At 41.0% G+C, this 71,320-nt stretch overlaps 4 protein-coding genes and 2 pseudogenes across 5 annotated transcripts in view; 4 read left to right on the forward strand and 2 right to left on the reverse strand.

Annotated features, from left to right (window-relative positions):
• Positions 1-4,421: 4,421 nt before the first annotated feature.
• LOC102844114 lies at positions 4,422-4,929 on the reverse strand (annotated as a pseudogene).
• Positions 4,930-17,196: 12,267 nt separating this feature from the next.
• On the forward strand, positions 17,197-50,238 carry TERF2 (telomeric repeat binding factor 2). Its single transcript, XM_006878654.1, has 10 exons — positions 17,197-17,566; positions 17,672-17,767; positions 18,410-18,540; positions 34,721-34,807; positions 35,698-35,844; positions 37,624-37,730; positions 39,211-39,600; positions 43,964-44,049; positions 49,575-49,615; positions 50,037-50,238. Exons 1-10 carry the CDS (start codon positions 17,197-17,199, stop codon positions 50,193-50,195), a joined length of 1,614 nt encoding a protein of 537 aa, XP_006878716.1. The 3' UTR covers positions 50,196-50,238.
• Positions 50,239-54,393: 4,155 nt separating this feature from the next.
• Positions 54,394-61,225, forward strand: TMED6 (transmembrane emp24 protein transport domain containing 6). Its single transcript, XM_006878655.1, has 4 exons — positions 54,394-54,606; positions 56,277-56,403; positions 58,529-58,680; positions 60,992-61,225. The coding sequence occupies exons 1-4, from the start codon at positions 54,394-54,396 to the stop codon at positions 61,223-61,225; spliced, it is 726 nt and encodes a 241-aa protein (XP_006878717.1).
• Positions 61,226-63,427: 2,202 nt separating this feature from the next.
• NIP7 (NIP7, nucleolar pre-rRNA processing protein) lies at positions 63,428-65,469 on the reverse strand. Of its 2 annotated transcripts, XM_006878656.1 has the most exons (5): positions 65,386-65,469; positions 65,183-65,269; positions 64,949-65,087; positions 63,751-63,891; positions 63,428-63,547 (listed from the first exon to the last, which is right to left on the reverse strand). In XM_006878656.1, exons 1-5 carry the CDS (start codon positions 65,439-65,441, stop codon positions 63,428-63,430), a joined length of 543 nt encoding a protein of 180 aa, XP_006878718.1. In that variant the 5' UTR covers positions 65,442-65,469. The 2 variants fall into 2 exon arrangements, with proteins under 2 accessions (XP_006878718.1, XP_006878719.1); XM_006878657.1 differs by lacking the exon at positions 63,751-63,891 and having other exon boundaries at positions 65,386-65,441.
• A 253-nt stretch (positions 65,470-65,722) lies between these two features.
• COG8 (component of oligomeric golgi complex 8) overlaps positions 65,723-71,320 on the forward strand; it is a 6,882-nt gene continuing 1,284 nt past the window's right edge. Inside the window, exons 1-4 of the mRNA XM_006878881.1 lie at positions 65,723-66,117; positions 66,712-66,919; positions 67,618-68,445; positions 70,750-70,918. Of these exons, the coding sequence (XP_006878943.1) occupies positions 65,723-66,117; positions 66,712-66,919; positions 67,618-68,445; positions 70,750-70,918 (1,600 nt within the window). The remainder of the gene's footprint in view (positions 66,118-66,711; positions 66,920-67,617; positions 68,446-70,749; positions 70,919-71,320) is intronic.
• Positions 68,692-70,199, forward strand: LOC102862178 (annotated as a pseudogene).

The raw sequence follows: 71,320 nt of genomic DNA on the forward strand, positions 1-71,320 counted from the left end.
GCTATAAGTCGCAGGCGACTCAACGGCACATAACAACAACAACAACAGTCGCCCCATTTCACAGATGCAGAAACTCAGGTAGAACTGCAAATTACACTCCCTAACCCACAGAATTAACAACCTTCCTATTCAGTTTGGATGTCTTCTTTATTTTTGTATCTCTATTACTTAGCATGTCTTGTGACATTCATTTACTTGTCTCCTTTTCAATTCCCAAAAGACCACAAGTTTCTTAAGTGCAATAATTAAATCTTACTTGTCTTTGGTATCCTTGTCCCCAGCACCTGACAAAGACTAACATATTGTAAGTAGTAGATACAGTTTTGAGCTCTGGTGGCCTAGTGGTAAGAAGCTGAGCTACAATCCCAAAGACTCAAGGTTCGAGGCCACCAGCTGCTCTCTGGGAGAAGGATGGGCAATCTCTTCCGGTGCCTCTGAAAACCTGCTGGAGGGCCAACTATGGGTTGCTTCCGACTCACCAGGACACAACATGATATATAGATATTTTCTGACACAATCATCACTTTATGTATTTGGACCCAACCATCTTTGCATAGACATCATGGTTAAATAAAGGGTCAGAGGAAAAGAAGAAAACCCTCAACACCTCCACAAGATGGACTGACACAGTGACAACAAAAATGGGCTCACACATTGAAAAACAAGGAACTCATGCAATATTATTCAAAACAGGTGACCCTGGAGGACATTATGCTGAGTGAACTATCTCAGTCACAAAAGGACAAAATACTGCATGGTGCCACTGTTGTAAAACAGGACTGACATCAGCGTTGGGGGGAGACTGAGAAAGATGGGTTCAATAATGTATACTGCACTGAAACAGATGAGGGAGAAAACTGTTTAAAAGGGATATGTGATTAGGTATTTTTGTCATGACAGGAGTCTAGAGCGAAGGCTACACAGTGGAGTGGACCTGGGGGAGGGTTTGTAAAACAGTGAAAGAATTTTTCTTTCACTTTTACAAGAGGGTAGTGTACTGGGGGGAGGGTTGGGAGGGGAGAAAAGTGCAACAATAAATGAATGGAAATGCAAAGTCTCTGTAAATTTTTACTGAAATTAATAATAAAATTTTTTTAAAAAGGGGAAAAAAAAGAATGGGCTCACACACAACAGCAACTGTGAGGATGGTGCAATATCAGACAGGCATGCACCGGGTCATTATGGGTTGGAGCTGACTCACAGCACTGAACAAAAACACAGTTTCAGGATAAAGAATGAATGTAGTGAGGTCCCCTCCTTTCATATACTATCAAGGTAAGTTACAGGTTTGAATCCTGCCTCGGTAATTTATTAGCAGTATAACCTTGGACAAACAGTAAAAGAAAACAAAAGGACAATGAAGAATCCATGAACCGCCACAATGGTAGCAACCTGGAGGCCTTTGTACTGGGTGAAAAAGTCAATTACAAAATGATAAATATTGTGGTGATAATTACTGGGGTTGGGAATCAAAGAAAGTGTAAATCACTAACCATGTAAGAGACACATTTTCAATTGGGTTGATAATCTCTGTGGGATGAGAAGGGAGAACCAGGGGAGTGAAAATGCATAAATAGATAAACTGCATGAAGGGAAAGGTGATATAGCATAAGCGCTTAATTGGATGTAATAGTTAATTACATTGATAATCATAATTAGTGTTAAAAAGCAAAATGTCTGTGAATGATTGAATGAAAAACCAATATGATTTGTAAATGTATGTCCTCTCAAAAAAGTTTTAAAAATAAAGATAACTTTTTAAAATAAAAAAGGGGGTCTAATCAGCACAGTATCACTAAGGGAAAGGAAAACAAGAGTCACAGACAACAGAGGTAAATACTATTACATACCCAATCATGCATTATCAGTAATTACGTCAGCAGGAGCTGACGCACAGCTGATCCTTTTGCAGGTTTTCAGAGGTCGGGAGAGGTCAGGAGAGATTACACAACTTTCTCTTGCAGAGCAGAGCTGGTGTATTAGAACTGCCTGTCTTTGGGTTGGTTGACAGTGGAACTAGACATTAATCTATGAGTGAATACGTTTGCAGGCAGGCAAGATGAATAGGTATGTGTAGGCAAGTGAGACTATACCCAACATCATGTGGGTTTGCTGGAGGGTATTTCTAAGAAAGTATTTGAATAAACTGTAAATAGATTCATATATACAGTACAGCAAACTGAGGGGGAAAGTAAAAAAATTCTTAACCATAGCCAACAATTCCAAGGGAATAAGTCACTGGGCCAGGGAACTCACAGCCACAGTCACAGTGAACCTCAAGTCAATTGGCCTAACAGTCCGTAAAGACAATATTTCACAACCTACTTTGATGAGAAGCAACTAGGGTCTTCAGAACCAGTGGGTGGCCAACCAAGGTACAATCATTGGCCTCTCCCCTGTCTGAAGCAAAGAAGAGTGAAGAAATGAAAAAAATTAGTCCAAAAGATTACCAGATTTTATGAACAGTCTCTATGATCCTGAGATCAAAACTATATGGGACCACCGGATGCCTCTCAAAGTGTGGGGGTCCTTGACAGAGTGGGAAATAAATGTGGAACAAAACTAAAAATTATTAAAAAAACCTCAGGCTTACTGTTCTTATAGAGACAGGAAGAACTCCCAAGACTATGGCCTTTCATCATCCTTCAAGGCTGGAATGAAATCAGCTTTAACACAAAGCTCAACTTTCAATCAACAATAGAAAGGAACATGATAACACCAGGGAAGACTGAACTCTTTAGAACAACCAACCATACGAAAGCAGCCATTAAAGGGCAGCATTTTTCCATGGATAGAGCTGAGAAGGCAAGGAAGGGATAGAGAGGAAAGGGGGATGTATTGAATAAGGAAGAAGTGAGGAAAAGTATCCTCTCAATGTGGGTAATTAATAGCATGAGCTAGAATGTAGGTGAGTTGCTAAGAGGAAAACCAATTTTCTCTGTAAACTTTCACTCACATCCCAATGAAAAGTTAAAAAAAAAATCTAGAAAACCTTACGATCTCAGGAATATTATTATTTTTTTTCCCCCTGTAAAAGCAGGAGCTGAGTAGGTTCTCAAGGGAGCCTGACTTCTATGTTAGGGTTGCCAGCCAGCAGCTGCTGACCCTCCTGCGCCCTTCCTACAGAGACCAAGCAGCAAGAACAAAAACTTGTTGTGGTTAAATGTTAACTTGGGTTTATTTCTCTACAACTGCCTGTTGTTTAATTTGGCCAAGCCAGGGAAGATTCTTTCTTAAGCCTGTGTGCAATTCAGAACCCAGACCTATGACCTTTATACACATGCTAAACATTTATAGAGTGGGAGAGTTGTCCTTTTTCTCCATCACTGAATTGGATCAATGCCAACATCCTCCTCCCCAAAGTATTCTTTGATCTACATTAAAGATAAGCTAGGAATAATTCATCCTGACCAGCTAAGGGTTGTAAAGCTGATTCTTTGATAAAACCATTAATTTCAGAAGGCACTGGGACTTGTTTCTTCCTGCTGCTGCTGCTGCTGTTGCGGTAGCCTCGTGAAGCTTTAGAATTTCTAAAGCTAGAAAAAGACTTTTTTAAGAATTCTCTCGTTTGAACCCTCTGATTTACGGATGAGAAAACTCCGTAAGGCTGCAGAAAAGAACAGGCAGTTCAAACGAATCTAATAAACAAAGAGCCACGTAGGAAATGCTGTGTCACAATTCTTAATTTTATCAATTCTTCATTAATTCTTAATTTCATTTACTTCTTGATTTTAGCTTTCGGTGGTTATTATTTTTTCTTTTCTTTGGGTTCTGGAGATCCACGTTCCCTGTGTGGGCCTGGACTGGGAAGTGTGAGGACACTAATCCTCGGCTTTGCGCTGACGTCAGAAAGAGTTGAGAGTCACTGCTGCCCTCTGCTGGAGATTTGAAATCTCAGGCTCCCAAGGGTGCCCAGGATTTCTGTAACACTTGAGAAAATTACAAAAGTAGTAGTAATTCCTTAAGTTGAAAAAAAAAATAGTATGAAAGCAAAAACTCTTCTTCCTAAGACTTACTTTTTCAGTAGTAACTACTGTCGTCAAGATTTTGAGCATTCTTGCACGTTTTTTTCTATCCATTGATATGTTTTTGTTGTGTAATGAACCAAAACTACCAATAATTAGCCTTCCAGAAGGTTTTCAGAGGCAATAAATTGCACAGGAGAAGCTGCCCATCTTTCTCCCACAGAGAGGCTGGTGGATCTGAACCAGCTGGCTTCTGGTTGGCAATGCAGCTCCTTACCGCTATGCCACCAGAGGCTTCCTCTTATGCATGCATACACACACACACACACACACACACACACACACCCGGAGAATACTAAAATAGGGCATACAATACAATACATAATATTTTAAAATCTGTCCTATTTTCTCTCCTTAAAAAAATGCTATTTGAGTTTTATTTGATGTTAAGTTATGTTAAGTCATAAGTCTTAGTTTCTTCAATTTCTTCTGGGATCTCTTTCCTTCTGGGAAACCTCCTCTGGCGGTTTAGGAGCAATCTGTTCCTTTTCAAGGAGGATCACCTCCATGTGCAGGAGGTGCGCACGTGGGATTTAATCCCACCATGAGCTCTGTATGCGTGGAGGGGCCGCTTGGGAGCTTTGTTCACCTGGATGTGCCCGGTGACTAGAGAATCAACACATAAACCCTTCGGCTCAGCATTACTCTGCATTTTTAAGCAGATGCTGCAAACACTCAGCATTCTTTCTGCACCACCGACCATGTCCAGCCGCCCTATTTGACCTGGGCACACACATTGCTTTTGCAAAGTGACATTTTTGGGATACTTGGTGGCTTTTCGAAAATGCATATCCTTGATGGTCTGGGTGGTTACCTGGGCGTTCTTAAAATGGACCCAGAGATTTGAGTGTCTTAATTTGCTTGATTTTGTGGGATTTTCTGGGTCAAGTGAGTAAAGAACCATTCTGGAAGATCACCTGAGGCCTCTCCATGTGAGGAAGAGGAAGAGCAGAGGCTCCTCGGAATACTCCTATTTGACTTATTTTTAATCGTTTTTTTGTTTTTGTGGTGGTGGTAGTGGTGGTGGTAATCTTCGAGTCAGAACTGACTCATCGCTGACCCTCCAGTGGATTTTCACAGGCAGACAATCACACAGGAGGAGACTGCGCAGTGACCACAAAGTTCCTCAGGAGGTGCCAACGCTAGACAAGTAGACGACAAAGGAAAGTGGCGTCTATACTCCCGTAGCTTTTTTTCTTACTTAAAAAAAAGTTTACTCCACTTTATTATTTCTTCCATTCCTGTCTGTGTTGCATGTTCTTTCTTGGCCTTTGCTCCATTCACCTTCCAGATGTGCTCTATCTTGACCACTCCCTGCTAACCAACCAGGCCCGAGTGTAACTCCTAGTAGTCTAATTTAGAGCGGGGGAACTCCCCTTACTCCAACAGGGATGGCCGGGCGTGGCAATTAATACACTACTGGGTGTAGGGAAAGGCAATATATAACAAAGACTCGGCAGACATTATAATTAATTATATTAATTACTTATAATTAATGTTCTAAAATGAATTGTATATAAACGATTGCATGAAGAAAAAGCGATATAATTTGGGAACATCTATTCAAAGTTTTAAAAAATAAATGAACACGTACTTACTGGTCTGATTAGAAACTCGTAGACTCGGCAAGATGATGGACTCCCGCACATTCTTCAGACTTGGAACTGAGCCCACTTTCAGGGAGCGCCTTACAGTCAAACAGCTTTACAGGTAGACCTAAAAAGTGAACATTAACAGCCTTGAGGATGTACTTCCAGGATAGTCGATTATACAAGACTGAAATGGCAGCGTTCACCCAAAAGCACAATTCAGAAGGCAGCAAGAGGCAGGAAAGTTCCGCTAGGGAGAGGCTGCCTCACAGATGGAAACTGCAATCCATGTCATGAAACAACCTCTCTGTGAATTTTTGGGTGGGAAACGAAATTGCTTTATAAACTTTCACCTCAACCAAAATTCAATCTAGAAACCCCAAAACATTGCAGGGGCATCAATTCTAACCGATTGTGACTGTGACCCTACAGGAGAAAGTGACAAAGCCCTCAAGCTTTTCTCTTGGGCCCGAGTCTTTACAAATGCAAAATGCTGTATCTTTCTCCTTCAAAGTGTACAGTGGGTCCAAACTGCTGACTTCTCTGTTAGCAGCCCAAGGCTTAACTACTGGACTGCCAGGGTTTCTAAATGTCTGGAATAGTGTTGTTGTTGTTGTTTTGGTTTTTTAAAAATAGTTTTATTCATAGCAGTATATATCCAAAAACTTCATTCTTTTTGATGGGGGCATGCTATTTCATTGTTGCAAACCCAAACTCATTTCTGTGGAGTCAAGCTTCAACATAACTCATTCCCTGAGAGTGAGAATTAACTCACAGCTCACTGTCCAGTGGGGTTTTGGAGGCTGTAAAACAAATAGAAGGAGACTACCAATCATTTTCTGCAGAACTGCTGGTGAATTTTCGTTAACAGCACCACTCCGTAAGGGCTGCATCATCCAAGGTCCCTGCTTAGATTTAACACAGTTACTCATTTAGCCTTCCTTGGGTGGGTTAAAACATCAATCTCTAGAAAGTAGGGACTTCACTGCTTTTATGTGCAGTTATCGCTCTCTGCTGTCTCAGGTAATGAGAATATTATTCTGAATGTATTTCATGGATTAACAGAGTCCCTTCATTCCAAGTATTCTCCTGTTTAAAGAAGGCTATACTATATGTAGTTGTGCATGTATTGTAGGGATAGAGTCCAGGAGGAACTGTAGGCTCAAGGGCACGTGGATTGTAAAGTCTGATAGGTCCTACCAAGTTGGTCCTTTAGATAAAGCAGAGATCTCGTTGTTGAAAAATAACATCATTTCCATTCCTGGCTAGGAATCAAAATCAGAATGTCCCAGGGAGTTTCACTAAAAACAGGTCCCTTCTCCACACCCTTTTCCATTTAAAGGAGAACCAGGAACCTGTAGATTTAACAGGCAGATTGCTAACCACCGCCTAACCTGTCCCTTTCTTGCTAAACAGTGGTAGAAGGGGGTGTGCTTCTATACCCTAGTCTTAATGGGGTTACTCACTGGTTATTCATCTGATGCTTATCAAGTCCCTACTGTGTGCAAGAGCCTGTGTGTTCTCTCCCGGAGGCAAGACTGCACCAGGAGTGTGGAAAGTATGGGTGTCATCACTCTCAGGGTGGTGGTGCCATGGGTGAGTGGGTGGCTTTGCTGTACGTCTTGGCTAGTGGCTGGCTTTGAGGAGGAAGAACTGTGTGGGTGACATTTAGGAATCTTGCAACACTACAGTGGTGGGAATCAGGAGGCCCTGCCCTGCCCTTACTGACATGTGTGTGTAGCTAATAAACAGGAAGCCAGCGCAGCTCCCAGGTCTTCTCCAAGGTCTTCTATTGCTACTGTGGGTCCCCACAATCCAGAATGTGAAGCAGGACACCTTCCTTTTCTTCTCTACCCTTCCAGCCCATTAAACTATAATGCTGATGAAACTCATGTGAGAAGTATTCCACCGACGGCCAACAGGTCACAGTCATAGAGATGACAGATCCCGGCATCGTAGAGGACCCTCCCAAATGTCACAGTGCCATGGATGGACCTGAATCATCCCAGCAGACATGCTGCAAGTCTTAGTCTTTATGCCTGTCACTAGAGTCCCATTTGGGGAGGGGTTGTCCTCATTATGTGTGGGAGGCACCATTAGAGTGAGTATTGATTTGAGTCAATCTCTTATGGGACATAAAAAGAGATTAATCAATTGTAATTAATGCTGTAAAACAAAATGTCTATGAATTTTTGAGTGAAAAACCAGTGTGATTTGTAAACTTTCAAGCAAATAAAATTAATAAAAAGAGGCTAAACAAACAAGCAAGTGAAGTGTGGGGGTGGAGTGGGGTGTTGGAAACTGATGCCAAGCCATGCGGCACTCTCTCTCCAAGGAAGCTAAAGAGATGAAAATGTCCCTCCAGGGCTGGAACAAGAGGCCATGCCCTCAATTCAGACTTTGTACCTCCTAAACTCGGAGATAATCGATCATTGTTTGTTAAAACCATTCATTTGTAATATTTTGGTTATATTGTGTTGTTTGCCTTTTTTTGGTGAATGAGTCCAAGTCATTCCTGATCCTCCAGCAGGTCTTCAGAGGCTATAAATTGCATGAGAGCAGAGTGCCCATCTTTCTTCCACAGAGCATCTGGTGAATTTGAACCATGTGCCTTTGGGCTTGCAACACAGCTTCTTACCACTAGGCCACCAGTGCTCCCTGATAGAGCAGCACTAAATAACTAAGAATCATGTTGGCTGGGCACTTCCCTGGCAGTTCCTAACTGAGGTAGGTAATGTTTAGCTGTACTCCATAGCACCTGAAATTCAGAAAAAAGAAAGAATAACTACTATTGACTAAGACTTAGTATAGATGGCATCCCTAGCAATGGACTCACATGTAAAGTGTTTTTTTAGGTGCCATCTACAACTTTTAGTAACTCTATGAACAACAAATCAAAGCCTTGATTACTGTGACACAGTCAGTGTGTCAACCCATCTCATTTAGATTCTTTTCTTTGGCTGAGTCTCTGGTTTTCCCAACAGGAAGTCTTCTTTGAAGGCCTGGTCCTCCTGACAACATGCCCAAAGTAGGTGTGGTGTTAGAGAAGGTGCAGTGGTACAGCACCTTAGAAAGGCTGGACATTTGGGATATCTTTAACTTCTGCCTCATAGGAATCAGTTTTGCGCTTCCTGGTCCTTCTAATATAGATTACCCATGAAGGGTCATATATACATAACATTTTTGCTATCAACATTTTTGTTTAAGTGGAAGAAAAATTCAGATGAGAACTTTTAGACATCAACTTAAAATGTGCAGAAGAATACATATTTTCAAAGGGTGAGATGGGTTTTTGTGTGTGCATGGGTAGCTTAAAATATTGTTATTATTAAATAACATATACAGAAGAAGGACAAATTGATTTTCAAACAGCTGTATCAATGCACACTTTGTAGGCAATGGTCTACATCCTAAATTTTATTTCATTTTTATTTCATATTGGAATGCATACAAAATTTGTATACACTGTAAGAAGCTGCACTGTAATCCCAGAGGTGCATTTGAATTCACCAGATGCTCTGCTGGAGAAGGTGGGACAATCTCCTCTTGAACCAGTCTGATCAGATTTGACAGTGTACACACACAAAAAAAAAAAACAAAACCAAAAACCAAAAAAACAAAATTCATATACACTGTGTTGCACACTACCCTTCATTCCCATTGTGTTTCATACAATCATTCCCATTCATTGTGATTTGTAAAATTAATCACCAGTGAACTGTGTCCAACATTACTCCTGTACATCCTACTTTAGAGAGTCATGACTATGGTCTTAAATACTTGTGAGCAGTCATTTAAGGCAAAACTACTGCTTCCTTCCCACCTTGAGAAAAGAAGAGAGAATTAAAAAAAAAACACATGGAGATAATTACTCTGTAGGACTAGATGACCACTCAGACACCAGCATCCATGGACTGGAAACCAGAAGAGCTGGCTGACTCCTGACTGTGGCTGCTGACTGCTCTCTTTTAGAAAGAACAAATAAGACTTACTGTTCTGATAGACTGATAGAACCCCTGAGGCTCTAACCCTTAAGACACTCACTTCTCAGACTTGAACCTGAACTCACATCTGTGGCTCAACTTTTAACCAAATAACAGACAGGCCTATACTATACGGTGAACAATAACATCAGGGAGGTACACAGCCCCTGAAACAATCCAGCATTTGAGATCAAAAGGGAAGAATTTGCTCAAGGACAAATCTCATAAAGCAGGAAAGGACAGAAAAGGAGGATGAAAGGGAATTTAAAACACAGGGTGAGTAGAGTGCTGTGCAGTCAGTGCACAAAACACGTATATGAATTGTTGAGTGGAAAACCAATTTGCTCTCTGAATTTCTCACTAAAATCACTATAAAACTTTTCAATTGTCTTAACAACACACCAGTACAAACTGTGTGTATATTAAAAAAAAAAGAAACAACCCAAACTTGTACTGCCATGTTTTTGACCATTTCATATTTTAATAATAGGGTGAGTTTATAGTCTTATTCATTGCAAATATCTTCCTCCACTTCATGGTTTATCTTTTATACTCTGATGGAGTATATTATGAACCAATTAAAGCTTCTAACTTTAATATAGTTTAATTCATTATTCTTCTCCTTTACTATCTGTGACTTGTTTGAGAATTCATTTTTACTTCAGAAGTCACAAGGGCATTTTGTTTTGTCTCCTAAAAAAGCTACAATGTATTTCTCTTTACATTGATATTACTTATCCACCTGGATTGGTTTGAGGTTTTGATAGTTTAAGAGTCCAATTTCATTCTCCTTCCCCCGCCCCCCTTTGGTTCTCTACTATTTCTTTGAAAATCTTCTTTTCCCTCTGCAAGAACTGTGTGGCCACGGAGGAAGCTGTGTGTGACCCCTACTAACTTCACAAGCAGAAAAAAAACTTCATTAACAGCATCAGAAACACAAAACGCAACTCCCATGAGGTCAGACATGACCCCATGCTCTGTGCATTAAACATTTTCTGACAGTTCTGACAACCATCTCTCCCACGACATTCTTTCTCTGCTGGGTTAGATAATTCATTGCAATATCCACACAAAACCCAACAAACAATAGTCCTGATTAAAGGTTTTACTAGGAAAGTAATAGGTTACAAACAGGGACCAGAGATGATTCTAGACACAGTTCTTCAATTAGGACAGCCCCATTTCAGCCATGCTGAAGGACAGGGCTCCTGTGCTTTCTCTGGCCCTAGCCTCTGCCCTGCTTGGGCAAGTGATACAAAGCTCTTTCAGCTCAGTTGCCGTTTAAGTGCCAATGGCAGCCCACTTCACCACAAGCTTGAGCCCAAAGACACTTGGCTCCAGCTCCATGACTCAGCAAAACTAGCTCCCTGACAAATATCCAAAGGCACTGGACACAAGTCTCCTTTCCAAAGGCATTCTGTTTCCTTGTTTGGTGGACCAGGAGCCCACAGCTCTATGTAAGCAGATCTCCTGGGCTTGTTCTGCTTGTTCTGTTGCCTCTTGTTTCTGCCATCTCTTCATCTCTGCTGTGTTACAGCTCTCTGTCTCCTGGTTTGAGGAAGTCTCAGCACAAGGATCTCTACTGAAGCCAAAGCGGCCTAATCTCCATGCTAGTGGTGTACATGCATCATCTTATTTGCATGTTACTATGGAAAGGTACCATTTACTTTATTTGCATTATGTAAGCATGGTAACTGATCGCCTTGAGGAGTCACAATCACCTCATATTTGCATAGTCCTACCCAGCTACTGAGTTCTGGTGGCCTAGTAATAAGATGCTACACTGCAAACCCAAAAGCCTATGATTCTGCAACAATGAATGAATGAATAAAAATCTAATTTTTCTGTAAACTTTTATTTAAAATCACAATTAAAATTAAAAAATTCTTTTAAAAAAAATAAAAAGAACTCAAAACACACACACACACACACACACAGCCTATGATTCAAATCCATCAGTTGCTCCAAGGGAGAAAGATGTGTGATTTATTGCCTCTGAAAACCTGCTGGAGGGTCAGCTATCTGTTCCAATTCCATGGCACACAACAACAATTCAGTTATATCCAGAAAACTTTACTCCAAAGAAGAATCTGAAGATTTCTACCAATGTGTGCAGGATCAGCAGTTGGAAAATGACCTTCATGATAGAAACAATGCTTGAGGTCACATGATCGAATTTTGTATAACCAACAGCCTATTCACTGAAAAGATCTTTTGTAAAAACAAGGAACAGCAACTCTCCAGGAGGATTTTGACAAAAGGATAGAATAAAACTGACTATATATGTGGAAAGAGACAAGGGAGAAACTCAGTATCATCAACTCAATGTGAACAAGGCCAGGGGCTCACTGTTGCCGTGCAAGTTGTGGGGGCTTCTCCTGAATCACTTAACTGCAGGGACTGAAGAACTCAAATTGGTTGGTCATATAACAGTCAAACCAGCAGAATTTCAGGTCAGAGCATAATGTGTTGGACATAGGACCAAAGCAAGAGAGCAAACTTTCAGAGCATTTATAACTACTGAATAGAGACCACACCCTCAAGGAAGCTCCTCTTCCTTAAGCAGTGGAGTTCAAGGGTGAAAGGGGAAGGGGTGGTAACTAACATCCCACCTTAATTCTGTCTCATTAACATATCAGTTAACTCATTGCTTTTAAGTCAGAACTGACTCTGAACTGATCCTCCAGTGGTTTTTCAGAGGCTACACACAGCAAGAAATAGTCCATCTTTCTCCTGTGGAGCTACTGGTGAGTTTGAGTGGCCAAAGGGGCACAGCCTTTGTGTTCGCAATATAGTTTCATAAGGACTAGCCACCAGATCCCCCTCATATTAGCTCAAAGGAAAATGAGACTACTCCCACAAGAAGAATATCTATTTATGTTTTATTGACTATGCAAAGGCATTTGACAATGTGAATAATAATAAACTATTGCTATTATTGAGAAGAATGGAAATCCCAGAATATTTATTTGTGCTCATGCAAAATCTACACTTGAGTCAAGAAGTTATTGTCCATAGCAAGGAAACATTGTATGGTTTAAAAAATCAGGAATGGTGTGCATCAGGGATGTATCCTTTCTCCATTCCTACGCAAACTGTATGTTGAGCAAATAAATCACGAAGCTAGACTCTATGAAGAGGAAAGAGTCAACAGGATCGGAGGAAGACTCATCAAAGACTTGAGCTACACAGATAACACAACCTTGCTTGCTGAAGGTGAGGACGACTTGAAATGATTGCTGCAGAAGACCATGGACTAAAGCCTTCAGTATGGATTACATCACAACAACTAAAAAGCAAAGGTCTTCACCACTGGGCCAACAAGCAACATCATGATAGATTAAGAAAGGATTGAAGTTGTTAATGATTTCATCTTGCTTGGATCAATACTCAATACCCTCGGTCCAGCAGTCAGGAGAGTAGGACATGTACTGCATTGGGTAAGTTCTCTGTCAGGACCTCTCCAAAATATTGATGAGTAATGATGTCTATTTGAAAACTAAGGTGTGCATTATTCAGGCCATAGTCTTTTCAATCACTTGTCTACTAAGAGCTGGACAATGAGTAAGGATGATTGATGAAGAATTAATGCTCTTGTACTGTGGTGTTGGAAAAGAGTGCTGAATATCTCATGGACCACCAAAGGAACAGACAGCTATATCTCAGAAGAAGTATAGCCAGAGTGCTCCTTAGAGGAAAAAATGGCAAAAAAATGTCTTATCTTTGTGCATTTTGTTAGGAGAGGCTATTTCTTGGAAAAGAACATTATGCTTGGATAGGTGGAGGGTCATTGAAAAGAGAGGATGGTCCGTAATGAGATGAATTGACACAGTGATTGCAGCAACGGGATGATACAACTGTCAGATGATGAGGGTAGTGCATGACAGGGCAGGGTTCAGGTCTGTTGTTCACAGAGGTTAGTGTAGGACAGGGCAGGACTCAGATCTGTTGTTCATAGAGGTATGATGGTGTAGGAAAGGGCAGGACTCAGGTCTGTTGTTCATTGGGTTGCTATGAATCATACTCGACTCAACGACACGTGACACCAACACCACCAGTATGTTATTTATTGTTGTTATTAAGTGCCATCAAGCTGAATAGAGGTTAGGGTTTACAACTCATTTCAAAGTGGAGGACTATGGCTAGAAGGGCCACTTCACTGCAGTGTACAACCTTAATCACAATAGTGAAAACTGGAAACACCTCAAATGCCCAACAACCAAATGGATAAATAGTATAAAACTGTTTCCATACAATGTAGCACTACTCTGCAATAAAAAGAAATGAGCTGATAACCCAGTAACACAGCCAATTCTTACAAGCTCTGTTGTGCAGAGGAAGCCAAACACAGAGCACCTACTATATGACTTTTTTACATGGAGAATTAAATAAAAACTAAACTAAGTGAGGGAGCTCTGATCATCTAATGGGTAAAGTGATTCACTGCCAACGCAACGGCATGCAGTTCAAATCCACCAGCTGCTCTGTGAGAAAAAGATGGGCAATTTCATCCTGTGCAATTTACTGTCTCTGAAAAGCTGCTGGAGGGTCTGCTCTAAGTCAGTTTTGTTTTTCCATGGCAGTGAGTTGAGTTGAGAATCCAAATGATGTAAATGAAAATCAGTTTCAGAACGAGCTGACAGAGTGAAGACTGACTTGAAAGGGGCACAAGAGAACCTTGTCAGGTGATTCATAAGTTGAAGTCCATATGAAACATGTAATTGCTGGTACATCACCAAGGTTAAGTATTAACATTCTAAAATAAAAATGTTATAGTGGCGCCAAAAGGGGGCAGCATTAAATAAACTAAAACCAACAAGAAAACCCAACACCAAAATAAAAAACAGAGGTGCTATTTCCCCATCATAACTCATTTAGAAATAATAATATATATCTGTATGTATACATATACACATACATATACATTAGCTTGTCTTTTAAATAATATGTTCATACACACCTTAGGAATAATAATAATAATAATAATAATAATAATAAAAAATAGGTAAGATTTTTTATTTTACAAACTTACTTTTTTTTCAGGTGGGATTATGGCTGATTTAAATGGTAGCCTTTTACTTTTATTCTTTTATCTGTTTTACAAGAGATTGGTTTTTTTTTGTGTGTGTGTGTGTGTACTGTCAAATCAGATCTGACTGGTACAGGAGGAGATTGTCCCTCCTTCCCCGGCAGAGCATCTGGTGGATTCGAACCATGCACCTCTGGGATGAGATTGTTATATTTTAATTAAAAATTACATGTTCCATGTGTCTTGGGGTTTCGGGAATGCCTACCATACATATTCTATTTCTAATAGCAACTGAGGTCACCCTGATCTTTGCTTTAGAATGATTTGTTAAAATGTAAATCTGTTTAAAAAGGATTTCTTCAGTTATAATACATTTCAATACTTTTAAAAGCATTTTTAATAAGCTGTATGAATCATGTTTAAATAACTTATCCATAGGTTTGCACCTCTGGTATAAACCAAACCCAAGGTGAAAACTAATCCACAGCCAAATAGTGGAACCAAGACTGCAGGACGAAGTAGAATTGCTCCATGAGTTTCCCAAAGAGGAGCTGCTGGGTTCTAACTACGGACCTTTCACTTAATAGCCAGCATGTAACCACTGTGTCATCAGGGCTCCTGTCTCGAGAATAAAGACATAGTGTTCTGTACTCAATTCTATGATAACTCACTCAACTTACTGCCTTCAAGACAGAACCAACTCATAACTGACACTCTTCATGGGTTTTTAAGGCTGTAAATCATACAGGAGACTCACAATACTGCTGGAGATCACCCAGAAACAGTTGGAACAGTACATCCACTTCCAAGAGTTCAAGCTAGATTTGGAAGAGAATATGGAACCAGAGATTTCACTGCTGATATCAGATGAATCTTGTCTTGTGAGCAGAGCATACCAGAGGGATGTCTATTTATGTCTTATTGTCTATACAAAGGCATCTGACTGTGTGGATCACAAATTTTAACAATATTGAGAAGAATGGGAATCCCAGAATATTCAGTTGTGCTCATGTAAAACCTATTCCTAGACCAGGAACTTCTTGTCAGAACAGAGAAAGGAAGCACTGCATGGGTGAAATCAAGAAAGGTGTGTGTTGGGGAGCTCTGGTGGCCTACTGGCAAGAAGCTGTACTGCAATCCCAAAGGTACATGGTTCGAAGGAGGGACAATTTCCTCCTGTACCAGTCAGATCTGATTTGACGGTACATGCAAATAATAACAAAAAAGAATAATAATAAAAAAATTTTAAAAAAGAAAGGTGTGTGACAGGGACGTATCCTTTCTCCATGTCTATTTAATCTATGTGCTGAGAAAATCATTCTAGAAACTGGACTTTATGAAGAAGAGTATGGCATCAGAATTGGAGGAAAACTCACAATTTGTGTTATGCAGAGGACACAACTTTGCTTGCTGAAAGAGAGGAGGACCTGGGGCACCTATTAAGATCAAAGACTACAGTCTTCAATATAGAGTACATCAGAAAATCAAGAAAACAAAAATCTTCACCACTGGGCCAACAGGCAACACCACGATAAATGAAGTCAAAGACTGAAATACTGTTAAATACTGTTAAGTATTTAATCTTGTTTACACCCACAATCAATATTTTGACAACAGCAGTCAATAAATCAGAGCTGGGGAAATCGGTTGTCAAAGACCAAAGTGCTTAAGAACAGGGATGTAAATTTGAAGACTTAGGCGTGCCTGATTCAAGCCATGTTCTTTTTTTTTTTTTTTTTTTTTAATTTTTTTTCTTTTTTTTTATTTTGTGTGCGTGTACCGTCAAATCAGATCTGACTGGTACAGGAGGATATTGCGCCTCCTTCTCCGGCAGAGCATCTGGTGGATTCGAACTGTGTTCCTCTGGGAGTGCAGTGCAAAGCCATGTTCTTTTCAATTAATTTTATGCATTTCAAAATTGGGCAATGACTAAGGATAACGGAAGATTCAATGTCTTTGCGTTGTGGTGTTGGAGGAGTATCGACTGCCAAAAGAATAAACAAATATATCTTGTTAAAGGCAGAGCCAGGGTGCTCTTTAAAGGCAAGAATGATGAAACCTCGTCTCACATACTTTGGGCATATTCTTAGGAGGGGCCAGTCCAGTCCTTGGAAAAAGACATTATACTTGGAAAAAGTGGACGGTCAGCAGAAGAGAGAAAGATCCTCGAAGAGTTGGATTGACACAGTGGCTGTAGCAACGAACTCGAATTTCTCAGGGACTGTCAGGATGGCACAGGATAGGGCAGAGTTCAGGTCGGATGGGACGTAACAACAGCAAATTGCACGGGCAGCGACTACCCATCTTTTTTTCCCCGCGGAGTATCTGGTGCATTCGAACTGCTGGAGAAGCGAGCGCTGCTTTTGGATTAGCAGCATAACGACTCTATATCACGTAAAAGTTGCTGCCTGTCAACCTGGTTAGTTCTCCAGCTAGGCGGCTTGGACTCAGAATCCCAGAAGTCATTGCGGCCGGCGAACCGGTAACTACGGGGTCCGAGAGGAGGCCTGGGGCTTCACATTCCTTTCCCTCGCGAAAGCCCGCAGGCGGCCCCCAGCTCCGTTCTTGTCATGGCTGCTGGAGCCGGGACGGCGGGCCCTGCTTCCGGATCGGGCGTCGTGCGTGACCCGCTGGCGTCACAGCCGAGGAAGCGGCCCAGCGGCGAGGGCGCACGGCGATCGGGCACGATGGCGGGAGGAGGCGGGAGCAGCGACGGGAACGGGCGGTCGTCGGGCCGGCGAGCATCCCGCAGCGGCGGGCGGGCCCGGCGAGGGCGCCACGAGTTGGGGTTGAGGGGCGCCGCGGAGCGGGGCGCGGGGGAGGCGAGGCTGGAGGCGGCGGTCAACCGCTGGGTGCTCAAGTTTTACTTCCACGAGGCGCTGCGGGCCTTTCGGGGGAGCCGGTACGGGGACTTCAGGCAGATCCGGGACATCATGCAGGGTGAGGGCCGGCCGGCGGAAGGGGGCTGGAGCCCGGGGAAGGGAGCCCGCGGGGAACGGGGGTCGGGACTGGGGATCGCCGAGCCGACGTTGTCTTCTTTCTCAGCTTTGCTTGTCAGGCCCTTGGGGAAGGAACACACCGTGTCCCGGCTGCTGCGGGTAATGCAGTGTCTGTCGCGCATTGAAGAGGGGGAAAATTTAGGTATGGCCATTTTTTTGTTTTTCTGAGGGTTCTTACTTGCTGAGGTTTTATTGTGTTGAAACTTAAACCCGGAATTGAAGGATTGCAGGTTTAAAGTATGCTGCTAATGTTTGCATCACAGCGGTCTCTTTCATTCTACAACGGGTGTGTTCTCAGGCTCTCGTTTTCTCGTTTTTATTTTCTCCCACCTGTTTCTTACTTGTCTCAACTGTTCTTTTATCTACCAAGTTATATTTATGAGGATATTTTTTTCCCCATGGCCGACTGTTTCCCAAGTGTGTCCACACCTTATTTTTTTAAATGTAACTCGACAGCTGTTTAGCACATTGTTTTCAGTTTCTGGCCACTGGGACCAGAGGAGGTTGTGTGTACCCTGAAATTAGAGAGACAAATGCATATTGCTAAAATATAATTTGGGTTTTAAAAAAGATTGTTTGATTTAATTCATTGGATTCTTACGTTATCCCTCCCTTCTGTTACTCAGAGTTGGAAGGCCCCTTTTTCTGCACGTCAGCAAATGAAATGCAGATCCTATTATAATTACTCAATGTATATATATGTATATATAAATATGTATATATTTCAGATGAAACTTTTCCACTCCTTAACAAATTGCTTAACGTGAAAACTGCTCTGTCCTAGACTGTTCCTTTGATATGGAGGCTGAACTTACACCATTGGAGTCTGCTATCAATGTGCTGGAGATGATTAAAACGGAGTTTACTCTGACAGAGGCAGTGATCGAGTCCAGTAGAAAACTAGTGAAGGAGGCTGTAAGGATCTGTTTTTCTATTTATTTTCTTTTTGAAACTTGGAGATCTTTGAGGATACAAGTGCTTAATCTTTTCTGTGTGGGGTGGGAGTAAAGCAGGAATGAACCAGTCAAGCATGTATGCACACTTGGCTCACATCATCATTCTTGGGCATCTCCTACCGCCCAGCTTAAAGCCAGGTGCTCAGCTGTTGAGCTTTCCACAAGGTGTATTCTGCAAGGCCTCAGCAGGTGGGGCCACAGGATGCAAGCAGTGGGTGGGTTGGCACCATAAGGTTACCTTTTGGAGGTCACTGCACCACTATTAAGGGACTAGAAGGTCTAGGTTTTGGTCATCCATGTATTTTAATGAGCCACCGAGAAAACAGCTGGGACCTTAGGAAACGTGGGACTGACTTTGTGCTGTTGTTGTTCTGTGCAGTTCTTTGCAGAAACAACATTGTCTTTGAGCAGAGATCAGAATCAGTGATGTTGTGAGAGTGTTCTTGAAACCAAGGAAGGAAAATCAAACTCATCCTGGATTTTGGGACCCTCTTTGTGTGATGGGCCAGGTGGTTTCAAGTAGTAGAACTTAACTTTTACCTGAAGCAGATGTATGATGCCCTGGGAACTAGCCCGGATCATCAGGGGCCATCTCAGAGTATAGCTCTAAATTACCTGGGGTTGTTTGTTGTTGTTGTTATGTGCCTTCGGTAGTTACTAAATAATGCTCTATTGTCTCTTCATTTTATTTTATTTTTTGTTTTTCAGTTTCTCCTTTAGACTCTTAAATTGTTAACAGTCGTCTTTGGGATGGTAATATGGATGCTTAGGCTTGTCTGATTAGGCTTTTTAATGCATTCAAGCTTGTAAAATGCCACCATTTAAAGTATCTTAATTTTTTTTTAAACACGTATAGTGTAGGTTGGTTATTAAACTACTGGTTCTCAGATACATCATCTGGGAATCTCTGGAGTTTAAATTCTTTCAGGAACTGGTGAGGTCAAAACTCTGTACATATGAAGACCACAGGGTTTTTTTCACCTCCTGAACAATTTATTTATCTTCATGATGCTAAACAATGATAAGCAAAATTGCTGGCACTTTAGCACAATCAAGGTAATGGTGACTTATCATTGCCACAAATTTGTAATTGTAATACCATTTCTGCTGAAAGAACAATTGACAAACTCAGATCATTCAAACTTTGCATTTTTGTTGCTGTGCTAACCTGAAGTTGGTTAGTTCCTGTCCATCAGCAGAGAGCAGCGCTGCAGTAGAAAAATGAGTATTTTCTCATACAGCCTCCTGAAAACCTGCTGGAGGGTCAATTATTATTAGTCGGTTCTGATTTAAGGGCACTGAGAGTTGTTTCTTGAAAATGAGCAAAATGAAGCTGGCCTGTCAAGGAATGTAGTCTGAAGTCTTTGTTGTCAGTCATAAAATTCAAGCTTTTAAAAGAAAACTATTGTTTGGGCAACTTGTGTTCATGAACTTGTAGCTTTCCAATATACTTTTCTGAAGAGATTGATGTTGATATTAACAAATAGAGTTTTTTAAATACTTTAATGACTGTGTCAACATTTGGGGGATCTGTATAACTCAAATGATAGTTTCCAGATGATCGCTGCACACTGTTAGGAAGTAATTAATGGATAATTAATGTAAAAGTATGAAAAGTTCACTTGTCAAAATTTGGTATAGCATCAAAGAAGAAAATCCACAACTTTCTGAAAAGGATGTCTTCATATCTTTGTGAGTCCAGATTTTTTATATATACATATATATCTTTAGAAATACTTCAATCAAAGGAATATATTGCAGCAGAATGAATGCAGAAGCTGATATGAGGATCCATCTGTCTCCTTTTAAACCAAATATTAAAGATATTTTCAGAAAAAAAAATCCCTATAAACCAGTGCCATCTTTTTGTTTTAGAAAATATTTCTTTTTCCTAAAAGTGTTATTTGTGTTAACATGAGTTTCACTGCATTAGTATAACCTACATAAACAAAAACTCTTTGGAGTCCTTACTAACATTTTAAGGTGGTATAAAAGAATACTGAAACCAGAAAGTTTGAGAATTGCTTCTGCAGTTGAGACTGCATTGTTGTTTCTCTTCACAGCTAAAAGATTCCCAGATTTACTTGGAGACTAGGAACACCAACACATGATCTGTTATGCGAGGGTTCTTTATTGTTCGCATTTTTGCTGGAAAGCATCCTGCCCTTCCCTGGGGGCCTTGATGGTGCACTGGTTAAAGTGATCAAACAGCCAAAAGGTTGGTGATTAAAACTCACCAGCCGCTTCACAAGAAAAAGATGTGGCAATCTGTTTCTATAGAGTTGTTCTAGGTTTGGCAACTCCATAAGGTCACCGTGAATCAGAATTGGCATCATAGCAACAAGTTGGGTTTGGGTATTCCAAGACTTTGGTGGGCTTATAAATCAGTGATCTCTGTTCCTGTCTGGGAAGCAGTGCATCAGAAACTCTCATTTAGAACTTTGATTCTTGAAAGTTTTATCAAGGCCTTTGGAACATTTCAGAGCAGCCTGGTTTCTCCCTCTTTTTTTTTTTTTTTTTAAATCTACTTACACTTTTCTTCAGTTCTGTGAATTTTTTTTTAAAATTTTTATTTTATTATTTTTGTGTGAGTGTACCGTCAAGTCAGATGGATTTGAACTGTGCGCCTCTGGGATTGTAGTTGCAGCTCCTTGTCACTAGGCCACCAGAGCTCTCCTAGTTCTGTGAATTTTTATTTTCTAAATTAATATATCTTCTTTGGTATTTTCCTTGAAATATTTGACCATTATTGAAAATCTCTGGTTGGAATTTTTTGTTTGTTTAGTATAGCCAGAAACTCTTCTTGTTGTTTACACCCTTAAGAACTCTTAACAGATATTTTAGAGAAAAATTATACTTTTTTGGAGCCAGGTTGAAAAAGCAGTGGTTCATATCTTTATGCCTGGCTTGAACTAAAACTTGGAAATACTCTTCAGCTGTCAACAGAAAGTGTTCCAAGACAAGCCTTCTTTCTCTGATCTGAGGAGCAGGCAAAGGATCTTGTAAGGGTCACAGAGAATAAGGGACAGTCCTAGTTTCTTCTTTCTTTACTGACTTGGTCCCTACCCTCACCCCCTAGGCCTTATGACAGTGACAGCTGTGGAAACACTTAAAACCGAGCTGAACCTTTTTTTACTGGCGGATTTGTGATTTCCCAGAATTTGGGGCATTCCCTGTTGATTTTTTTTACTCTTGTCTTCTGCCACTAGACTGGGGATGCAGGTGCTATTGTGGAAATGTATGCCATCATGGCAACAGTAAAGCTCAGAATGCAAGGCTGGTTCAATATTTGAAAATCCATCATTCTTAAAGAAGAAAACTGTTAAATAGTTATCAGTTGATGCAGAAGAATTTTTCACAAAATGCAGTTAATGTTATTGTTGTTATGTGCCATCAAGTCGCTTGTGACTCATAGCAACCCTATAGACAAGAGCTCTAAATGTCATCCTATCCTGTGCCAACCTAGCCATCTCAAATGCACTCATTCTCACCACTCCAGTCACAGAATCGATTCATCTCATCGAAGATCTTCCTCTCCTTTGCCGCCCCTCCACTCTGCCAAACATGATGTCCCTCTCCAAGGACAAGTCCCTCCTTGCAACATGCCCAAAGTATGTCGGATGAAGCTTCAGAATCCTTGACTCCAAGGAGCATTCTTGCTTCACCTTCTCCAGGACAAACCTGTTTGTTCTCTTAGCAGCCCATGGTATATTCAACACTCTTCTCCAGCACCACAGCTCAAAGGCATCAATTCTCCTTCTATCATCCCTATTCACTGTTCAACTCTCTGATGCATAGCATGTATTTGCGAAGACTATAGCCCAGATCAGGCGCACCCTAGTTTCCAGCCTGATGTCATTGCTTTTCAGTACTCTTTAGAGGGTCCTCACAGCTGACTTTCCCAATGCAATTCGTCTTTTGATTTCCTGGCTGCTGTTACCAAGAGTGTTGACTGTGGAGCCAAGTAAACTTAAACTGTTAACTATCTCAATCTCTTCACCATCCATACTGAGGCTGCCAACTGGCCCAGTGGTGAGAATCTTAGTTTTCTTGATGTTGAGCTTCAATCCATATTGAAGACTGCAGTCCTTGACCTTCTGCAGCAAGCGCTTCAGGTCCTCCTCAGTTTCAGCAAGCAGGGTTGTGTCATCTACGTAACGCAGGTTGTTGATGACTCTTTCACCAATCCTGATGCCACATTCCTCCTGGTACAGCCCAGTGTCTCGGATGATCTGTTCTGCCTACAGACTGAAAAGGTATGGAGACAAATACATCCTTGACAGACCCCACTTCTTGATTTTAAACCATGTAGTGTCTCCTTGCTCTGTTCTGACGATTGCCTCTTGGTTCAAGTACAGGTTTCGCATTAGCACAATCAAATGTTCTGGGATTCCCATTCTTCTCAGAGTCAGCCACAGCTTGCTTTGATCCACAGTCAGAAGCCTTTGCATAGTCAATGAATCACAGACAGACATTCTTCTGGTATTCTTTGCTTTCTGCCAAGATCCATCTAACATTAGCTATAATATCCCTAGTACTGTGACCTCTTCTAAATCCAGCCTGCACATCTGGCAATTCTCTGTTGACATATTGTTCCAAACGTTTTTGGATAATTTTCAGCAGAATCTTGCTTGCATGTGATATTAATGATATTGTTCGATAATTTCCACATTCTGTTGGGTCACCTTTCTTTGGAATGGGAACAAATATTGATCTTTTCTAGTCAGTCGGCCAGCTGGCTGTCCTCCCAGTTTCTTGGCACAACTTAGTGAGCACATCCAGGGCAGTGTCTGTCTGTTGAAATGTATCAACTGGTATGCCATCAACTCCTGGAGCCTTGTTTTTTGCCAATTCCTTCAGAGCAATTTGAACTTCCTCCTTCATCACCATAGGCTCTTGCTCATATGTTATTTCATGAAATTCTTCGGTGTCAGCCAGTTCCTCCTGATACAGAGACTCTGTGTACTCCTTCAATCTTCTCTACAAAATGCAATATTAGTTTATAATTTTTAAAAAATAAAATAGGACTAGAAAGGGGCTTCCTAAACCAGATAAAAGTTATCTACAAAAGACCTGTAACATCATAGTTAATTACAAGGAAAAATCGGCTTTGTTCATTTCACTACATTATTCACCGTGACACTGGAAGGCATACAGAATGGAAAGGAAGGGATAGAAATTATCTTTCTTTGTAGATGACAACACTATATCGATTATCCCATAAAATTCACAAAACACTTCTATATATAAGTTTATCAAGACTATGGCCTATAAGATAAATGTGCAAAAATCACTTGTATTTTCATGTTCTTAGTATTAATTTGAAGTCTCATCAATAAAATAGTGGCATTTATTCTAAAAAGAGAAGAAGTAGGTATAAGTCTAGCAAAACATGCAGCATCAACAAGTAGAAAAATAAGTGCTAGTGAACAAAATCAAGAACTCATAAATAATCGAAAGACATGCTATGCTGAAGGGAGCTCAGGTGGCTTAATGGTAAGAAGCTGTGCTGCAATCTCAAAGGCATGAGGTTCAAATCCACCAGCTGTTCCATGGGCAAAGGATGGACAGTCTCCTCCTATGGGATTTATTACTGCTTATGAAAACCAGCTGGAGGGTCTGCTGTGGGTCATTTCTGACTTGACAGCATACAACATCTCTATCCATGGATTGAAAGACAATATAGTTAATATATCAGTTCTCTCCAGTTTATATCTCATTTCCATTTTAATAATTTCAAAAGGATTTTCTATAAATACAAACTACCTGATTTAAAAATTATATGAAAAAGGAAAAATAACCACTTTATAAAAGAAGACCAAGCTGCACTAGTATACTTAATAATTACTATATTAATGATGTAGTTGTAGGTCTCATGAGTTTTTTTGAGTGAACAGACATAAATTAGTGGAACAGAAAATCTAGAAATAAACCTATATAAATGAAAAGGTTTATGCAGAGAGAAAAAAGTTAGTAATACTGAAACAATTGGGCATATGTATACAAAAACTAACACAAGACATAAAAGTTAATTTATAATGGATGATAACCTGTGAAATTTAGGAAAAAAAATCAGATTGTTATTAGAGCTAGGACAACAAAAGCAGTGATGCACTTATAACCATAAAATAGGCTTAACTCATAAAGACATTGTTAACTAAAACAGAAGACTAGGGGAAGATACTGGTAGATCTTGATAAAGATATTCAGAATTTATAAATAATTCAAAAGGAAATAAGCAGTCCTATAAACTGTAAAAATGAGCAGAGGATTGAACAAAGAGAATATATGTCAAATAAGCATATGAAAAGATAGTATCATTTATCCATTGTGAACTGTCAAGTTGGAACTGACAGCTGACCCTCCAGGGGGTTTTTAGAGGCAGTAAATAGCATGGGAAGAGACTGCCCATTATTGTTCCTGTGGAGCAGCTGGTAGATTGAATCATGTGTCTTCCATTTACCCTTCAGTGAAATGTTGTTGTTGTTAGGTGCCATCAATCTTAAGAACAAAAGATCTGAACCTAGTCCTGTCCTGCAGCAGTCACTGTGCCAATCCACCTGGTTGAGGGTCTTACTCTCTGTCGCTGACCCTCCACCCTTTCCCAACATGTGCCTCTCCAAGAAGTAGCACCTCCCGGCAGTATGTCCAAACTACAGAAAGAGGATAATTATTATTGAAATAAAAATTAAAAATTATAATGAATACATACTAAAATGACTAAACTTCAAGAAATACAATACCAAATACAGGTAATAATGTAGAGCAACTGGAATCTTATTACTGATAGTGCAAAATGGTAAAACCACTTCAGAGTACCGTTACTTCTTACAAAGGTAAACACAGACTTAATGTTAGGTGCCATCAAATCACCGATAACTGACTGAGATCATGAACAACATATCAGACCCTGCCCTATCCTGATCCATCCTCATGATCTCATACCCATTGTTGTGTTAATTCTCTTAGTCCACCTCCTTGAGTGACCTAACTTATATGACTCAGTAGTGCTACCACAGGACATTTACCTTAGAAAAATGAAAAAAAAAAAGAATCTGTTCATACCACAACTTGTACTCTCTCCATTATCACCCAAAATGGAAAGCAACTCAAATGTCCTTTAATAGGCAAGTGTATAAACAAACTATAGTACAGCCATATGATAGGGTACTAGTAAGCAATAAGAATTAACTACTGGTAGAACTTAGATCTCAAAAGCACTATGCTCAGTGAAAGCCAGTCAGGCTACATCCTTTTAAAAAGAAAATTCACATGCTAGACATTGTTGAACGTGAAGACTCAAAGCAGTTAATGATAAAGATCAAAGACTTACGGGCCCAACCTCAATGTTAAAAAAATCTTTAGGGGAGCTCTGGTGGCCTAGTGGCAAGAAGCTGCAACTACAGTCCCAGAGGCGCACGGTTCGAATCCACCAGATGCTCTGCCGGGGAAGGAGGGGCAATCTCCTCCTGTACCAGTCAGATCTTATTTGACGGTACACGCACACACACACACACACACACACACACACACACAAATAATAAAATAAATCTTCAAAATTGGACCAATCAGTAATATGAAAGTAAGTTGTCAAGGATTTCAGTTTGTTGGATCTACAGTCAGTGCCTATAGAAGCAGCAGTCAAGTCAAATAATACACTGGACAGTTCTGCCAAAAACCTACTTAAAGGAAGGAAATACTGTGGCCCCATGCCATCCTCACAGCTGCGGTGCTTGAGCCCATCTGGTCGCCTCCGTGACCATCCACCTTGCTGAGGGTCTTCCTCTTTTTCACTGACCCTGTACTTTACCAAGCATGATGTCTTTTCCCAGGGGCTCGTCCTTCTAGGAAAAGGCTGAAAGAATGTTAGACAAAATAGGAGCATTCTGCCTTCACTTCCAAGACAGATTTGTTTGTTTCTTTTGCAGTCTCTGGTACATTCATCATTTGCTAAGAAAATTGAGGGGCATTAAATTTTTTTTTTTAAGGGCATTAAATTTTTGGTTTTGCTTTCTCATTGTCTAACTTTGACATGTCTTAAAGGTCCACACCTTAGTCCTCAAAGCAGTGGCATCCTTGTGGGTTTTTTGTTGTATTTAAAAGAGGTCCTTTGGAGCAGATTTGCTCTGTGCCATAGATCATTTGATTTCTTAAATACTGCTCTCATGGGCACTAACTGTATATCCAAGTGAAATGAAGTTCTGAACAACCTCAGTAACTTCTCAGTTTTATCATGAAGTTTCTCCTTATTGGTCCAGTTGTGAAGATTTTAGTTTTATGTTGAGATGTAATACATACTGAAGGATATAGCATCTGAGTTTCATTACTAAGTGTTTCAAATCACCATTTCAGCAAGCAAATACAATGAAATGTGCAAAGACCTGGAGTTAGAAAGGATGAGGAACTGAAAGAAAAATTCAATCCTTGACTTACAATAATCAAGGTTTCAACTGGCAAAATACTGAATGGTACAGGAAGTGTCAAACAGAGTTGGAAGTAACACACAAAGTCTCTGTATCAAAATAAACTGGTTGATGTTCTAGCATATGATGAAGAAATATTACTACTGAAAGCATCATTGGAAAAATGGCCCAGAAAGTGATGATGACCCACTGAGGATTGCTATGAAATTTGGAAAACCGCTACTTGGCCAACCAACTGGATAAGAAGCATATTTGTGCGCATTCCAAAGAAAGGTATTTAAATAGAATGCAGAAATTATCAAGCAATGTAATTAACCTCACACCTAGCCAAGAGTTCACTGAAGATGATTCAAGTGATTAAAGCAGTATATCAACAGGAAATGACCAGAAATTCAATGGCAGATTCAGAAGACATAACATGAAGAGTATTATTGCTAATGTGAGATGTTTCTTGGTTGGAAGCTGAATATTAGAAATGAACACTTAAGATTTTTCTTATATAAAAACTATGTAGACAAAAGCAGTCATTTGAACAGAACAAGAAAATACTACTCGGGGAAAATATTGAAAAGTTAGGGTTGTATCCTTTCATCTCACCTGTTTAGATTGTATGCTGAGCAAATCTGAGAAACTGGACTATATGAAGAAGAACATGACATCAGAATTGGATGCAACAATAGCCTATGATATACAGACAACATAGCCTTGGTAAAGTATCTCTGTCATTGTTGTTGAGTTGGGACTGACTCAAAGGAGACACGCCAGCTGGTTTTCTGAGGCTATAAATCACATCGAAGAACACTGTTATATCCTTGGGTACCACAGGTAGATTTGAACTACCTGCCTTTGGGTTGCAAGAGTGAATCCCTTCAGACTAGGCCACCAGAGCTCCCTTGGTAAATTATGGGGTAACTGAAAAAGAGGAAATCTCCAAACAAAGCGTACTGACACAATAGCCACACAGTGGACCCAGATACTTCAGTCATCATGAAGATGACAGACCTGAGCAGCAGTCCTTCTGTTTATGTGAGGTTGCCCTTGAGTAGCTACCTTGATGGCAAGTAAATGAACACAAAACTATAAAAAAAATCTATGAGATTCTGGAAGAGTAAAATCTTTCATCAAAATCTCTTCTCTTGACAATTGTGTCATTATCTGATATTTTACATTTATGACAATAGTAAAATATCTACTCTTGACTTCACACTAGATAGGTTATGTTATTTATCTAATTGGTTTTGCCAGGATTCTCTGTTCTGGCATTTATGTACTAATATGGTCATTCTTCGTTTTTACATATGCTTATTTTCACATAATATCTTTGAAACCTATGTATGTCAATTACTGAGGAGCAAGGATGTTAGTTTGAAGACTACAGTGTGCCTGATCCAGACTATGGTCTTTTCAGGCATCTGCTATGCATCTGAGAACTGGACAGTGAATAAGGAGGACATGCTTTTGAGTTGTGGGACTGGAGAGGAGTACTGAATATCCCACCGACTGTCAAGAGAACAAACAGATATGCCTTCAAGAAAGTGCAGCCAGAGAGTTCCTTGGAAGCAAGGATGGTGAAGCTCTGTCTCACATACTTTGGGCATGTTGCTGAGAGAGGCTATATTCCTTAGAGAAGAACTTCATGCTTGGAAAGGTGGAGGGACAGCAAAGGAAAGGAAGACCCTCAACCAGGTGGAGTGACACAGTGACTGAAGCAATGGACTCGAGTATGTCGGGAAGTGTGAGGAAGGCACAGGATCGGACAGCGTTAGATCTACTGTTTATAAAGTCTCTGTGAGTCATGCTCAACTTGATAGCATCTAATAATACATCAGGAAAAAAATATAATGCAGTAAGTGAGAGGATGTATAGTTTTCTGCTGAACATGTAAAAGTGAACATACTCATCTGATTAAAGTGAAATGAAGGAGAACCTTATGGTTCACCTGCTTACTGAAGAGCCTTTAACCTGTTCCTTTGTGTCATGTATAGTTGAACTCACCATGCTAGGCTTAGAATCACTGTCATGCTGTTTCTCCTTTTCAGCTTCTTCTTAAATATTCTTCCCTACAAAGACTGAAAATATTGCCCACTTTTCTTCTGCTTTTTGCATGTGGGTCCTTTTTTTAAAAAAAAAAAATTATTATTTTTGTGTGTGTTCCATCAAATCAGATCTGACTGGTACAGGAGGAGATTGTCCCTCCTTCTCCAAGAAAGCATCTGGTGGATTTGAACCAGTGGGTCTTTTTTTTTTTTTTTTTAAAAAAAGTTATTTTTCTTTGAAACCAAATTTAAGGTACTTTCTTTTTATCAGATAACTAAATGCTTATAAGATTTTGTTGGCTTTCCTAATTTTTTCATAATATGTACTGTTAAAATTTTCTTTTTAAATTTTTAATCACTGTTGTTTTCCCTCTGTATGCATTTTATCAAGATTTCTTTACAAAAAGACTCTTTGTGGCAGAAAGCTTCCTTCATCCTACCAGAAACATTGTCCTCTTGGTTTGCAGCCTCTAGCTGGCCTAGGGTAGTTGGTTTCTGTCATTCATTACACACTTAACTAAAGTTGCCAGTTTGATTTACTACAGTGAGAGGCTTTGTTGCTTTTTCTGCAGCTCTGCCCTCAAGCCTTTACAGAATGGAAATAGAACTCTGTGGTCAGCAAATTGCTGATTTTTTTCAACATAAACTCACTGCTGATGAGTCAGTTCCAACTCATTGACCCTGTAGTATAGAGTAGATAAACTCATAGGTTTTCCAAGGTTGTAAATCTTTTACTATCACATCTTTCTACCTCAGAGATTTGAACTGAGATTTGGATTTGAACTGCCAACCTTCAGTTAGCAGTAGAGTACTTTAACCATGATGCCACAAGGACTTCTTTTCACAGTAAGTTGTTATTCACCATTGACTTGGAACCAACTCATAGTGGTCTCTTCAGGTTTTTAGAGGAAGTAAATGCACAGAAGGAGATTGCTCATCTTTCTCCTATGGAGCAGCTGGTGGAATCAAACTGCCTGTGTGTTGGCAGCATGATCCTTACCTGTATGTCACTAGAGCTCCCTTTTCATAGTATGTTGTTATGTGCTGTCAAGTCTCTTTTGACTCATAGAGATCCTATGTACAAGAGACCTAAACCCTGCTTTATCCTGTGCCAACCTCACTGTCTGGCACACCTACTTCCATTACTTCAATCACTGAATCGATCCATCTCATCAAGGGTTTTCCTCTTTTGCACTGTCCCTCCAACCTCTCAAACATGATGTCCCTCTCCAAGGACTGATCGCTCCTTGCAACATGCCCAGACAGAGACTGTCAGACAAAGATTAAAAATCCTTGCCTCCAAGGAGCAGCCCCGTTTCACCCTCTCCAGCACAAACCTGTTTGTTCCAGTAGTCCATGGTATATTCAACACTATTCTCTAGCACCACAGTTCAAAGGCATCAATTCTCTTTCCATCGTCCCTAGTCACTGTCCAGCTCTCTTGACGCATAGCACGCAATTGCAAAGACTGTGACCTAGATCAGGTGCACCCAAGTCTCCGCCTGATGTCACTGCTCTTCAGTTCTCTGGAGAAGTCCCTGACAGCCAACTTTCCCAATGTAATTTGTCTCTTGATTTCCTGGCTGTTGGTACCAAGAGTACTGATTGTGTGCCAAGCAGACTAAAACTGTTAACAATTTCAATCTCTTCACCATCCATTCTGATGCTGCCATTTGGCCCAGTGGTGAAAATCTTTGTTTTCTTGATGTTGAGCTTCAATCTCTATTGAAGGCTGCAGTCCTTGACTTTCTGCAGCAAGCACTGTAGGTCCTCTTCAGTTTCAGCAAGCAGGGTTGTGGCATCTGCCTAACACAGGTTGTTGATGAATCTTCCTCCAATCCTGATACCACATTCCTCCTCATACAGCCCAGCCTCCCGGATGAACTTTTCTGCATATATATTGAAAAGGTATGGAGACAAAATATATCCCTGGCAGACAACCTTCCCCATTTTGAACCACGCAGTGTCTCCTTGCTCTGTTCTGATGACTGCCTCCTGGCTCAAGTATAGGTTTCGCATAAGCACAATCAAATGTTCTAGGATTCCCATTCTTCTCAGAGTCAGCCACAGTTTGTTGTGATCCACACAGTCAGAAGCCTTCGCATAGTCAATGAAGCACAGATAGCCATTCCTCTGATACTCTGTTTTCTGCCAAGATCTAGCTAACATTGGCTATAATATCCCTAGTGCCACAGCATCTTCTAAACCCAGCCTGCACATTGGCAGTTCTCTATGGACGTGTTTCTCCAGTTGTTTTTGGATAATTTTCAGCAGAGTCTTGCTTAAATAGGATATTGATGATACTGTTTGATAATTTTCACATTCTGTTGGGTCTTTGGTGTGGGAATTTCGATCTCTTCCAGTCACTTGGCTAGCTGGCTGTCCTCCAGATTTTTTGGCACAACTTAGCACATCCAGAACAGCGTCTATTTGTTGAAATATGTCAGTTGGTATGCCATCAATTCCTGGGGCCTTGTTTTTTGCCAGTTCTTTCAGAGCAACTTGAACTTCTTCCTTCATCATCACAGGCTCTTTTCTTACTCTTACATTGTTTCATTAAATTCTTCTGTGTCACCCAGTTCCTTCTGGTACAGTAACTGTATACTCCTTCCATCTTCTTTTAATGCTTCTTGGATCATTTTAACATGCTGCCCAAAGCATCCTTAAATATGGCTTGAATTTGTTTTTCAGTTCCTTCAGCTTAAGAAATGCTGAGCAAGTTAGGCCTGTTTGATTTTCTGACTCCAGCTCTTTGCACATTTATAATAACTTGCTTTGTCATTCTGAGCTGCTCTTTGAAATTTTCTGTTCAGCTCTTTTAATTTTTTTTTAAAATTTTATTATTTTTGTGTGCATGTACCGTCAAATCAGATCTGACTGGTACAGGAGGAGATTGTCCCTCCTTCCCCGGCAGAGCATCTGGTGGATTTGAACCGTGCGCCTCTGGGATTGTAGTTGAAGCTCCTTGCCACTAGGCCACCAGAGCTCCCCTAATTTCTTTCTTTTTTAGCTTTGGCTTCTCAGTGGTCTAATGCAATAATCAGAGTCTCATCTGATATTCATCTTGGTCTTTTCTTCCTCTTCTGTCTTCATGGACGATATTCTTTATTTCCTCCCACAGCTCATTTGGTCTTTGCTTTCATAGTGTATCTCCCCCCAAAATTTTTTTTTGCTTCTAAAAGAAGAGAACTTTAAAAAAAAAGTGAACTAGTTGTGAACTTCCAGGTTTCTGGAACCACTCTAGTCCATATTGCCTTTTTTTAAAAAACAAAAGAAAAAAAAAAAACCCCAGACAAAACCAAACCCAGTGCTATTCAATCATTGATGCTGCTTCTTGTGAGGTGCTGCTGTCCTGGCAACAACTCAAAGCCACTCTGTACAAAAGAACATAACTCCAGCCTTTCTACCTCCATTATCACAGTCTCTGCTGTGCTTAAGCCCACTGCTGTCAATCCATCTTGTTTAAGATCTTTTTTACTTACTGACCTGCTGCTTTCCCAGCTGTAATGTTCTTTTCTAAGGATTGGCCCTTCCTGATAACATGCACAAAGAATGTGAGACAGTCTCATCTTTGCCTTGCAAGTAGCATCCTGGCTACTCTGCTTCCAAAACAGATCTGTTTGTTCTTTTATGACAGTTTTTGGTATATTCAGTTCTTCTGCTTTATTTCTTGTCCAACTTTCATATGCATATGAAGAAAATACCCTGGCTTGGATCAGATACACCTTAAAATCTTTGCTCTTTAGCATTTTAATGAAGTCCTTGGAGGTAAGTTAGACCAGTGCAACATTTTGTTGCTATTTCTTGGTATTTCTCTACTGCTTCCATGTGCGTTGATTGTGGATCCAAGTAAGATTAAATCCTGACCTTCAATCTTTTCTTCATTTATCATATTGATATTGTCTATTATTGTCTGTTCCTCTTAGCTTTTGATAGTTCCTATGTCATTTAATATTTTGCCCAGTATCACAACTGTAGGCTTGAATTTGTTCTTCAGGTCTTTCAGTTTGATAAATGCTGTGTTCATCTCCTTTGGTTTTCTAATTTTAGATCTTTGCACATTTCAATACTTTGTGTTCTTAAGCTGCCTTTTTAACTCTCTTCATCATATCTTCCTTTTTCTTTCGTTTCTGTATATTCAAGCACAAGTATCAGAATGTCTTCTGATACCTGTTTTGGTCATTCATTATAATGATCCTTTGTTTTTTTCATGTATGATGCCTTTGATGTCATCCTACAACTCATTTGGTCTTCAGTCATTAGTGTTCAGTGAGATAGTTTCTAAATGGTCTCTCTTAGACAGATTTTCACTTTCTTTTTTTTAAATTTTATTTTATTTTTTATTTTTGTGTGTGTGTACCGTCAAATCAGATCTGACTGGTACAGGAGGAGATTGTCCCTCCTTCCCCGGCAGAGCATCTGGTGGATTCGAACCATGTGCCTCTGGGACTGTAGTTGCAGCTCCTTGCCACTAGGCCACCAGAGCTCTCTTTAGCTTCAGTTTGAACATGCATATGAGTGATAATAGTCCATTTCATAGTTGGCCTGTGGCTTTTTTCCAACTGCTGATACTGAGCTTCTGCACCATCTCTTTGTACAGATTAGAGTCTGCTTGGTTCCTGTATATTCCATCTGGTGAGGTCCACCTGTATAGTTTCCAGCTAATTTTTCTTTCCTTTTTTTTTTTTAAGTTATTTGCAATGAATAAGTTCTTAATTGTAGAAAGTTTGGTCCCACAATCTCTAGCCATATTTTCCAACCACCAATCTTATTGCAATCAAATCACCAGTTTTTAGTAATGCATCCTGACTGAATGATTGATCATTACAGAAGTTGGTAGAAACCCTTAATTTCTTCATGTTTGTCTTTAGTGTTGGTGGATATATTTGGATAATAGTCTATAGTGACTGGTCCTTATATGCATATGGTATGTCATCCTATCACTGATAGCATTGTACTTGCAGTTAGACTGAAATGTGCTTTTTGATGATGAGTGATATGTCCTTTTTTTTTTTTTTAGTGAGGCTTGGGTCACCTTTAATTCTGCATTTTGTGCCAGATTCTCATGATGCCTGTCCCTGAATAGCCCTGCACATTCCACCCCCCTTGCTGTAGGTACAAAGGAATAAAAATAAGTGGTACCCTTCCTCCCTTCCCCAATAAATACTGTATTCTGCCTCGAGGGCTATGCTGTTCTTCTTCAATTTGTCATTTTCAGAATAGTAAACTATATGGTTATCTTGTTCAAAATGGCCAATACCAGTCCATTTCAGTTCACTGATGACTGAATAAAGAATCTTTATGGGTTCCATTTTTTACAATCTCCAATTTTTTTTAGATTCTTAAGAGTCTGTGTGAAAGTGAGTAAATTGTAAATAATACAAGGGATTAGAGTTTGATGAGTGAGTCGTTTTAAGAAATCCAGTGTCATACTGAAATGCTGCTACAAACTTACAGAGGCGGCTTACTTCTGTGCAGTGTTACAGTTCACAGTCCTTAAACAATAGTTAGTGTTTCAGTGCAATGGTTTGGTATAACATGAAAAAGCTTTTGGGAATGTAAGATTCAGTTTTACTTTTTACTAGTTTATTTCATTATTTCATATTCTGATGACATCTGACATTACAAAAGGAGAAAAAAAATTTTGTTTTGTTTTGTGTGCCCTTCCCCCTATTTGTAGGCTGTCATTATTTGTATAAAAAACAAGGAATTTGAAAAGGCTTCAAAAATTTTGAAAAAACATATGTCCAAGGACCCTACAACTCAGGTAAATTTGTAAAATCTTTGCTTTTGTTATTTAAGTCCAACAGATTGCTTTTATGTGGAAACAGAGAAAGTTCTTTATCAGAAATATTATCTAATTATCACTGTTAGTATGGTATGTCCTTTAGAGTCAAAGGTTGTTAGACTGGCTTCACTTTTTTTTTTAAAACTAGCATATTATACAAAATTCAAAAGATAAATGAAAAATTTAGAGAGTGTGTGTGTGTAAATCTGTCCTTACTTGTCCTTAGCTATGTACTTCCCTTCTTCAGAAATAACTTTTGTTATTTTTGTTTTTTTCTTGTCAAGCAGTCTGTGTATGCAAGCAATGAACTGTATGAGAATGTGAAGTGTGTATACAGAAATTTTTATATTGCCATCTTTTCTGTCCTCATATGCATATTATAATAACATATTCTACATACTGTTTTGAAGCTTTCAGAATTTTTTTTAATTTTTAAAAAATTGTATTATTTTTTTTGTGTGTGTACCATCAAATTGGATAGGACTGGTACAAGAGGACATTGCCCCTCTTCCTCCAGCAGAGCATCTGGTGGATTCAAACCACATACCTCTGGGATTGCAGTGCAGCTTCTTGCCACTAGGCCACCAGAGCTCCCTTAATTTTTTTTTCTTTCTAATATATACTGGACGTTATTCTGTATTAGTGCTCAGGGAACTGGGTTACCATTTTTTCCCACTCCAGTAACTCTGTAGTAACCCACTGCATCTCAGCCATTCATTTTATATTGACCACTCCATGTTTGCCTTCCCTTCATTTATGGGAGTCTGTGATTTTTCAGAAATTTTAATAATTATGTTTTCTCTTGATTTGTCATGGCATTTGTAAGGCATTCTTCTTTGTTATGTTGCACATGTCCATCTTTTCTGTAGAAGCTGAAAAATGATCTCCTGAACATTATCCGTGAAAAGAATGTGGCCCATCCTGTAATCCAGAACTTTTCCTATGAGACCTTCCAGCAGAAGATGCTGCGTTTCCTGGAGAGCCAGCTGGACCACTCTGAACCTTACCTCCTCACGGTAGCTTATCCCGTTTGCTGTTAACTGCCAGGTGGCCTTGAGTGTGTGCAAGGAATAGAAAGGGATAGCTCTTTCCAAAAGCTTAGTGAAAAGGCTTTGAATTGTACTATCTTCTAAATGCCATAAATCAGCAGAGATCCTGGAAGGAACACACCTAGACTTCTTTCCTCCCAATTTTCCCCCCTCTGCATTTGGTTAATTTGTTGTGTTTATAGTGGGCTGAAATTCCTTTATAGTTTACGGTGGTTCCCCAGAGGAGCTGAAATTTTACCCAAGCTTTGGGAGGAAAAAGTAGATATGCTATGACATGTTAACAGGAAAAAGATAACTGTGGAGAAAAGTTATGACTACAATTATAGTAAAAGCCAATGAAGATAATCATCAATTAAATCAAAGAAATAAACAGAGGCAGTGAGGGATGGTGGAAGAATCAGAACCCAGGCTACTGAGATAGTGGCCCAAGATAAGGTAACACTCTGATGAAGGCTTTTGGGTTACTTGTTTTAAACCAGAATTTTGAGAATGCTAAAAGTACCCTATCTCATACTTCTATATTGGCCATGTCCATATTAGGATACTGTTGGTGATAAACCTGTGAATTTTTAAATCATTAATTAACTGAAAAGTAGATAATTTTACACATTTGGTCTCGGATCCATTCCTCTGCATTCTGGGAACTGAAAACATAATTTGACCTGTCTGTATGTGTGGACAGAACTCTTTCTGCTCTTACGACATCACATATTACAGATGCATGTACCAGAAATGGAATAATATTGGACTGACTAGACAGGTATAAAACTTTTAGTTAGAGAGTGATAACTTGTCATCAGAGTAAGATTGGCATCCTGAGAGCTTTATGATTTAGGTACTAATTTCTAAATATTTGTTACTTAAGAAAAACACATTTATGGAAATAAAAACTAAAAAACTGAAACTCATTGCTGTTGAGTTAGAAACAACTCAAAGTGGATCCTCCAATAGGATTTTAAGAGCTATAAATTACTTAGGAGGAAATTGCCCATATTTCTTCTGGTGGATTCGAACCATCAGAGACCTTTATGTTAGCAATGCAACTCCGTGTGGACTGTGACACCAAAGCTCATATAGGCTATATGGAAATATAGTCATTACCAATTACATATACAAACCAGAAGACATCAGTGTAAACATTTAATTATCCTAATCTTGATAAAAATGTTTTTAGTTATATGACACCAAAGACTTAATATCTCTGGGTTAGGAATGGGATTGGTAGAATGGAAAAAAAGAGAAAATATGAGTGTAATTATTGAACGTCAAAAAGATTAAAGAATGCTTGAAATGTCACCATGGCTAAAAACACACAAACTTAGATCCTTAATAGAGAAAACAGAGCCAAGAGCCATTTTTTTAAATGTTTTTTTTTTCATGGAACGCTTCACGAATTTGCGTGTCATCCTTGCGCAGGGGCCATGCTAATCTTCTCTGTATCGTTCCAATTTTAGTATATGTGCTGCCGAAGCGAGCACAAATGTTATTTTTTTTGAGGAGAAATTTGAGACAATTAAAGTTTGCATCCCTTTAAAATTCTTTTTACAGTTTATGCATTGATTATATTTAGACATATAATCTAGTTTGAGTTGTTTTAATTTTATTAAATTTATTGTTGCACATTTTCCTCCCTCCCCCTCCCTTTTCCTTCCCCTAGTTCTGGTTTAGTTTTTGAGTGTGTTGATGATTAAAGAATTAATGAATTTCTGTGGCTTCCACTTGCTGATGACATTCTTTCTTTCTAAGATGGCCAAAAAGGCTTTGAAAACTGAGTCAGCTCCCTCAAGCACAGTGAAGGAAGATAAGCAGCCAGTACCAGAGTCTGTGGAAAAGCCGCTCAGAGAACCTGCACGGTGAGAGGGAGGCCCTTTTTTCCTCTTGGGTGAACCACAGGAGTAGTCATTTTTGGAAAAGCATCCATTTCTCTCAGTGGCTCGGCCTGCTTAGTGTTCCTTGGGTGTGTGAGTACAAGGCTGTGGGGATGACACCTTGGGAAAAGAGGAGTACTAAAGACAGGATGACAGGGATCTCTAATGTCTAGTGAAGGGCACCTTCCTTTCTTTTCTCCTTGCCTCGTCTGCATCTACTTGATTGTTGTGGATACCTGATCCCTTAGTACATTCAGGAAGCAGTATTCAGAGTTAGGTGTTAAGATTCCCCTGACAGGGCACACACATTTAGGTGCCTTTTGGGGACCTGGCAGGAAATACACAGAAGGGAAGTAGAACTAAGGTAAGACTGCAGAGAGTGGGGCTGGGTTAATGAGACAGGCATACTCCTCCAGCTCCATTTGTTGGTTGAGAGTATCTGAAGTTTCCCAAAGTTCAGTTCAAATTTTTGTATGAGATTTCCCAATCTTTTAATGTTTTAAGCCAGTTTTTTAAAAAAGTCACATAGGTTAGGCCAACAAAGGTGGCTCTGATGGCACAGTTTGTAGGAGTTGTACAGCTAACCCAAAAGGCTGTGCCTCTCTGCAGGTTCAAATCCACCAACAGATCCACGAGAGAAGTATGGGTAGTTTATGCTGCCAGAACACTCCCTAGAGCGTCAGCTGTGAGACAGCTCCACCTTAACAGCAATGAGTTTGAGTCTGGAGGCCAATAAAATGCATCTGCAACTAGGGTTGGTCTGCAGACTGCCAGTTTGCCTCTCTCTTCATGGTTTTCATTTATTCTGTTGCCAAAACCCATTACCATCAACTCATTTCCAAGTCATAGTGACCTTATAGCACAAAGCAGAACTGCCCCCTTGAATGGTTTTCAAAGCACAAGTCAAGTCTCTGTCCTGCAGAGGGTCCTGCAGGTAGGTTTAAACTGTTGACCTTTCTGTTAGTAGCCAAATGCCTAACTTCTATACCACAGGAACTCATTTTAAGGCATGAGGGTTGGGTGGGGATAGCTGGAGGAAGAAGAGTCTAGAGACTTCAAAATGATGTTGCTGGTTTACCATTTGGTTGCCTGGGTGGATTTATGGTTGCTAAGCACTGTTCTCAGTTCTTACACTGCTTCAGAAGGTCAGATGAGCAGGTAGGATATGGAAGCTTCTGGAGGGAATGCTACTGCCTGTATTTCCGTTACGTTTCTGACTGTGAATTTAAACTCTAAATCCAACTTCTTTATCATATTTAAGCTCTCTGACTTGTATAATACAGGCACTTATAAAGGTTGTGTTAACTAACCTCTCTCCATTTTTTTCAAATAATGAGAGTCCTCACTTCAGGTTCTTTATCTAATTGAAGCTTCACACTTTTGAAAAAAATGGCTTTTTGGAGAGATGAGCAGTAGTAGTCATGAACTTAATCATTTTTGTTGGTTTTTTTTTTCTTCCCCAAAGGCCATTACAGAATACGCCAGTCACCTTCGGGTACATGACTCTGAAAGCAGCTTTCAAAGCTCTGTCCAGTGCAAAGGATTCTGAAGCAACCTTTTTAAAACTGGATCAGAAGGATCTGGTACTTCCTAACCAAGCATCTCAGTCATCCCCAGCCCTCAAAAACAAGAGACCAAGAAAAGATGAAGAAAGTCCTGCCCCTGTTGAGGCTGAAGGTGCCTCTGAACTGCATCCCAAGGCCAAGCGTGTAACAATAAGCCAACTGGTTTTGGAGGAGGACAGCCAGATTACTGAGCCTAGTGCCAGCCCTGACAATTCCGAGGAGGTTGTTCCAGCACCACTAGCCAAACCCACCGCTCTCAACCAGCCTCTCCCCAAGGAGAAGAATCCCAAGTATGAAGACCTTATTTGTAGCAGTTTTGGGGCTGGTTTTCTGGCTCTGGTTGGGCCTGGTATTGCTTCCAGGAATGAAATAGCCATCAGCTAAGCTTTTGGTTTTTCATCACCAAAGGCTTGCTCAGACTACTAGAATGTACCTTGGGAGTAGGGAGTGATGGCATAGTCATTCTGCCAATAATGAAGCCCACCCATGGCTTCTGGGCATTCTACTAGGGCATGAGTGAAAATGGAAAGGTTTCAGAGTCTCCTCACTCAATTTTTTAGCAAACTTCCGAGTACCTTGGCTTCTCAATATTAGTTTTGTTTAAAAGTTAAATCTATTTTAATTGGGCCACTTATACTTTGACTCTTAAAAAAGACGGATGCTTATTCTTCTTCACCTTTTCCTAATCTCCCACAGTCAGCTAGGCACTGTGGGGCAACACATAGAAAGCTTTTGTTTTACTCCTATAATGTGATGACCCCAACCTGGCTTTTGAGTTTTGTTTCCCTCTGTACTGTGCTGTGGATCCTTCCTTCAGACAAACTGGTCCACTCTCTCTCTGGAACATGCTATGTGTTTCTACTGCTGGACATTTGCTTACTCTCATTTCCCACACTGGACTCCCCTCCCATCATTACTTGTCAGATTCCCATTCGGCCTTCAAAGGGAACAGAAACTGATGAAGTCTTTTCCGTGGGCCAAGCACTTTCCCAGGTTATATTATTAAACCTCTACACTCTTCTATCTTCATGCTGTGAGGTGATATTTAAGCCCCATCCCCCATCTTACAGATGAAGAGGATTCAGACAAGTAAGGTGCCTGAAGTCACACATCTGAAATACTGCAAGATTGGGCTCTGGGGTTTTAACCCAAGTCAGTCACACCACGCTGTTCTCTCAAAATTATGCCATAAGTTCTTCCTTGGTCACCTCTACTGTAAACAGGCCACTTGGCTGTTGCTGTAAGCAGGCCACTTGGCTAGGCTCCTGAAACTATCAGCCATCACCACTGCTTTGTATTGTAGTTGTTTGGGGACAAAATTTCCGTATGTATGCTGGGTGTCCTGAGGCGCTGTGGCTCCTGAAAAGTGATTTCTATATAGTGAGGCACACGTTTGCACCACCGGCATTTGGAGTCACACTTTTTACTGGAAGATGGGCATAGCTGATGTACACTTTTATTCTTATTGGATACATGAGCTCATTTATGATCATTCCTCCCATTAGCAGTTGAGGAAGCCTAGATAAGAAGGTGTATGGTTATAGTGGTCTTTGTAAAGGATTTGTCTCATGTGCCAAGGGTATGTAAACAAGTGTATGAGTACTGCCCAAATGGAAACAGAAAATACAGCTCTTGAGCCAGATTTGTCTGCTTCCTATGTTTCTAAGTAAAGTTTTACTGGAACACAGCCAGACTTAGTCAGTTACATACTGTCTGTGGCTATTTTCAAGTAGTTGTGACAGAGGCAGGATAGACTGCAAAGACAAAAATTTACCTGCCCTTTTACAAAAAAGGCCCCTACACTAAAAACACTCATGCAGGGATGCTCTGGGTTCCTGGTAAGACTTGGTTGAGTCTGCCCAGTTTAAGTGTAGGTGGACAGACCCACCTTTGAAGGAGGAGTAGGAGGTCATAGGGTATGTTGGGGCCAGGGGAAGGCAGTGGGAACTGATTGCTTAATGGCATGAGAAAGCCTCCTCTGCTCAGAAAAAGTTGATGAAAGAAAGGATGGGTGGAAGGCTGGGATATGGGGTTTAGTTTATTCTATCAGGTAGAGGTTCCTGAATTATCATAACCTGTAGAATGTTTTTTTAAAATAGATTGTTCCAGGCTCCTGACAAAGGTAGGAGTAGGTGGTGTCTGGAGTCTCCTTTCTAAATATGCCCCAGACAGTTCCACTAATGTAACTGATTTGGAAAACCGGACCAGATGCCCCGAGGGCTTGGAACAGGCCTGCTCTAAGGTCTGTTCTGAGGTCTGTTTTGTACTGGAGGCAGGGAGACATAAGCCAGATGAGTGAGGCCCTGGAAGAAGTCAGGTGAGGTGGACCCAGGAGGTAGGGAAAGCAGGTTATGACTATCACCTAGAGGGCAGTGACCACTACTAGATATTTATTTTCCCCATAACAATTTGCTCATCGCAAGAAATGGTACCACCCAGTACATCTTGGTTATTCCTATTTAAGGGATGACACCCAAAAATTCTGTAAAAGGCCAGAGTGTTAATATGACTTTATTTGCCATATATGCTTTTTTGTTTTTAGCCCTCCAAAAACATAACTATTATTTTCAAGAGGCTTAAAAAAAAATAAACCACCACAGGTTATGATTTGCAACACCTTGCTAGGCTGTTGCATATCATTTTAATTTGACAAGTGAGACATGTTAAACCATGAATTAACCTTACTTTCCTAGGTTCACCCCCTTCACATCCCACACTTCCAGTAGTAAAGGCTAGTATTCAGATCTCAGCCATTTTCACAAGGCAATCTGTGAAAGATTCCACCAGGGAGCATCAATTAGGTCCCAAAACCTTTCTGCCAAGTTCAGATAGGGGAGCAGCTACTAAAATGATCTTGGAGGAGAATACAACCATTCATTTGAACATGACACAAGTGGAGACACAACATATGGTCGTTGTTTTGTTGCTGATTGCCACTGAATTGAGTACAACTCATAGCGACCCTATGATCAAAAGATCTGAAGCCTTTACTACATGGATAAGGAGATAAAAAACTTAAAACTAACTCAGTATGATCTTTATTTTATAAGTAGAAATTAACAAAATTTATATCCTGAGAAGGTAAAATGTCATTCCCATTTTATCTCTGGAAAAAATGGATAAAAATTTTTATCAACATATTTTAGAGATACAATTTCTTTTTGAAACAAAGGGAGTAAATAGTCCATTTGCCTCAGTTAACTGGTTAACTAATTTCATGGCAAACTTTTAGAACTCAAGATTTTGTTCCTGCAAAGGTTATGTACTGACTGTGTAAATCTTTTTCATCATGTATTTGTAAAAATCTCAGCCAGCCTTATAGATCCTTTTTCATGGGATGGAAGAGCAGAAGTTTGTATCTGCTACTTACGGTCATCCTGAACTATTTAAATCTAAAAACGTCTTAGTTCTGATACTTTCTTTGTAAAAGATGCCATAATTCTGAAATCTTTATTTGTACTGTCTCTCTCCCTAGGGCAGCTGTATATGTAACGCAGTTCAGAGTCCTCATCAGATATACACACAGTCGAATTTGAGTAGACAAGATGAGCTATAATTTCAATTTCTTTAATAATTTGGGTTTCAAAATCTTTTTACATGCGTTGGGACTTTTTGGCTTTATCAGAATCCTCAGCATTCCATGTGAACAGTAAGGATTCTCGTTTCCTTCCTATTCTGATCATTGGTGGCAACTCCCTTTGTAGTTCTCTGACCATCTATTAGGGTAGGTAGTGTATCTCCAGCTCATCTTAGAGTGTTTGGGGTTTACAAAGGAAAGGAAAGCTCCTTCATTTAAGGAGTTTCTGGTTCAGGGTAAACGGAAAAAGCTGTTTAAATGAAGTTTCTATCTTGTGCCACAGGGTTAGAAGGAGGGGTGCTTTTTATGTGTCATGGGGTAGTTAGAATGAGAATGATGGTTGTGGAGGATAGGTATGATTGTACTTGGAAGAGCAATCCCAGGCACAGAGAGGCAGGAAAGGGTAGCATTTAGTGGAGGAATGTAGGGGGGATGGGGAAAGGTGGGAAGTGGTAGAGGAGTAATGGTAAGAAGGGCCTCAATGCGGGGAAATGGACTGGGTCCACAGTGGATGAGATGATTCTCCCATACAGGCCTGGAGCCATCAGAGGCTATGAAGCCATCCGAGACTAGAAGAGGGATGTAATTCTAGGAGGTTCTGGTGGCTTTGGAAGGGGAAGGAGCCAGTGGCAGTTAAGAGCTTACTGTGATAATGGTGAGAAATAGCATGGGCTTAGAAAGGTAAGCACTATGACATACACAAATACAAAAAGATAGCATGGGCTTAACTAGGGAGATGGGAAGGAGAAGGACCTGTGTGGAGACAGAAATGGAGGTGTGCAGTGGAAAAGAGCTTATGAGCAACACAGTTACTAGGTTAGAAGGATGGTGAGACCTGTTAACGATTTTTTTTTAAAAAAAACTGACCAAATTCTGAGGGACAGCCAAGTGTTCAGTGAACTGTTTGCTGGATGTTCTGCAGCCTGTGGGATGTCCACCCAGTTTAGAGAGGACAGTTGGTTTAGGAGTCATGTGAACACACTTTGAATGTGGCCATAGTGAGATGGGGAGGACTGAATATAAAGATTCAGGATGAATTTATTTTACACCATGTCTTCTGATTCATCTCTCTTCAGACTTCCCAAAAGCAAATGGAACAACTCAAATGGGGTTGAAGAGAAAGATACATGGCTAGAAGAAGATGAACTGTTTCCAGTTCAGGGTAAGCTAGGAGATTCCTTCCTTCTTGTGTATACTAGCATGTTAATGTAACATGTTTATATTTCAAAAACTGTCTATTGACAAAGTTTAAAAGGTTCTTAGCTTGATTTCTGTTAGGTTCTTGACTCCTCATTTGATAAGGACTTGCTTTTATGTCTTTCTCATTAAACAACAGACTGTTAAAAGAAGCAGTTTATGTTTAAAGAATACTATTATTTTTAAGAAATCCTAGGGAGGCGAGCTCTGGTGGCCTAGTGGCAAGAAGCTGCACTGCAATCCAAGAGGTGCACAGTTCGAATCCACCAGATGCTCTGCTGGAGAAGGAGGAACAATCTCTTCCTGTACCAGTCAGATCTGATTTGACGGTACACACAAAAAAATAATAAAATTTAAAAAAAAAGAAAAAAGAAATCCTAGGGAACTGTTTAACTCATAACAGGGCTGTGGAGTTGGAACCAACTCATGGCTGACTCTCCAGTGGATTTTCAGAACCATGGGAGGAGATGGCCCTTCTTTTCTTCCTTGGAGCAGTTGGTGGATTCAGACTTCCTGCCTTTGGGTTAGCAGCACAACTCCTTCCCTGCTAGTTCATCAGAGTTCCCCTTGAGGATTGTACAAGATATTTTAAAATTCTCATATCATACCAGATCCAACCTGGCTTCAGAAAAGGATGTGGTGGATCAGAGGATATCACTGTTGATACTTGATGCATCTTTAGCAAAAGTAGAGAGTATTTTAAAAATACTTACCTGTTTCATTGATTATACAAAGATGTCCAATTGAATAGATCACAGTAAATTAAAGGTAACATTTCAAAGAATAGGAATTCTAGAAAACTTTTATGTGCTTATGTGGAACCTGTACATGAAGGTTATATTCTTTCATCATTTGAAGAACACAACATCAGGATTAAAGGAATTCTCATTAATGATCTAGTAGATGCAAATGACAGACATTACTGACTAAAAGCAAAGACTTGAAGTAAAAACTGATAGTCCTAGAACTGGGAACTTAAAAAAAATACACTAAAAAATTAAAATACCAAATGAAAGAATAAACTGAATGAAAACATTGAGTAAGGAGACGGAGTGGGAGAACTGTAACTAGACCTCATGTAGCACAGCCATTTGTAATTCTTTGCAAGCAGCTTTCAGATGGGCAGGAATCCAGGGCTGGCACCCATATTGGTGGCTGGCTGATGATGAAAAACTCTCCCTTGTTCCCAAACCTTTCCTGGTGATCAGGTGACTGTACTCTGTGTACAACCACCAGGGGGCAGCGGTGGTCTTCCTTGTGTACCCTGTCTCCTTTACCTGAGGTCAAGCTTATACCATCGTGAATCTTGCACCGAAAGTGTGCCACCCTTCACTTGGAGCATGTCCTCTCTACTGGACAGTACTGGAGGAACCCCAGGCAGGTTCATGGCCTAGATTGACCAAAGCTCTGTCTCGGGCTGGGTGACCTGATGCTAGACACCCCCTATGCTGGCAGAAGCTTTGTCTCTAGATATACTGCCTGGAGTAGCAAAAGCTCTGTCTTTGACAGGGCACCCTGATTTCAGGCATATCTTGCCAAAGAGGAATCTCTGCCCCAGACACCTTGTCTCCACTTGGTTCAGCAGAAGCAGGAGCATCAACTGAGTGTCTGTCCACCCATCCACTCCCACTCACTTTCTTTACTTCTGTTGTTGATGGCTTTTCATCACTTGCTTTTTATCTTTGTCTTTTTTTCTTTCCTTTCTGTTCTTTTTCTTTTCTTCCTATCTTTTGTACCCTTCCCAGTTTGGGGTTTTTCTGAGGACTTTCCCCGCTAACCCATAAGAACAACAGTGCCACACACGTATCTCCTGCAGTTTCACCCACAGGGCAAGAGCAGACATCTGCTCCTACACTGCTTGATGAGTGACTGACTGTAACCCAAGCCAGCCTAGTCTGTTCTCATCTGCTCTATATGAACAGTGAACAGATCTGTGCACACACTTTCCTATGTCACAGCTACTAGAAGACAGGAAGTGGAAGACTAAGAACTGCCAGGGTAGCTAGCTGAATAGCACATATGCCCTACTCCATCAAATGTATCAAAACAAATATAATTACATCATGGTATCAGAAGGCACCCTGGTAGCTTACTGGTAAGGAGTTGTGCTGGCAACCCAAAAGGCATGTGGTTCAAATCCACCAGCTGCTCCATGAGAGAATGATGAGTGGTCTCCTCCCATGCAATTTACTGCCTCTGAAAACATCCATGAAGATCAAATCTGATTGACAGTACACAATAGAACATCTAGTAGGCAACAAATAACTTCAAACTACATGCTTACACAGCAAGAAAAGCATAAACAAAGATTGTTGTTGTTGTTGTTGTTATGTCTCACAGCAACCCTATTTACAATAGTTGTGAACCCTGTCCTATTTGGAGCCAATCTGATCATCTCCCAACACACTTAATCTCCTGGGACTTCTTCTGCACTGTTTCTCTACCCTTCAAAGCATGATGTCCTCCTCCAAGGACCAGTCCCTCCTGGCCACATGCCCAAAGTATGTGAGACAGAGCTTCAAAATCCTTGTCTCCAGGGAGCAGCTTGATTTCACCCTCACCAGGATGGACCTGTTTGTTCTCCTGGCAGTCTATGGTATGTTTAACAAACCATAGTCTTCTTCAGCACCACAACTGACAGGCATTAATTGTTCTACCATCCTTAGTCATTGTCCATCAGTTTGATACACAGCAAGTAATTCCAAAGACCATGGCTCTGTATCAGGTGTCCTTAGGCTCTAGACTGACATCATTAGGACACCAGATTTTTCCAGTGCAATCTGTCTTTTGATTTCTTGGCTGCTGGTACCGAGAGTGTTGATTGTGGAACTATTAACTATCTCAATCTCTTTCTCTATCATGATGCTGCTGCCAGTTGGCCCAGTGGTAAGAATCTGTTTCCTTGATGTTGAGCTTCAGTCCATATTGAAGACTATAGTCCTTGACCCTTCTGCAGCATATGCCTCAAGTCCTCTTTAGTTTCAGCAGGCAAAATTGTGTCATCTGCATAGCCCAGGTTGTTGAATCTTCCTGCAATCCTGATGCCACATTCCTCTTTATAAAGTCCAGCCTCCTGAATGATCTGTTCTGCATATAGATTGAAAAGGTATGGAAATAGGATACATCCTTGATGTACAGAAAGAACTTGAACTTGGTACTTTGAAGGAAAAAATAAAACCAACAAATCCCACTGGTAAATCTAAAAAAAGAAAAGGAGAAGATGTAAGACCAGATGTGTTGAGGGATGACAACAAGGACATCATTTGTAAAGAAAGCAAAAAATAATTGCGAAGATAAGGGAAATGGATGTCAGAAGAGACTCTGAAACTTGCATTAGAAAACATAGAGAAGCCAAAACAAAGAGAAGAAATGCTGAGTAGAGATGAGCAGAAGATTTCAGAGGGCAGCTCAAGAAGACAATGATAATAAAATGTGCAAAGAAATGGAGTTAGAAAACAGAAAAGAAGAACACACATTTCTCAAGCTGAAAGAACTGAAGAATAAATTCAAGCTTCAAGTTGCAATAAGAAAAGATAATGGAAAAATCTTGAGTAATGCAGGAAGCACCACACAAAGATGGATAGAATACAGTCATTTATACTAGAAAGAATTGACTGACACTTAATGCAGCTCTGGATGTGTTCACTAGTTTATGGCAAGAAATTTGGAAGACAGCTACCCGGCCAACTGATTGTAAGAGATCCGTATTTGTTCCAATTCCAGGGAAAAAGTAATCAGCCAAAATTTGGAAATTGATTTTCCAATAATCAGTTATCAAAATTATTATCAAACATTATCATTAATACTACATGCAAGTAAAATTAATTTTTGAAAGAACTTGCTGGATTCAGAAGAGGACATACAGTAAGGGATATCATTACTGATTTCAGATGGATTTAGGCAGAGAGATAATTGTGTTTTATTGACTATGCAAAGGCATCTGACTGTGTGGATAATATAAATTATGGCTGACATTAGGAAGAATGGGAATTCCAGAACAGATACTTGTACTCATGAAAAACCTACTCATAGACCAGCTGTTTCAATAGAACAAAGAAACATTGCAGGGTTTAAAATCAGGAAAGATGTGTGCCAAGATTATATCCTTTCTCCATAACTATTCAGTCTATATGCTGAGCACATAATTAGAGGAGTTTCTGAAGCTGTAATCTTCACTGAGCAGATTGTCACCTCTTTCTCCCTTGCTAAGTTTCAGCCACCAGCTTGTCCTCAAGAATGGGTATTAAATTTTATCAAATGTCTTTTCTGTATCAACTGATGATCATGTGGGTCTTTTCCTTTGTTTATATATATATATATATATATACACACACACACACACACACACATACACATACATACACACAGACACTCATTTTTACACTACTGAATCACTTTTTAACACCTGGTTGGAATCTCATGTTATCATGATTTTTTGCAATCATGTTGTATTCTATTGGCTATATTGAGAGTTTTTCTGTTCATGAATGATAATGGTGTATAATTTTCTTTTTAGTAGTATCTGCCTTCTTTTGGTATCAGGGATAAGCATCCTTCATAGGAATGAATTTGGTACTCGTCAGTTTTTTGTCTAGATTCTGAAATCATTTTAACAGAAATGATGTCACCTCTTCTCTGAATGTTCTGTAGAATTTACTACTGAATCTAAGTCATTTTAAAAACAAAAATAAATCCTCCCAGTTGGAAAAGAAATCCTTGATCTCAACAGATTCAGCAGTAAATTCTACCAAATATTCAAAGAAGTGCCATCAAGTCAGCTACAACCCACTGAGATCCTGTGAACAATGGAGTTGAACCTTGCCCTTTCCTGCTTCACCCTCATGACTTCTGATATGCTTGAGTTTACTATAGCCATCCCTGTGTCACTCAATTTTCTCTTAGTCCATACAGTGGGAGAATGTAGCTTGAACAGAGCACGGAGTGAAAAACAATACTTGCCCTGATCTTTTGCGTAGGGAAAATGAACCAGGTTATACTTTTGCAAAATTAACTAGGACTTGAAAACTATGCTGTAAGACAATAAAACTTTTGTTATTTCAAAGCAGTTAGCAGAGAGTTAATAAGCATACGTGGGTTTGAAATCCATTAGACTAAACCAAATGACCCTGTTGGACACCCTCTCGGGTTTCTGAGGCTGTAATCTTCACTGAGCATATTGTCACATCTTTCTCCCTTGTTAAGTTTCATTCACCAGCCTGTCCTTTATGAGTCCAGTGCTTTTACCACTGCGTCATTAGTTCTATTTATTCCTTTATAATAAACATCCATTGAGTGTCTTTTTATAAAGCACTTTTAGCTTTGTAGTCTCAATGCATAAAACAGCTGCTAGTCTTTAATAGTGCCCCTTTCACTTGGCAGTATTTGTGAAATTTCAAATAAATTTTCCCTTTGGAAGCAGATTGTTTGCTTTTTTTTGGTTTGTGCAGAGTTAGAAATTAAAAAGTGAGACCTCTTTTTGATGTTTTTCAGAAGCACCAGATGAAGACTCTGTAACAGGAGCAAGAAAACAGGTAATTATAAATTCTCTTCTCATCTCTGGGTTGAACAATGGTAAAACAACTCCCCACTTCTCATAGACACAAACTACACCGTTCACTTATTTAAAATCTATTTCAGATTTTTCCTATCATTTGAACTAAGTTCTTCTTTGGAAGGAAATTGTAGGACAGAAGCATGACACACTTTCTGAGTCATAAACATCAACAATTATGTGACGTAGTGAACAGAACTGTTTATCAGTTGAGGATGAAAGACATTGGAAATCACTGAAGGCTTAAATGAACAATGATAGTGTTAAAAATATCCACCCTGCTTTTGGGCTCAAATTGTCTTTTCTTGGATTCTTTGTTTGGTTTTTGTCTCTGTAGGCTGCTGGAGAAAATGGGATACAGTGGCAGACAGACTGTCATGAGTCTTGATTTTATTTTGCAGAAATGGACGGTGGAAGAAAGTGAGTGGATCAAGGCTGGTGTGCAGAAATATGGAGAAGGAAACTGGGCCGTCATTTCTAAAAATTATCCATTTGTTAACCGAACAGCTGTGATGATTAAGGATCGCTGGCGGACCATGAAAAAGCTCGGCATAAACTGAAACAGGCTTTCATTTCCGCAGCATTAACAAGAACAAACATGATTACTAATAATAGCCCCTGATAGTCTGCTGTTTCTTTTGGAAGCTGGGCTTGGATGAGAATGGTGGGCAACCTCCTCTGTGAGGGAGGTCCCAGTTCCACCTCAGTGCTGTTGGAGATCATGGAACTAAGAAGCAAACCCACCCCACCCCATATCCTTGGCAGAAGAGGCAAGCATCTAGCTTGTATGTGCCAAGGCATGATTAATAATTTTCCTCTTTAGTGGTTTGCTTGAATTTAAATCCCCAGTAATCAGTGGAGTCTTCTAAGGAATGGTGCAGTCTATTAAGAGTCACATTTGACTCCATGACCTGTTACAACCAGCAACATGGGCATTTTTTGGAGTGAACTTATTCCAGGTAAAACTTTTGACCTTCTAGAGCAAATACAAAGGAATTTGTCATGAGCCCAAGCCAATGAGAAACCAGATCTTGGTGAATCAGGAGCCACTTTAAAAACCATTTAGCCCGCTGTGACCTCTACACCTAGACCTGACTTGGCATCTGCTCTTAATATTTTCAGGGCTACATAGGCAGGTTTAACTTTTGCTTCCCATGTGGTTGAGCCAGTGTGTTTTTGGTAAAATGGTGATTGTAGATAAGCTTAGCTTCCCATTCCTTCCCTTCCCAAATCCATCCCTTCTCACTGGACTTTTAAATCTCAGAACACAACAACAAAACTCAAGTAAATGTAAATGCTTAATTCTGTTCTTTGTGAAATGGTGGCTTCTGCCTGATTCCCTTAATTGTGCTGTGTTAGTGTCTTGCACCAGCATTCAGCAGTCCCTTCTCTTTTTGTACTGTGTTGTGCTTGCTGTCTCTCTCAGACTTTTTAGCCAAAAAAAAAATCAGTAAAAGTGTTTTCTGTATTCTTTTTTAAAATATGAAAAATATTGTCTGTTAACTTGTAGCTTCTTCATTAAAGTCTTGCTTCTCTCAGAGTTCAGTTGTTTAATTGCTGCACAGAAGGCAGCCACAGACAGGGGTAGCTCGTAGAACAAACTTGGCTGAACTATAGTGATCAAGTAGCTAGTGTCATATTCTTGGATTTTCTAGTCCACAGAAGCCTTGTCAGTAGATAATGTGGAATCTGCTGTTTTATCAGTTTCCTCATCCAGTATACATGTTCTGGAGCCAAAGAATTGTTACTTCCTCAGTTCTGAATGAATACAAAGGTAAGGTTTTAAATAATGCTGAAGTTTTAAAATTCATACAATAGGTACAAGGTGTAAACGTTGCACAGGGTTACTACCTATCTGCGTGTTTTACTATCCTAATAGCCAGCCCCAAATTAAACCACAGTGAGAAAATCACAACTTGAGCCACCGGGTTCTCTGTAGTTGTGTCCTTCCAAACTGGATCAGAATCCAGAAGCCTTCCTCCTTTCACATGGATCATGTGCTGCTTTCTGTGGAGTTGAGCTTAAATTAAAGGAGGCACTGAGGGAAGCAGAAATATCCTCATCAATTTCTCAGATTTAAGGATGAAGAGGCCCTTTAACAGTGTTAACAGAAATGTGTACAAACAAATCTGCCTATAGCTTTTCTGAAATTATAAAATAGAAACTGGTAACTTTTCTTGAGTTATGTTGCTGCTCATGACAGGTAGTATGAGGTCCGTGGCATCAGTGGGACTTGTATGTCATTGTTAATGTGTGAAGACTGCAGCAGCAATGGGGCAGGAGGATGTGCCCGTGTCCCCCTACTGAGAAGTGACTCCAGCCTCTGTCCATGCCCTCTGGACTGCTGCTGTGCCACTGTGCCTTGGTGTGCTGTGATGCCATATGGTGTCAGCGAAACTAAGCTCCAGGTTTCTGAAGTCTGCTATTAGCTTCTGGCTGTTTTACCACTTGGAACCAATGCAATGAATTCTGAAGCAGTGCTTAGTTAGAAGCTATGGAGTCACCTCTAACTCTTAGCAACTCTGCCTTTTTAATATTATTGCTGAATTAACATTCAGTTTCAGAACTCAAGAGACTGACAGTCTGAGAGAAACTGTTAAGAGTGAGCCCCATCCGGGTCTCTGCTGGTGTGGAGGGACCTGCCCGGCCTGCCAGTTTCCTCCTGTCTAAGACAGTAAATAACAGTGCTTCCTACTTCTAAGGTCATTGTGAAATATGCACAGGTGAATCCCTTTTATGTACCTGTCAGTGGGTGTTAAGATGAGCTGCTTTTAGTCACAAAAAAAGAAGAAAGTGAAACAGTAGTCTAAGTGGGTCTTGCACAGCTTTTCATGACTAGATCTTATCAGATTGGAGGGAGGCAGCAGAAGATGAACAAGGATTGTCAGTAGAGAGGTTTTCACCACTATCTCTTGCTGTCCCCGTAGTTATCCATTTAGTTTTATACACATTTGAATGATGTGTTTTGCCACAGAAAAATGCCTTTCTGAACCACGTGTTCTCCCAAGGGTCTTAGGGAGCAACAGATATCACCTAGCAATTAGAACTGAATACGAAGAGTTATCTCCCCAGCCAACTTTTGTCAGCATATCCATGGGGTTATAAATAAACACATCTAATATTAATGAATAACCTCCATTACACAGATGACACACACAACCTTACTTGCTGAAACTGAGGAGGACCTGAAGCGCTTGCTGCAGAAAGTCAAGGATTGTCATCTTAAATATTGATTCGGGGGAAAAATGGATTGAAGCTCAATATCAAAAAAACAACGATTCTCACTGCTGGGCCAACTAGCAGCACCATGATGGATGGAGAAGAGAATGCAGTTAACAATCACAGCTTGCTTAGCTCCATAATCAACACACCTGGCATCAGCATTCAGAAAATCAAATGACAAACTGCACTGGGAAAATCTACTGTAAGGGACCTCTCCAGAGTACTGAGAAGCAATGATGTCTAGAGACTAAGGTGTGCCTGATCCAGGCTATGGTCTTCACAATTACTTGCAGTGCATCAGAGAGCTGAACAAAGACTAAGGATGACAGAAGAGTTGTGCTGGAGAAGAGTCTTTAACATATCATGGACCGCCAAGAAAACATAGATCTGTCTTGGATAGGGTGAAACCAAGTTTCTCCTTGGAGGCTAGGATTCTGAAGTTCTGTCTCTCATCATGGGTACATGGCCAGGAGGGTCTGATCTTTGGAGGACGACACCATGCTCAGAATGGTGGAGGAACAGCGCAGGAGAGAAGACCATGGATGAGATGGATTAATACAGTAACTGGGGCGATGGGGGTAGGTGTGACAGGAGTCAGTGAGACTGGCTGAGGACAGGGCAGGCTTCAGAGCTGTTGTACATAGGGTCGCAATGGCACATAACAATATTCATTCTCAAACAGGAATGGAAAATACCCCAAAGGATGATGGAAATCTATTCTGAGGTGGTGGTTATAGTTAGGTGCTGCTGAGTATGACTTACAGCAACTCCACAAACAGATCAGAACCCTATCCTATTCTGTGCCATCCTAACAATCTCTGACACAATCAAGTTCATTGCTGCAGTCATTGTGACCGTCCACCTGGTTGAGGGTCTTTTTCTCCTTCGCTGTCCCTTCACCTTTCCAAGCATGCAAGGAATAGCCTCTCTGAGAACATGCCCAAAGTACCTGAGATGAATCTTCATATCTTTGCCTGCCAGGAGCACTCTCACGGCACCTCTTCTAAGACATATCTGTTCTTTTGGCAGTCCATAGGATATGACACTCCTCCAACACCACAGTTCAAAGGCATTGATTCTTGTCATCCTAACTAGTTGTCCAGCTCCTAGATGCATGGCAAGTGACTGACCATGAGCTGGATCAGGCACACTTTAATCCTCAAACTGATATCAATGCTCCTCAATAATCTGGAGAGGTCCCGGACTACAGATTTTCCCAGTGAACAAGTCTACTGAACTACTGACTGCTAGTACTAAGTGTACCGACTGTGGATCCAAGTAAGATAAAGTTTGCTGACAGTTTGGTTACATTGGCTAAAAAGTAGGTTTTGTAGGCCATTAAGATTTTGAAGTGAACAATTCCTATATGCCAAACATTTGGAAAATTTTACTGGTTCTATTATAAGCTATCTATGTGTCACCCTGAAATTGGCCTAAGTGTGGCTCTGTAGTTAATGATTACCCTGGCGACTATGTGAACTGCTGGGTCCCACCGAGCTGCAAGCAGTGCACCTGTAGAGGACTCTGGAAAGCACCATGTCACTCATGCTTTTTGGCGCTGGGCTGGTGGTTCTGAACCTGGTGGCCTCTGCATGGAGCCAGAAGACAGAACCCCTAGGTGGCTCCGGGGACCAGCCACTGTTCCGTGGAGCTGATCGATATGACTTTGCCATCATGATCCCACCAGGAGGCATGGAATGTTTCTGGCAATTTGCCCACCAGACGGGATACTTCTATTTCAGCTATGAGGTGGGTGCTTGAGGGCTTTTTCCCTTGGTAAAGTAGGTCAGGTTTAAGACTAAATCAAGGTTCCAGTCTTTTGTGTTGTCACTGCCTGCTAATGAAGTGGGCCTCCAGCTAGATGGGGACTGCCAGTGGGTGATGAGTCATCAGTGGGAACTGAAACATATGGTTTGATGTCTCAGACTAGGGTCATGAAAGTGTGTGCAAAGTCTCCCCCAAATAATACTCAATGCAAGATACCCCCTAATGAAAATGTTATCCAACCTACTGATTTAGACATGGATGTGGTACAAATATGAATGAAAAAGTCTGTAGTCTGGGTTTCACAGATACTTGTGTTAGTTCATGGAGCAGAGGGAGCAAATCTGTCCTCCTGTACTTAGGGATAGATCGATCTTGCAAACTGGAGAACCACTGGTACAAAGTTTTTTAATTCTGCCCAACAACTGTATTTCCTTAAGGAAAGTAAACATTTTCAATTTAATTATATAGAAGCTATACTACTCAAATCTGTGCCATTCAGGGAGCTACGAGATGTACAGAGGAACAGGCTGAGGCATGACTGTTGAGGTCCAATTCAATGGTGGCCCTAGGTACAGCAGAACAAACCAATGCTCTCTTTACAATCCTTGCTATGTTTGAGCCCAAAGATGCGACCACAGGTCAATCTTCCTCTTCACTTGCCCTGTTAAGAAATATGGTGCTGGACAGATCATCTTAAATATCCTTCAGAGTGCACAACTTCTGAAATGTCTCAAATGTGATCTTACACATATGCTCAAGGATGGCAGCTCAATATTAAAATTAGGGCTGTTCATGTTCTTTGTTCTCTATCTTAAAACCTGTTAACTTTCTAATTTTTGTTGACATAGTAACAGACCATGTTGATTTTACTGTAACTTAAAAGTCACTTAAGTTTCTTATCTGAATTTAAATTACAGCAGGAGTTATTGGCCAGTTCATTTTACTTTGAGTTGATCAAGATCCAGCTTGGGGTGAGAATGTCAGGCTGTCAAGCAGCAAATAAAGCCAAGTCTAGGACACCACCAAGGTGCTCAAAACCCAAGAAAGTTCATTGACTCTACAGCCAGAACAATACATACCAACTGATACACTCCGGCTGTGAGATGTGCTTTCTCTCAACGGGATAGGAACTGCTGGTATTTTGAGCAACACAACTGTTCCTGCAATACTGTCCCACTGGAGGGCATCTGCCATTACTGCCACCCCAAAAGGACAACTAAAAAGGGCTTCTGTCCAATTCCAAATATCTCAATAGGGAAGGGTAGAGACAGAGAACCATCCCCGATTGAGCACTACTGTGCTGATATGTCAACCTTAACACTTGGCTTCTTGTGCCATCAAGTCACGTGGCTGATCCTCCTGCACATGTTCAGAGGCTGTTGTGTGGGAGATTGCCCATCTTTCTCCCAAGGAATCATGTGCCTATAGGCTGGCAGCACAACTCCTTACTAAGATCACCAGGGCTCCCTTCTTGGTGATGTTAGTGACTATGTGAGCAGAAAATCTGTACTGCTCTCTGCCCTGTGTCATCCTCATCCTCTCCAATATACTTGAGCCCAGTGGTACAATCACTGTCAGTCCTTCTTGTTGAGGGTCTTCCTCTCTTTAAATGACCACAGTAGGGGCTTTTCTCTTTTAATGTGTCTTGGCAGGTACAGCGGACACTGGGAATGTCACACGATCGACATGTTGCTGCCACAGCACATACTCCTCAAGGTTTCCTGATAGACACCTCTGAGGATGTTCGGGGTCAGATTAACTTCTATACCCAAGAGACAGGTCTGTTCCCATCACTCTAGCTATTAGAATAGTCACAGATTTCTATAAAACTGAGGAAACGAGGATATGCTGAAATAAAGCAAATAAAAAGACCAGCCTTTTCCAAATAGAAATGATGAAATAATTTGGAAAAAAATTAGATTTCAATCCGTCTATCAGTCAGTTTTCTTGGAGATGCTGGTACACAAAGACATGTAGCAGCAGTTCACTGGAAGTGTTGGGTCATGTTCTATGGATGACTCCAAACTTCCACGGTTCATCATCCCCAACTGATCAGATTCAGACAAAGGCCCATGTAGAATATAGTCTTAGTGAATACATTTATTATGGGATGGCACTTCTTTCCAGCCATCAGAATACTTGATTCTGTACCTAAAGACTCAGATCACAAGAGAATGGAAGGTCATGTGAAATAGCTGCAGTCTGCAACAAAGCCCACTTTTTCAGTCACCAGAAATCCCCAGAGCCAGCCACAGAGATAATCCTCACCATGAACAACAGATTTCTACTCATGAGACTATGGTTCATGGCAACCCCATGTGTCACAGCAGAATGCTATGTGCTCCACAGTGTTTTCAATGGCTGATTTTTGAGAAGTAGATCAAACCTTTCTTCTACGGCACTGAGGTGGGGTTGCTCACCTTTCAGTTAGCACCCAAAGGCATTAACATTTATACTACCTTTGCACTCCTCCTTTACTAATCTGGAGCAGTAAAACAGATTCAAAAGCCCACTAATATAGAGTCACAACCAACTCATTGCTAGATGACCCTCCACCAGGCTTTCTGAGACTATAAACAGCACAAGGGGACTGTCCTTCTCATCAAACTGCTGGCAGATTCGAAATGCCAGACATTGCCTTTGGGTTAGCAGTGCAATTTCCTATGAACTATGTTACCAGAACTCCTTCAAAGAGATTTGGGTTGGGGTGGGGTGGTCACAGCTGATGCAAGGCCATCCTTCATTGTGAACAATGGGAGAGTAACCACTAAAGGATATTTAGCATCCCTGGGTTTTACATACTAATAGTGTCTTCTAAGTTTGGCAAAAACACCCCCCTACATGTTTCTACTATCTTTACCCCCACACAATGAATCCAAGATGGTGACCTCCCCTCTTTTTTTAAAAAAAAATTCTTTTTATTAATAATTTTAATGAACATTTACAGAGATTTTGGATTTCCATTCATTTCACTGTTGCATTTTTCTCCCTGCCCACCCCTCCCCCTAGTTCGCTTTTCTCTTTGAAAAAGAAAATTTCTTCATTGGTATACAATCCGCCTCCACCCCCGCCCCGAGTACACTCCACTATACAACCTCCATTCTGGACTCTTATAACCGTAATACCCAATTACATATTGCTTTTAAACTGTTCTCTCCCTTATTTGTTTCAAAGCAGTATACATAATTTATCCAGTTTTTCTCAGTCTCACCCCAACCCTGATGTCAGTCCCATTCTGGCACTATGCAGTATTTGTCCTTTTGTGACTGAGATATTTCATTCAGCAGAATGTCCTCCAGGGTGACCTCCCCTCTTTAGTGGTGTACAAAAAGGATCAGAATCTGAGTTTCAGCTGTTTGTTGCGTCTTAATCTACTAACATCGGAGCCTTATGCTGTCATTGAGTCAATTCACGTATAACAACCCTATGGGGCAGAGAACTGGTTCACAACATTCCACAGCATTCCCAAAGCTGTAATCTTTGTAGAAGCAAGACAGTTCCTGACCATCTGGTTAGCAACCAAGCCCTTGAACCACTACTTTAAAAATTACACATTGGAGACAAGGAAGAAAGCATTTCTACCCAGTCAGTCATATTTACTAGTATTTTTAAAACTGCAGTCAGTACATTAACATGTTGCCGCAAATGACAGCTAAATGTGTTTCTAAGCACAGTCATCAATTTAAAAGTGTGTGGCAACAAGTTAAATATGATATCATCAGTAACTTACATATAAAAACTTTGATCACCATACTTCCTGAGAGAGAAGAAAGTGCTGTACTAGGAAACGGAACACTGCAGAGAAGATACTTAAAAAAAACAAAAAAAACCACAGATACCCTTTGGGGAAATATAACAGGGGGTGAGGAGCAAAGACCTAGTAATGATCCAGGAATCTCCACAGGCTTTTATCAGCTTTGTCTAAAAAACCAGCAAAACCGTTTTGGTTCTGTGCAAGTGTACCTGAACTTTGGAGTCTTCTATGAGGGGCCTGAGATGGAGCAAAAAGAGAAGAATGAACGAAAACAACTGAATGATACTCTGGATGCAATTGAGGTGAGAAACATCCATGCAAGTGGATTTGATAGTTGGGAATAATATTACTCATTTAGGCAGACCCAAAGAGGCAAGAGGGTCTGGTGGGTGGGTGGGTGTCTTTCGCTAGAATCCAGTTTATGAAAAGGTTTTAGTAAAGTTTTGGGACAGAAATTCTTCACTAGTTTCATCAGCAAACCAGTTCATAGGCCAAAACAACACACTGTGATTTTTATTTGAAATATAATTAACAGACTCCGGTCTGTAACAATCTTTAACTGAGATATAATGTACATAACCATAAAATGTTAACATTAAATAGTTTAAGTGTTCTCAAGGTTGTGCAAACTGTCAAATTGTGCAACTATAAAATGATAAAATCTGAGGACATGCCCCTCTAAAAAAAACCCATCCACCCTCCTTTTCCCTTAAGTCACCCTTCATTCCCTTTTCTCCTTTACCCTTTGGCAACCACTGATCTACTTTGTCTCTATTGCATTGCCTATTACAGACATTTCATACAAATACAATCACATAGTTTACTGATTCATTCACTCAACATAGTATTTACACTATCTATGCAGTATTACGTATCAATACATCATTCCTCCCATTCTATGGATACATTTTATCTATTCATCCTAATAAATTTTTTTTATTTTGTGTGTGTGTGTGTGTAGTCAAATCGGGATCTGACTGGTACAGGAGATTGCCCCTCCTCCAGCAGAGCATCTGGTGGAGTCTAACAGAATACCTCTGCGATTGCAGTACAGCTTCTTGCCACTAGGTCACCAGAACTCCCCCACTGTGAATAATTAATAATTCTGAGTTCCTGCTTTCAAGTCTTATGAGTATATAGCTAAGAATGGAAATGCTAAGATACATAGTAATTTAACTTTTTTAAATTCTATTTTATTATATGGGCAAATCTATTTTAAACAATTAACTTTGATCTTTAATATCCAGGGGAAAATTAACTTGCACATACACAGTCAAAATATCTGATTATAAACCTTTCCTCGCTTGGACTTCATATGAACATCTGGCTTCTATTCCGAGCATATTGTCAGTAGCAAAATGATTACTACATAATAAACCATTCCAACATATGCAAAAACATTGTGTTCGTCAATACACACACATATGAATACCTTCATCTAAGTAATTTAACTTTTTACAGAACCATCAACCTGTGTTCTCTAGTGGTTGTATTTTACAGTCACCTTAACAGTGTATGAGAGTTCCAGTATCTCCACATCCTTCTTAACATCTTTACTTTTTGATTATCACCATTCTATTATGCGTCAAGTAGCAACATGCTGTCTTGGGCTGCATTTCTCTATTAAAGATGTTGAATATTTTCTTGTGCTTATCAGCCATTTATATTCTTGTTTGGAGAGATGTCTAACCAAATTCTCTGTGCATATTTAAGTCAAGTTGTGGAGTTTTAAAGAATTCTTTATGTATCTTAGATACTAGACTCTTATTACTATGGTTTGCAACTATCTTCTATTGGTCTGCAGGATGTCTTCAGTTGTGGAGGGGTTTTTTTAGCAGTTACTATTTCATTAGCCTCCATGTAACTTCAAGCCACCAAATACCTCCCACTCCCATCCCTGACACTCTTAAGTCTTTTCAGCAAAAGTGCTGAGGCATTTGGCCTTCACGATGACATGCTAGTTGGAGCTTGCTCTTCCACAAAACTCTGTAGTCATCCAATCGTACCACATCAATTGTGGGAACTCTTTAATTTTTGGCAGCATTTATCAACTGACTACTAACCAAGTTCTATGATTTATCAAGGTTGACAGCTGGGCTGAAGCTCTACTTTCTATACAAATGATAATGTCTAGCACAAGCCTTGTTGAAATAGACTGGAGACGGTGTCCAAACTGATCTTGTGATGATTCATGCCACCAGCCTCATGGGGATGTGGGGGGCTCATGTGGCTTAACTCTTGAGTCTTCCTTAGTCTTGATACTTATCAACAGCCAAGAAAGAAATGTCTTTACAGCTCTGGACAAAGCACCTGGAAGTTGTAATGATGTGATAAGTATCTATCTAGAAATCTTGTAAAAAACCTCATTAAAGTCTGAATATTTTTCAGTATAATTTTATTTTTTCTAAAAAACCACTAATTCTAATCCATTTTTTCATAAACCACAAAAATAACTAATTAAGAACAAAACAGTAGCCTTGTTACCTATCACAAAATGACCTGAGTCATCTACTAACTTCCTCATGGGTACTTGTTGAATACCTGGTTGTGGATGAATGTGCTGGCCGGGGAGCTTTCTCTTAAGAGGGAAAAAAAAATTTTTGTTTTCCACAGCAGAGTACCCGAAAGGTGCAGAATAATATTTTTCACATGTGGCGATACTACAATTTTGCCCGAATGAGGAAAACAGCGGACTTTTTCCTTCTCCAGTCAAACTATACCTATGTGAACTGGTGGTCAACTGCCCAAAGCCTTATTATTGTTCTTTCTGGGATCCTGCAGCTCTATTTCTTAAAGCGTCTCTTCAATGCTCCAACAACTACAGAGACAAAGAAGCCAAGGTGCTAAGCTGGGACAATTACATGTGTTTTCCCTTCTGGCACAGAAAATCATTAAATCAGCTTTATAAACTTTATGTAATTATCAATTTATCTCATGTCAAAGTTTTCATCTGTTGCTCTACTAGTCAAAGAAGATTCGTAAGAAAAACAATGTGAAAGATCTTTTTCTTCTGTTTTCTTAAAAATTTTATTTGGAAATAACATGTAAGAAAATAAAAATACAAACTGTCTAAATCGACAAAACATTAAAAATTAAGCTATTTTTATTGTTAACCACTTTTTCTCTACTTTCTGTCCATTTCTCAGAAGTAGCAATTTCTGACATTCTTTTTTTAGAAAGGAGCAGATGGAACGTGAAGACAGCGGTGGCCGAGTCTGACTTTTAACTACTTCATAAAGGAGAAGGGCCCCCATCCATAATATCTATAGCAGCAAAGATGCCACCACTCCATGCTTCTGTACTTCCTTCTGTTAACCACTGGGGTCTGATATTTGCTGTTAACTCATGGACTTGACTCACAGTTGTGGTGCCGAGAGTGGGGTTTATGAGGGAAGTAAGCTGAAGAATGGGAGAGGCAAAGAATATCACCCAATGCAAGGCCAGGCGTTAGTCCAGTAGTTCCAAGGCACAATTCCTCAATTAGTCCAGGCTCTGGTTTCAGTTGAGCAGTCAGCTTTTCCTTCCATCATCCAGCAAGAGCAGCAAAACCATTAACGTGGTCTTTATCTCAGGGCTCCTCTGGTTACACCTTGCCACAGGCTTTTTACAGAGCCATAGTCTCTCCAGCACCATCTACAGAGTTTTACTCTCACCAGGGTCTTGCTCCAGTCTCTCTCAAGTTTTGCTTTTTTCCAGTAGGGAAAGCACTCTTATCCTAGCCTCACAGCTGTTGATGATTTGCAAGACCAAGCTGGAGACAAGAGGCGGCTAATTGCTAAAAAAGCCAACTTTAGGCTAAGATCACACCTTCTATGTTCTGTGGCTATCTGTGTAACTCTGAAGAACATGGTTATTTCCTCTTTTAATTGTTAAATACTACATAGTGACTTTACCTATCAAACGTTATCCATCATGTAACAGTATTTAGAGATTAACAAAGCTGGCAAAGAAAGAAGGTGAAAAAATTGAGACAAAAATCAAGTTATAGTTCATACATAAAAACAAGAATTGTTACTTTTTTGCAGTTGAGATAGCCCCTTTGGAATGAAAAAAATGAGCAGTATACTGATCAGAGAAATTGATTTATTTACTCTGGAGTTTTCATGTATGGCTAGTATCTTAAAATTATAAAAACAATTTTGAAAAGCAAAATAGAGAAAGGAATTTACTTATTTCAGGGTCTCTCTTTTTTTTTTTTACATTCCAGCTAGATGAAGTTCATAAAAGAAATGACGCTTTACGAAATCCAAGTGATAAAGAGAATATTTCAGTTTGAGATCGCATCAAGAAAAGATCAACTATGTAGTTCACAAAATACAAGAGAACAAATTCTACTCAGAAAACACTACTGAGTAATAGAAAAACTCAGTGTACGCAATATAAAAATAGTAATTCTTAACAACTATATTTGTCAGGTACTGTGTTAGATGCCTGATAATCATGATTTCTAGTTTCAAAAACAACCTGGACAGATGGTTAAAGCTATTTTTAATGTCAGATAGTAAGACTTTAGAGCTGGTAAACAAGAGAAATGGAATTTAAGTCTAGGTGTCTTCCCGCATATCACACAGCAATTACTACATACAAAACCAAAATAAACTGCTCTTAAAATGTCATGTTATTATTAGTTGCCGTAATAAGTACAACTCAAGAGTACCTAAACCATGGCCTACTTTTTTGAGAAATATCTTTCCTCGTATTAATAAATAAGAGAATTTTATTCTTATCATGAATCAGAAAAGGAAAGTGTTATCACAGATAACAGTAATGAGCTATTCTTGTCCTTAGTTTCAAAATTAAGGACAAGATGTCTTCTGAATCAAATAAAAACCACATTATTCTATTCAGTTACAGAGACAAAGACCTAAAACCCCATATTCCAGCCATTTCTGTTTAGCAAGAATCCAGCTTGCATTTGCCTATAAACTACTCTACCAGAAGTCCCTGAAGAGGTCACACTGTTGACAAAACTCATCAATGGTGGCACTTACACAGACACAGGAAACAAAGCCCTTCCACACAGTCACAAATCCTTGTGATAGCTTGGTTTTAAGTCAGTGTTTCTTCATGCCGCACATACTCCCCAATGTCTGCTTGATGAAACACCACAATCGCCATAGGATCTACTTTCCTGCAGTCTTGTGTGGACTTTGCTGCCACCCCAAAACCCTGAGATTCAAGAGAAATCAATTTATCTGGTCATTCAGTGAACATCGAAGGCTGGGGCAAAAAAGTCCAAAAAACCATTATCATGCTTTTGAAGAATTAAAAACGTACTGAAACATGACTTTCAACATGCATCTTCAAAGTCGATCCTTCTTGAATAAAAAGGTACTTAACTCTAAAAAAAACCCAAACACATCTCTACTCACCAAAGGGATATCTGCCATGGAGTACACCACCACACCCTGGTACTGAGTGGTATTTTCAGTAATTCGACCAAGACCCGATTTCAACACGTGGTTTCCATACAAGAAGGACTGCTCTGCTCCAGGCTTTATCCATACTTTATACTATTTAAAAAAAAAAAAAAATTGTACCTGTTGATTCATCCCTTTAAAGAATTTTAATCAAAAACCAGATACATGTTTAATACACAGTACAGTTGCCATGCAATCAATCTGGACTCATGGCAACCTCATGTTAGTGTGGAACTACATTTCATGGTGTTTTGTTTTTTTGTTTTCTTTTTAAAATGTCTTATTGTAACCTGGGAGGCTCTATAACTAGGGACCACTCCAAAGTGCTGAAAAGCAATGTCAGTTTGAAGAATAAGGTGCACTTGAACCAAACCATAATCTTTTCAACTACGTGCTATGTAGCTGGAAGGAGGATAGTGATTAAAAGAGGACAAAGAATCAATGCCTTTGAGTTTTGCTAGAAAAGTGTGGTGACTATCTATGAACTGACAAAAAGACAAACAAGTTTTCCTTTGGAATGGTGCAGCCAAAGTCCTCCAACGAAACAAGGATAGTGAAACTCTGTCTCACATATTTTGAGCATGCTGTTAAGAGAGGCCACGTCTTGAAAAATGACATTATGCTTGGAAAGGTAAAGGGGTCAGCAAAGATAGGGAAGACCCTTATGGAGATGGACTGACAAAGTGACCGTAACAAGGTGCTCAAGTATGTCAAAGACGGCAGAGGACAGAGCCGAGTTCAGATCTACTGTTCACAAGACTACCAGTCTCAGTTGACTTGAAAGAACAGCAACAATATAGCATTTTTCTCAACTGTCCGGTTTTTCAGAAGCTGAGAGATGCCAGAGTTCTCAAGTGTCTCTGGGTGAGTTTGCAGCTGAGATCGTTAACTGCACAGCCCCACCTGGGTATATCATCTTTCCTTTAACCGTTTAATCCCTAACTGCCCGGAGGGTTATACCCTCAACTCCAGAAACAGCTCCTCTTGGGAGAAACAGCTCCTCTTGGGACTCTTTAACCACAAATACCTCCCTGTTCTAGTGCACACCTAAGCAACGCCAGAAATCCTGGTAAAGGAAAGTGCACGCAGGTGTGGCCCTTATTCCTATGCCTAATTTCTCTGCCTCCCAAGTGGAGCCCACCCGACAAACCTTGGCGTAGGGCGCGAGGTAGTCTAGAGCTGTGATGTGCAACCGGAACTTGTGAGTCTTGGTGAATTTCCCAAAGCAGGTGCCCAGCGACACCAGCTTGTCTCCAGAAATGTTGGCGGCCAGCTTCAGGATCTTCTCACTGTAGGTTTGTAACGGGAGGAAGGTGTTAGAAGGACAGGCGTGCGCGACGCAGGGTCCCACGCAGGGCAAGCCGCCCTCCCGGCTCCGCCTCACCTCACGTAGTAAACTCGGTCGTTGTGCAGCCTGAAACAGTAGGTCCCATCGGGTCGGTCAACCAGCAGCTGAAGGTTCTCCCCGATGCTGAGGGCGGAAGACAAGACTGGAGGGCCGCCCGCATTAATGCGTCCCGACCCCGCGCCCGAAGCCACCCACGTCCCCGCCGGTCACGCACACTCCTCGGTCCCACGTGCGCTTACTATTTTGCGAGCTTCTCGAACATGACGCGAGTCTCTTCTTCAGTCAGAGGCCGCATTTTCCCGCTAGGCCGAAACAGCGGATCCTCGTGCTGCAGCCGCCGGAAACGGAAGTCTGTCACCAGCCGCTGCCAGACAACATCGAAACTGGCCGCTCCCGCTAGTGTACGCTTGCTCTCCTCCACACGAGCGCCTCTCACCTTGGAGGACCGATGGGACTAATGAGGCCTCCGGGTAAGAAGCTATAGAGGCCGGAAGTGAGCGCCTGTTGCTTCCGGTGCTGGCTGTGGAAGCAGCGCCCTCACGGGACCGGAGGTCGCACTACAGGGCTTTCGGGAAGATGGCGGCGGCTGGGACTCTTCCGTCCTCGACTCCAGCCTCGGCCATGGCATCGGCGACAGCAGCAGCCCTCGGGGAGGTGGAAGATGAAGGACTCCTGGCGTCGCTGTTCCGGGACCGCTTCCCCGAGGCTCAGTGGCGAGAGCGGCCAGATGTGGGCCGCTACCTCCGGGAGCTGAGCGGCTCCGGGCTGGAGAGGCTGCGGCGCGAACCCGAGCGCCTGGCGGAGGAGCGGGCGCAGCTGCTGCAGCAGACGCGCGACCTGGCCTTCGCCAACTACAAGACCTTCATCCGCGGGGCCGAGTGCACCGAGCGCATCCATGGCCTCTTCGGGGTCGTGGAGGCATCGCTTGGCTGCTTGCTCGACCGCTTGCCCAGCTTCCAGCAGAGCTGCAGGTGCGGTGGCAGCACTAGAGCTCTTCACAGCTGTCAGCGCTGACGTTTATCGTGGTAGAAATAGCCGACACTCACACGTAGCTCACCTTGTGCCAGGATTCTACTCTAAGCGCTTCATTAATCCATTTAATTTTTACATTAGCCTTTGAAATGTCTCTCTGTGCCTCTGTCTGTCGGTGTTATCAACATTTTAAGTATGAGGAAGTTGTTAACGAGCACAGTAAGTTGTGTCAGAAGGCAAAGCACATTCCTCCCTCATAGGACTATTTGTGAGCAATGAAGAGAACCTATGTAAAAAAAGTCCTCGCCGTGCCTGGATATGCCAGCTTCACAGGCATGTGCGTATTTATATAGAACAGCTAACATTCTAGCAGAGAATGTTGCAAAGCTTTTAGGTGAAAAGAAGACAAAAAAATTCTTTCTTTGGGAATAGCAAAACTGCCAAGAAGTGCCTCTTCATTTCACTACCCCTAAATTCGGCCCACGAGGGGAGAAGGATAAAATACAATTTTTTTTTCTCTTTTCATTAGTAGTTTGAGTTAAAGGGTTAAGTGTTGAGAAGTTAGAGACCAGCACTCTCTTGATTGTTCCTAGGAACTTCGTGAAGCAGGCTGAGGAGATCAGCTCTGACCGCCGAATGAACACCCTGACTTTGAACCGGCACACAGAGATCCTAGAAATTCTGGAGATTCCTCAGCTTATGGACACGTGTGTCCGCAACAGCTATTATGAGGAGGCCCTGGAGCTTGCAGCCTACGTACGCCGACTAGAAAGAAAATACTCCTCTATTCCTGTCATTCAGGTAGCCTGCTTACCCAGAGAGGACTTAAGCTGATATTTTTGTAACTGTGCTCATTAGGGAGAAATCTTAAGGAGACCCCTGCATGTTTGTGACAGGCTTAACCATATGACATTAATTCATTCAATCAGTTAATACATAGCAATGATGTAGTGTATTAAATCCTGAACTAGGCACTGGGAATAGTGTGACAAAGCAGAAGAGGCCCTCGGGAAACTTGCTTCTCATGGGAAGTCTGGTGATTAACAAATGAATAAGTAGTATCATTTCAGATGATGACAAGTGGTTTTTTTAAAGAAAAATAAACCAAGGGATGGTGTAGCGGGAGACTGGGTTGGCTTACATTAGGTAGGGCAATCAGGAAAGGTCATTTAGGAGAGATAACATTTAAATGAGACCCAAATGATGAGAAGGAACTGAAAGCCATTAAGATCTAGGAAGAGAGCAAACCAGGCAGTGTGAGATTGGATTATAGGGAGCAAGGAACCAGAAAGCTGCAGAATGAGGCCAGGTGAGTAGCTGCATTCTATTAATGCAGTGAGAGCATATGAGTAAATAGATGGCCCAGTCAGGTCTTTGAAAGCAATAAGATAGATGAGTCTTCATTGTGTTAGAAAAGCAGTGTTAGTGTTAAGGGTTAGTGGGACAGGTTCCCATGGGCAACCTTCCAGCATGGTGTAACTGACTCCCTGTATCATCAGGGCATTGTGAACGAAGTGCGCCAGTCCATGCAGCTGATGCTGAGCCAGCTGATCCAGCAACTCAGAACCAATATCCAGCTCCCTGCCTGCCTCCGCGTCATCGGCTACCTGCGGCGCATGGATGTCTTCACAGAAGCTGAGCTGAGGGTGAAGTTTCTTCAAGCAAGAGATGCTTGGCTCCGCTCCATCCTCACTGCCATCCCCAGTGACGATCCCTATTTCCACATCACAAAAACCATTGAAGCCTGTCGTGTACACCTCTTCGATATCATCACCCAGTACCGTGCCATCTTCTCAGATGAGGACCCGCTGCTGCCCCCAGCTGTGGGGGAGCACACTGTGAATGAGAGCGCCATCTTCCATGGCTGGGTGCTGCAGAAAGTCTCCCAGTTCCTGCAGGTGCTGGAGGCCGACTTACAGCGGGGCGTTGGCGGCCGCCTGGATTCCCTGCTTGGCCAGTGCATGTATTTTGGATTGTCCTTCAGTCGGGTGGGGGCTGATTTCCGGGGCCAGTTGGCTCCTGTTTTCCAGCGGGTGGCCATCACAACCTTCCAAAGAGCTATTCAGGAAGCGGTGGAGAAATTCCAGGATGAAATGAACTCTTACACCCTCATCTTGATTCCAGCAATCCTGGGCAGCAGCCACCTTCCTACCGCCATGCCGGTGACTCAGCCAGGGACGCTGCAGCCACCCATGATGCTGTTAGACTTCCCGCCCCTTGCCTGCTTCCTCAACAATATTCTGGTCGCGTTTAATGACCTACGCCTCTGCTGCCCGATGGCCTTGGTGCAGGAGGTCACTAGGACTCTGGAAGATGCTCTTACCAAGGTAGGCATTTTTGTTGGCTTTCTGTTACCTTGTTTGGCCAGAATTTGTAATCCACCAGTCCCTGTGATTGTGATGTCTGCTGACTTGGAGCAGGGTAGCATGACTTCACAAAGTTTTTGGTGGAGAAACACTGACTAGCCTTCTTCATGAGGATTCTTTCTCTCTCTGCAGAATTAATGATTGCAGACAAGTAGCTTAAAACAACACACATTTATGATATTGGTTCCTGAGGGTCAGGAGTCCACCATGTCCTTGGCTCAGGCAGTGGCCCCGCTCAAGCCTCTACCAGGAGCCATGCCCCTGCAGCTGTAGGACTGAGGCCCCAGGTTCCAGAGACCATTGTGCTCAGGAGCAGTTCACAGCACGGCTGTTTGCCTCTTCTTGGACATCTGCAGAGCACCTCTTCTGCCTAAGTCCCTGCTTCCTGGACCCACTTTTAAAAGGCTCCTCACCTTTCAAAGGCCACATCCACTATTTTAAGTAGGGACTGTTTTTTCTTGTTAGGTGCTATCAAATCAACTTCAACCCATAGTGACCCCGTGAACAACCGATCTGAACCGTGACCTGTCTTGCATCATCCTTACCATCTGATATGCTCCAGCCCACTGTTACAGTTCTTATGTCACTCTGTCTTGTTGAGGGGCTTCCTCTCTCTGACCCAACCCCCTTTCCCAGCATGCTATCTTTTTCCAAGGACTGGCTCCACCTGACAACATGTCCATAGTATATGAGATGAAGCTTCACCATCCTTGCATCCAAGAAGCACCCTCATTGCTCCAAGACAAACTTATTCTTTTGGCAATCCATGGGATACTCAGTCCTTTTCTCCAATGCCACAATTCAAATGCATTGAGGGGTTGATTGTTTGGGGCCTTGATTATATCTGCAAAGTCACTTACCTTTGCTGTAATCTGTTGGGTAGAAGCAAATCACTTGGTCTGCCCTTACACAATGGTGTGGATATTGGGGGCTGGAATCTTAAGGGTCACCTTGGACTTCTGCCCACAAGTAATAGTAACAGGCTAGGGTGGAGCAGTTTCCACACAGTTTAAACCTTTGGCTCTTGAGGTGTCGTTAAAATTGATAGCGTTACTCTTCTACCGGAGGCCTGCCGCCGCCGTTTCTCTAGTGATCCCAGAGAAGTTCCAGCACATTTTGCAAGTACTCAACACTAACATCGATGGGCGGCGGAAAATAGCCTTTGCCATCACTGCCATTAAGGGTGTAGGGCAAAGATATGCTCATGTGGTGTTGAGGAAAGCAGACATTGACTTCACCAAGAGGGCAGGAGAGCTTACTGAAGAGGAGGTGGAGCGTGTGATCACCATTATGCAGAATCGGGGGGAGCTCTGGTGGCCTAGTGGCAAGGAGCTGCAACTACAATCCCAGAGATGCACGGTTCGAATCCACCAGATGCTCTGCCGAGGAAGGAGGGACAATCTCCTCCTGTACCAGTCAGATCTGATTTGACGGTACACTCACACAAAAATAATAAAACCATTATGCAGAATCCACGCCAGTACAAGATTCCAGACTGGTTCTTGAACAGACAGAAAGATGTGAAGGATGGGAAGTACAGTCAGGTTTTGGCCAAGGGTCTGGACAACAACAAGCTCCGTGAAGACCTGGAGTGACTGAAGAAGATCCGTGCCCACAGAGGGCTACGCCACTTTTGGGGCCTTCGAGTTCGAGGCCAGCACACCAAGACCACTGGCCGTCGGGGCCGTACTGTGGGTGTGTCCAAGAAGAAATAAGTCTATAGGCCTTGTCTGTTAATAGTTTATACACCTTAAAAAAATAAATTGATAGCATTAGTCACTGTCAGCCAAAGGCATTTTCACATGATCTTACTCAGTAGAAATATCTACTTTTGCTTCATTTATGTGGATTCATCACATTCTGGTCTGTCCTTAGTGGGGTTCAAGAAACATAATCTCTGTAGAATTTCAAAACACCTTCACTGGAATCTGAAACTGTGGCGTGAAATAAGTTGGATCAGAAGTCATATGTGTGAGGTGATAGTATCAGATTTAGAACAACATTCTTTTTTAAATTTATTATTTGTGTGTGTGTGTGTGTATGCCATCAAATCAGATCTGACTGGTGCAGGAGATTGCCCCTCCTTCTCCAGCACAGCATCTGGTGGATTCGAACCATGTACCTCTGGGATTGCAGTGCAGCTAGCTTCCTGCCACTAGAACAACGTTCTTCATGACAACAGGAGGGGTGCACTTTTCTGTGTGGGTTCATGTCCTATAGTAATGATAGATTTGCTTACGTGGTTGCCATGCTCTTGTCTCCCAGGTCACCAAAGTCATCCTGGCCTTCCATCGTGCAGAGGAGGCTGCCTTCAACAGCAAGGAGCAAGAGCTCTTTGTCCAGTTCTGCACCGTCTTCCTGGAAGACCTCGTTCCTTACTTAAATCGCTGTCTCCAACTGCTTTTCCCACCCGCTCAGATAGCACAGATTTTAGGTAAGAGAAAAGAGACTGCTGTAAACTTTATTACTGAGATAGAATTCATATACTAAGGAAGTGTTGTAAGTGTACGATTCAGTTCTTTTTAAAGATACAGATGTAGCCACCGTGACAATCCAACTGGAGAACATTTCCATCATTTTGAAACATCCATCATGCCCATTTAACAACATGTCTGTTACTGGTGTTGTGTTTTTTTTGTTTTGTTTTTTTATGATATCTATACTGATGGGAATCCCAGAACATTTAATAGTGCTAGTGCGAAACCTATACTTGGATCAAGAGGCAGTCGTCAGAACAGAGCAGGGTAACACTGCATGTTTCAAAATTGGCAAGGGTGTATGCCAGGAATGTGTCCTATCTCCATACCTTTTCAACCTGTATGCAGAGCAGATTATC

This window comes from Elephantulus edwardii, unplaced genomic scaffold (genome assembly GCF_000299155.1).
Source record: "Elephantulus edwardii isolate Elephantulus edwardi_28Jun2011 unplaced genomic scaffold, EleEdw1.0 scaffold00001, whole genome shotgun sequence".
Taxonomy (NCBI): Eukaryota; Metazoa; Chordata; class Mammalia; order Macroscelidea; family Macroscelididae; genus Elephantulus; species Elephantulus edwardii.

Coding starts and splice junctions, on each gene's coding strand:
- TERF2 (XM_006878654.1), top strand. CDS start 17,197: ATGGCTGCTGGAGCCGGGACGGCGGGCCCTGCTTCCGGATCGGGCGTC. Junction 17,768..18,409: donor TGAAGAGGGGGAAAATTTAG/GTATGGCCATTT, acceptor GCTCTGTCCTAG/ACTGTTCCTTTGATATGGAG. Junction 39,601..43,963: donor CCCAAGGAGAAGAATCCCAA/GTATGAAGACCT, acceptor ATCTCTCTTCAG/ACTTCCCAAAAGCAAATGGA.
- TMED6 (XM_006878655.1), top strand. CDS start 54,394: ATGTCACTCATGCTTTTTGGCGCTGGGCTGGTGGTTCTGAACCTGGTG. Junction 56,404..58,528: donor CTTCTATACCCAAGAGACAG/GTCTGTTCCCAT, acceptor GAATCTCCACAG/GCTTTTATCAGCTTTGTCTA. Junction 58,681..60,991: donor ATACTCTGGATGCAATTGAG/GTGAGAAACATC, acceptor TGTTTTCCACAG/CAGAGTACCCGAAAGGTGCA.
- NIP7 (XM_006878656.1), bottom strand. CDS start 65,441: ATGCGGCCTCTGACTGAAGAAGAGACTCGCGTCATGTTCGAGAAGCTC. Junction 65,270..65,385: donor TTCGAGAAGCTCGCAAAATA/GTAAGCGCACGT, acceptor TTCCGCCCTCAG/CATCGGGGAGAACCTTCAGC. Junction 63,892..64,948: donor ACCTCGCGCCCTACGCCAAG/GTTTGTCGGGTG, acceptor TTTTTTAAATAG/TATAAAGTATGGATAAAGCC.